The sequence below is a fragment of the Monodelphis domestica genome, chromosome 4 (genome assembly GCF_027887165.1).
Source record: "Monodelphis domestica isolate mMonDom1 chromosome 4, mMonDom1.pri, whole genome shotgun sequence".
NCBI lineage: Eukaryota > Metazoa > Chordata > Mammalia > Didelphimorphia > Didelphidae > Monodelphis > Monodelphis domestica.
In genome coordinates this window covers 261,657,922-261,730,010 of record NC_077230.1, presented here as the reverse complement: position 1 = coordinate 261,730,010, position 72,089 = coordinate 261,657,922, and positions in this window count along the sequence as shown.

The following is a 72,089-nucleotide window of genomic DNA, read 5'->3' as shown; positions in this document are numbered from 1 at the left end:
ATACAAAGATTATTTCAGAGTAAGAAAGGCATGGGCTCAAGATCCAACTCTGACATATGTTGACTTTTTGAATATCAGAAAATCAAGCAACTAAGACTATAAATTACAAAGCCTCTACATTGGCAGAGGTCATTTTCTCACTGGAAATTCACTAAAGAAGTTAATTAAAAGACTTAATTTTTTAAAAAATTCACAAAATTCTGAATTAAATAAAAGTAATTCTGAAACGAAATGTGAAAAAGAGCTAGTACCTGCCCTCTAGTAGCTTATATTCTATTGGAAAGATAAAATATGCACATTTTCCTTATTTGTAAATATTTATAAATATATACATAAATGCACATATAAATCTACACCTGTGTGTGTATAGATGTTTGAGGAGACAGATGAGAGCACCAAAACTATGAGTATCAGGGCCTAAACGCTTGATAGGTCTTTAATAAATCCTTGTGTATTTCATGATTAATAGCAAGGGAGAAAGGGAGAGCTTCTGAGTACAGATCTATGGAACAATTTGGATTAATTCCAATCTTATCTCCAACTTTGGCATCATTAACATTGTAATAGTATTTATAATATTCTAAAAATATTATAATTTTAATTTAGTCTGATCCCAAAGCAATTTTTTTTTAAATTTACCTTTTAATTTGAGAAAAATCTGCTAATCTTGTGGACTTGAGCAAGAAATTGGTTGCCTTAGTAAATACTGAATCACTCCTTTTCAGAGAAATACTATCAGTCCCTCCTTTCCGTCTCCTTTGCTGGAGGAGTATTAAATAAGGCTCCAGGATGTATAAGTCCTTTGAAGGTATAAAGCCCTCTCTTCTTTCTTACTTAGAGCATGATAGGCCACCCAATGAAGAAATTCAAAACTTGTTTTAAGGGGAAAAAAAAAAAAGAAAAGTTCTGGCATTCATTTTTTGATGTGCTTTCTGGGCAATAGGAATTCTTTCCCAGGGTGCTGGAGTGTTAAATCACAATCAGCCCTTGTGCACAAGATTAAAAATAGAGAGGAGAGAGAGAAAGTAACAATTGGCAAATGTCTAGCACAGCTGTATTATTGCCTATAAAAAATGGCAGTGTAACAAACTCATATCTGGGGTAAATGAGATAGATAAGCCCATATAGCACTGCCTCCAAAAATGATTTTAACTCATCATCAGTAATGAGAAAAATGTCTAAATGGCTTAAAGGGACATTTGAAATTTATGTAGTTTGACACTTAAAAAAATTTGGAAACATCCAAAATAGCATGAAAATAACCCAACTGTGGGGTTAAAATGTATTGCAGTCCAACCTATAAATCTCCGTCAGAAGAGATTTATTTTAAAGCAACATCTCAAATAAAGTGCCAGTTTAAACTCCCCAGTAGTTCATTTAGAATAAAAACAATAAAAATGATTTTCCCCCCTATAAAGTAGGTTCAATAGTAGCCTACATTGTTTGGAATGTATGGTTTTCTGGAAATGGTTTTGTTTCTAAATTGCTCTGTTGTATATAGGTACAGGAAGGTGCCAGTAGGGCCAAGAGACTACTTTTACTTGGAGAACTTAGATTTAAATTAAGTACTAATCTTGGTGTTGGTATTGTTGGTATTGATAATAATATATTTATACTGATATTATCACCATAATTTCATTTTTGTCAAGTTAATAAGCCTTGAAAATCTTGAATCATCTCTAAACTAAGGGGAAATTTCAAATATACTTGCGCTACTTAAAAGAGGAATAAATTTCATAATGACAATATTGCAAACAAAGAAGAGTCTGCATTTGTTTATGCCTTTCTATGAATTTCAAGTTCCCACTGGAACATATTCAATTTTCCACTTGCATAAGCTGAATGAAAGGGAAACATTGATTTTGTTTCAGAAAGTTACACTTTTGAAAGAGAAAAAAAGTTTTATTTCCTATTCAAAAAGTCTCCCATTGATGCCATTTGACGTCCAATATTTTTTCTGACTCATCTTTAGGCAATTTAAGCCCAGATCTTACTTACTTTTGTTCTGAGATAGAAGTTATTCTTTTTTACTTTTAGGAATTCTCGTTCTGGTCACTATTCTATTTTGTTCCCTTTATAGTTTATTATAAGAGGTCAATATACTAAGAAATGTATTAGCCTGACTCTATCCTTTCCTGTAATTAGCATTATAGGGCCAAAACAAAGGTATGGTACCAACTGTTTGCAGTCCTCCGCAGACCTCTTCTCTCCTAGATAAAATTTTAGATTCATAACATAACTGATTTTTCTCTTTTTGGGGATAGGAAGAGTATAAGGCTTTCTCAGATGGTTTTTATTGTTGACTTTTTTTTTAATTTTCCTTTTGTAGGAATGGATGGATGGGTACATGGATGAAGGAGTGTATAAATAAATGAATTTCCCAATACCTCAATCAGAGGGTGGAGAGTAACATGGAGTCAACTTGGATTAGTCTATACACTTTACAATATCCTTATTACTCTGTCTTGGGATTATAGGGAAGAACTTTGGAGGGCACAGCATTAGATGAATTCCTTCTCCCTTCATATTCATAGAGGCATATTTCTTCCTCATCCAATACATCTTAATGATTGTAGGTTTTGCTCTTTATTCACTGCTTCAAAAACCACTCTGTTATTTAAGATACTCTTCTATTTTTGTTAGAAACAATCATAACATTATTGACATTCATTAGTCCAGTCTTTCACATGTCCAGTCTTTCACATGTCTGTGTTGCTTACTCTTGTCTTTTCAGTGCATTTTTATGCCTGGTATTGCCAGGGTAACTTATTCAGTCCTTGGGAGGTTGGTTTTTCTTTAGGTTCATGAAGAATAGCTCCCCTTTTGCTGATATTGAGTGAATCTAGTTTACTTCTCAATTACAATTATTCTTTCAAGTCTGTCATTGTACTTCTTAATGAAAGCTCACAAAATATCAACCACAATCATCACAATAATCACAAACTTTAAAAAATGTCCTTGACAGTAGGAAGGATGTCACAGCTATAGAGGGTGATGTGTTAAATCTGTAGAGAGACTTGGTCTGAGCCATTGTGTTTACCATCAAATTTTTTTCTCTTGTCTTCTACTACCTCTCCTATAGATTGACATCTTTGCTAACAGAACACTGTAGCACTTGGACTGTTCATCTGTTAACCTACTATCCTGCTAAATGACGGACCTAATTACCATAACAATATATTAGTTCATTAATTCTCCAAATACTTAGTTGGAAGTTACTATTTGCAAGCACTAGCGTAGATTATGTCAGTAAAACAATTAGGTCCTGATTAGTGCAAATATTGAATTTCATGTAGTGGTCTAATTACTTGAACTTTCACTACATATTTCCACTGAACTGGAACCAATTACCATATTTTAAATAATTATGACTTCAAATAGTGCAAATTCAAATGTGTGTAACCATTTCAGAGATTCATTACTTTCCATAATCAGAATTTGGAATAATCACTATGCTGTAAGAGTTTTTGGTGGGGTATAGAAACTAAGCCTTAGAAAATATTACAATAGTCATGTTCTTTAAGCCTGATTTCAATTCAGTTTGGAAAAATCAATCTACTACAAATAAGACCCCAATTATCCTAGTAGTGATATAAGATCTAAATAAGAAACTGACCTGATTTCATTGAATCTAGCAATAATGCTTCAATTCTTTAGTCAATATGTCAATCAATAAATATATATTTAGTGCCTTATTATGTGCCAGGAACTGTGCTATGCATTTGAGATACTAAGAAAGGCAAAAACAGTCTTGCCCTCAAAGAATTCACATTCTAAAGGGGAGTTAACATGCAAAGAACTATTTGGAAGGTTGGAGGGGAAGGAGCCTGAGGAGGTTTGGGTAGATTGAAAAAGTTTAGAAGAGATCCTATGAAATGAGATGAGTTAATTAGGTAGTCATTGAATGATTGTCTTTCAGCAGTGAAAGTCTTGAGGATATGTGACATAAATCTATAGTAGATTTAGTTCATTCAAAGCAATGTGTAGAAGCTATTCATAGGAATGATTCACAGCTGAGTTTTGGCAGGTTAAAATCAGCAATATAATAAGAGACTTAGAGTAAGAGGACAGTATAGAGTTGAACTGGTTCACCTAAGGTGAGATGATATAATCCAAATATATTTCCTTTCTCTCTCTCACTCTCTCTCTCTCTCTCTCTCTCTCTCTCTCTCTCTCTCTCTCTCTCTCTCTCTCTCTCTCTCTTCTCTCTCTCTCTCTCTCTCTCTTCTCTCTCTCTCTCTCTCTCTCTCTCTCTTTCTCTCTCTCTCTCTCTCTCTCTCTCTCTCTCTTCTCTCTCTCTCTCTCTCTCTCTCTCTCTCTCTCTCTCTCTCTCTCTCTCTTCTTTCTCTCCTCCACACACATTTTAAAAATGAATAATAAAATTGTTTCACCTTGCATTTATTTATTTGTTGCTTTCTGCCAGTTTCACCTATTAATTCTTTTGAATAGAAGTCCTTCTTTGGGTTTCACACACTTTCTACTGAATTTTTAAAAATTTTTCCTGATTTTTTTCTACTTCATAATGTGATCATACTCATTATTTCCATTATTTCTTTAAACAATGTTTTACAAATAGCTTTATGATCTAAACTAGTGCTTAGCAAGGTAATCATCTCTTTCTGTCTAATGAAGATATCAAATGTCAGTTAGGGTGACTTCTAGTGTTCATTTATCTCATTTGATAAAATTTTCCAGGCAATAATCATGGCCAACATTTCCATTCTTTTAGTGTCAAAATGAATAGAATTTGGAGTTTTTAATATGTTCTTTGTTTTCTGTGTTGCCATGAACAATGAATCCATCATGTAGTGGCCATTACCATATTTAACGAGTATGGTCTAACCATAGAAAATGCGTTATGTTTCCTGAGCCGTATTCAAAACCTTTCTCACATGATAGAACCTGACAGAGGCTTCATTTTTCTAGAATAATTTTCCAGAATAAACATCATGCCTAGGCAATTAGATATTGTAGATTAATTTATTTCTACTCATTATCAAAAATTCTTTAAAGAATTCATTAATTACATTAGAATAATTATTTTATGATTTAGAAAATGTATATATAATATAGGCTTTCCATTTGTCATTACTTATTTTATGACTAACCTGTCCCTCTTCAGACATACATACTATACATTATATATTTTCTCTCAGATGTAGGCAGTGTAAGTAGTTCTAGTATTAGAATCTAGAAGCCCAGAGTTCAAATCCTCCCTCAATCATTTATTAATTATAGGCCCTGGGCATATCATCTGTCTGCCTCAGTTCACTAACCTAAAAAATAGAATAATAATAGCACCCACCTCTTAGGGTCATTATGAGAAACAAATGAGATGATTATTAAGCATTTTACAAAACTAAAATGGGGTGTGTGGGGTGCTCAGGGAGGAGTAATATCTTTGGTATGGAGGGCTTGTCGTGCCCTCTTAGGGCAGCTTTCCAGCCTCTGACCCTCACCTGACACCCAGCTCTCACTTGTGGCTCCCAGTAGCTGCTAGCATGCGGCAGAGGCCACACCCCGGGCAACGGCTTCGACAGGCCAGCTAAACCTTGTGAGGGTAGCCATCGTGTTGTCGACCCCTGGTGAACCAGGGCTTTGCTCACCCAGCATGTGAAGACTGCTTCGGCGGAACAGGCGGAAGAGACCAACAAGAAAGTTCAACGGCTGAGATGGCGACACAGCAAGGCACTGTGGAGTGCTCAGGGCGTGTTGGAGCACAAAAGACAACACGGCCATCCAATGCAGCTGAGGAAGTCTCCAGGTGTAACGACTTTTCGTGCCACTGGACCCAGGCTTCCAACGCCGAGAGAGTGGGACTGTCTCTGTGCATCGACTTTTACACTTAAATCTTCATGCACAAGTGTCTTTGAGCACGCTCATCTATATCATAGATGAAAGCGCACAAAGACAATCATCATTCTCAGTTACCGAGAGACTACTACTAAACTAACTAACTAAACAAAACTAAAAATGTCATATAAATGCTCTTTTAATATTATTAACATTATAATAATTTTTACTATCATTATTTTAATGCAATTAACTGTTGGGAATATGACTTAGTTTTCTTATATACTATATATCTTTTTATTGTACTTTAGGTAATCTTCAATTGTAATTATTATTATTAGATTATTTGTTTCTAAATTTTAATAAACATACCATGTTGAATGAATCCTGGTATTTAAAATGTAATCTTGTTCCTGGAGGAAGTTTAGAATAATTGAAGGCAGTATATTATTTCTCAAATGCAATCTAGCCCACATTTGTAAATTCTAAACCTTGTTCATTATTTATCAGCAACACCTGTATAAGGTATATAATATTCAATGGGCTGCCTCTCCAACTTTGTGTCACATTCTGGATAGGACTGATTCATCATCCACTTTGTTTTTCCATTTTTCTGGCTAACATGATCTACTTTGAGAGACTATGAGGATTTATTAGGGATACTCTGTCATATTCCATGGCTCATTACAACTTATACAATATCCTCTTCAAACAGAAACACATGGTAAAGCTCATCATTCACTAGTAGTAATTGAGTTATGCAGCACTCTCCAGCACTAACCTTACTTTTATATACATTAGCTCATTCCTAGTTAAACATTTAGTTAAGTAATATAGCAAATAAGTCATATGTAAAGTACTTTATCAAGTATAATAAATTTCAGCCATTATTATTAAAACTTTCCTTTGGTTTATAGCCCAGGGTTTCTTCAGAATGTGTCTGGACTAATTTCTTTTTGAGATTTTTCTTTAGAGGTATAAAGAGAACATGAAAGTACAAATGGTATGAAAATGAACTAATCCTGCTTAACAACCATTCCTTCTACTGATATGACAATAGCTTGTATTTATATAGTTCTTTTAAAAGTTGCAAATTACTCTATAAATATTATTTCATTTGATTCTCACAACTCTATCAGGTAGGCACCATTATTATCACCATTTATTGATGAAGAAATTGAGGAAAAGCAAGGCTTGCTCAGTTTCACAGATACTAAGTCTCTGTAATTGGTGAATAACGCATTGCTAAACAGTACAAGGATCAAGTGCAGAAATCTGGTGTAAGAAAGAAATGAAGCCAAAGATTGTTTAAGAGTTTTACTAGTTGTGTGGCCATAGAATGGTACTTAATCATTGCCTGACTCTGTTTCCCCATCTATAAAATAGGGATAATAATAGCCTTTACATCCCAAGATTGTTGTGAGAATCAAATGAAATAATAATTGTAATATTCATTATAAATTTTAAAGCACAGTAAAATACTAGGTCTATCATCCTCTATAAAAGTAATAGAGAAAGAATATAGAAACCTAGAATTTGACTCTGTATCTGCCAAAAAAATTCTAGTTGTGACTTCATCTTTATGACAGAAAGAAACCATAAAGCCTTTTGGATTTGTAATAATAATAGATACATTCATAATTCTTTATCTGTTAAATGAGAGCTAGTTCTTAATTATCTCACTATTATTTTCATGCTCCTGATATACTTTCCTAGATTATTTTTTAAAAGGTTAGGAAAAAAAAAACATACTGAGGTAGTGTCAAGATGGTGGTATAGAGGCAGTGAAAGTAGAGATCTCTGAAAGTAGAGAGCCCTTCCTTACTTATTGCAAACTAAATGCTCCTAGGGGACTGAAAAATCAAACCTAACAATAAGACAGAGCCAAGGAACCCTCCTGCTGGACTCAACTTAAAAGGTACAACCCCAAAAGCTTGAATTGGAGAACACTCAAGTTTAAAGGGAAGGAAAAAGGAAGGTCCCAGGACTCCTACCCCACCTAGAGTGCTAAGCCTCCAGAGGTAGCTGGAACCTATGGGTGGGCAAGGGTGCTGGTCTGGAGAGAGTACCTTGTGGGCAAAGATGTGCCAGGCTCAGAGCATCAAACACAGTTTGTGAGTGGGAAAAAAGTTAGAGAAGAAGCACAGACTGCATACTGTGCAGCCTAGTGGCAGCAGTGGAGAAATTCCATATTGACCCCATCTTTCCTGAGGTTTTGGCTTCAGGGCACATCCAGCTCTGCAACTCAGCTGGGCTTAATCACAGAGGGCAGGGAAGTTCAGGATCCAACACCCCTCCCCCACAGAATGAGCTGAAAGATTTGCTGACAAAGCTACAAAGGTAAAGGCTGACAGAAAAGCCCAAAACCACAAAAAATGAGAACAAAAGTGCAGGCAACTGCAGGGAGTAAAGAAGGGGTCAATATGAGCAAACAACAGAAAAAGAAAAAAAGAAATTACAATCGACAGCATCTGTACAGGCAATGAACAAAGAGCAAATAGAACAGAGAGGGATGAGGGACCACCAATCAAAAAAATAGAAACCCCAGAAAATTGGATAAAGGCTTTGGAAGAACTCAAAATACAATTTAAAACACAATTAAGAGAGGCTGAAGGCAACTATGAAAAAGGACTTAAAAAGTAAGATAAGTCATCTGGAAAAAGGAAACAGCATCTTGAAAGCCAAAATTAATCAGCTTGCAAATGAGGCAGAGAAGATGAAAGATGAGGAAAGGGAGATGAAATATGAGGCAAAGAAAATGAAAGATGAGGCAGAAGAGATGAAAGATGACTTCTAAAGAAAATCAGAACAGAAGTAGAAGAATAACCAAAAAGCTATGGAAGAAATACAGGCTTTAAGAACCAGAATACAACTAGAATAACTTCCCAAGGCAGCAGGACACTATAAAACAAAATCAAATGAAAGAAAAAATTGAGGAAAATATGAAGCATCTCATTCACAAAGTAGAAGATTTGGAAAATTGTTCCAGGAGAGACAACTTAAGAATCATTGGTCTACCAGAAGACAATGACAAAAGAAAAAGCCTAGACACCATATTACAGGAAATTATCCAAGAAAACTGCCCTGATATTCTAGAACAAGAGGGAAAAGTGGAGATTGAAAGAATCCATATAATTCTGTGCTTAATCCCCAACTGACAACACCCAGGAATGTTATAGCCATATTCAAAAACTTTCAGACCAAGGAAAAATATTACAAGATGTTAAAAAGAAGTCCATTAGATACCATGGAACCACAGTGAGGATAACCCAGGATCTAGCTACATCTACACTGAAGAACTGAGAGGCATTGAATATGATATTCCAGAAAGCAAGGGACCTAGATTTAAAACCAAGAATCAATTACCCAACAAAACTCATCATATTTTTACAAGGGAAAGTATGGACATTTAACAAAATTAAAGAATTCCAAGCATTTGTAAAGAAAAGACTAGACCTGAACAGAAAATTTGATGCCCACACTCAGAACTCAAGAGAATCATCAAAAGGTAATTAAGAAAGGAGAAAAGAAAAACAAAATAAAAAAGTCCCCCAACCCAATCCCCAAAAAACTTCTTTTAAGAGACTCAATAAATTAAAATTATATGTATCCCTATAAGAAAAGAGGTCACTGGTAACTCTTAAAAATTTATTATCACCTGGGAAGCCCGAAGAATTGTACTTAGAGGGAACAGTGACAAACTGTATAGGATGAAATGCCAAGACATATAGATATATGTATGCATAAATACAGGCACACACCGGGCAATGGCTTTGACAGTTCGGCTAAACCTTGTGAGGGTAGCCATTGGGTCGTAGACCCCTGGTGAACCAGGGCTTTGCTCACCCAGCATGTGAAGACTGCCTCAGCTGAACAGATGGAAGAAACCAATAAGAAGGTTCAATGACTGAGATGGCCATGCAGCAAAGCACTGTGGAGTGCTTAGGATGTGTTGGAGCACAAAGGACAACACGGCTATCCAATGCAGCTGAGGAAGTCTCCAGGTGTAACGATTTTTCGTGCCACTGGACCCAGGCTTCCAACGCCGAGAGAGTGGGACTGTCTCTGTGCAACAACTTTTCCACTTAAATCTCCATGTACAAGTGTCTTTATGAACACTCATCTATACACCATAGATGAAAACGCACAAAGACAATTGTCATCCTCGGTTACTGAGAGACTACTACTACTATATATACAAATACAACTAGAGCTAAAAAGAGTTAATGCTAAAAGAAATTGGAAAGGAAACAAAAGTGTAGGTTTATATGTCACAAAGAAGCTCATGTTGGGGGGGGGGAGAACATCAATACACTGGAAGGATAAAGTGGTTGGAAATAGGAATTACTGAACTCTTACATGCATTAAAATTGACTCAGAGAGGGAAGAACAATCAAACAAATTGGGGCACAGAATTGATTTGTGCCATATATGGAAGTAGAAGGGTAACAAATGGACTGGTGGGGAGGGAATCAGTACAAGGGAGGGAGAGGGTAGGGGGGTAGTATAAAAAGACTTTCAAGAAAATAAGAGGGAAATAAGAAGGGAGGGAGGTAGAAAGGGAAGTAAAATTAGGGTGGGAATTAGGGGGACTGATTAAAAACAACACATTGGGGTAGAAGGAAATAGTGAAAGAAGAAAAGGCAGGACTAAGAGTGGAAATCAAAAGGCTGTGAAATACACAGCTGGTATTCATAACTCTGAATGTGAATGGAATGAACTCACCCATAAAACACAAGTGAACAGCAGAGTGGATTAGAAACCAAAACCCTACCATTTGCTATCCACAAGAAACACACATGAGGAAGGTAGACTCTCACAGGGTAAAAGTAAGAGGATGGAACCAAATCTAATGGGCATCAACTGATAAAAAGAAGGCAGAAGTCTCAACTATGATATCTGAGAAAGCCAAAATGAAAATAGATCTAGTTAAAAGAGATAGGGAAGATAATTATATCCTGATAAAAGGCAGTATAGTCAATGAGGAAATATCAGTACTCAACATGTATGAACCAAATAGTTTAGCATCCAAATTTCTACCTCCAATGATGAGGAAATTAAATCAATCATTAAAACTTTTATATCCAATTATATGGCAATAAATATGGCAATCTAGGTGATATGGATGAATATTTACAAAAATAAAAATTGCCTAGACTAACACATGAAGAAATATACTACCTAAACAACCTCTTATAAGAAAATGAAATTTAGCAAGCTATCAAAGAACTCCCTAAGAAAAATTCCCCAGATCCAGATGGTTTCACAAATGAATTTTATTAAACATTCAAAGAACAATTAATCCAAATATTATACGGTTTGACAGAATAAGCAAAGAAGGAATTCTACCTAATTCCTTTTATGACATGAATATGGTACTTATTCCAAGGCCACGTAGATCAAAAAAGAGAAAGGAAACTACAGACCAATCACCTTAATGAACATAGATGAAAAAATGTTAAATAAAATACTAGCAAAAAGACTCCAGAAAAGTGATCATAAGGGTTATCTACTATGACCACGTAGGATTCATACCAGGAATGCAAGGATGGTTCAATATTAGGAAAACCATCCACATAATTGACCATATCAACAAGCAAACCAAAAAAAATTACATGATTATCTCAATAGATGCTGAAAAAGCCTTTGACAAAATACAACTCATTCCTATTGAAAACACTAGAAAGCATAGGAATAGAAGGGTCTTTCCTAAAAATTATAAACAGTATATATCTAAAACCACCAGCAAACATCACCTGCAATGGGGATAAACCAGAAGCCTTCCCAATAAGATCAGGGGTGAAACAAGGATGCCCATTATCACCTCTATTATTTAACATTGTTCTAGAAACACTAGCAGTAGTAATTAGAGAAGAAAAAGAAATTGAAAGTATTAAAATAGGCAATGAGGAGACCAAGGTATCACTTTTTGCCAATGATATGATGGTCTAATTAAAGAATCCTAGAGAATCAACCAAAAAGCAAGTTGAAATAAACATCAACTTTAGCAAAATTTCAGTATACAAAATTAACCCACATATGTCATCAGTATTTCTATATATCTCCAACACATCTCAGCAGCAAGAATTAGAAAGAGAAATTCCATTTAAAATCACCCTAGACATTATAAAATACTTAGGAATCTATCCCCTGAGACAAACAGAGGAAATATATGGACACAACAACAAAGCACTCTCCACACAATAAAACTAGATCTAAACAATTGGAAAAACATTGATCGCTCATGGGTAGGACAAGCTAACATAATAAAAATGACAATCCTTCCCAAACTAATTTACCTATTTAGTGCCATACCCATTGAACTACCAAATTTTTCTTTTTACTGAATTAAAAAAAAAGCATAACAAAGTTCATTTGGAAGAATAAAAGATCAAATATATCCAGGGAAATCATGAAAAAAAATGCCAAGGAAGGAGGTCTTGTAGTCCCAGATCTCAAAATATACTATAAATCAGTGGTCATCAGAACAATTTGGTACTGGCTAAGAGACAGAAAGGAGGATCAATGGAATAGATGTACAATAAGTGACCTCAGCAAGAGAGTATATAATAAGCCCCAAATCCCAGATTTTGGCACCAAAATCCAGTACTTGATAAAAACTGCTGGGAAAATTGGAAGACAATATGGGAGAGATTAAGTTTGGATCAACATCTCACATGGTACATCAAGATAAACTCAGAATGGGTGAATGACTTGAATATAAAGAAGGAAACTAGAAGCAAATTAGGTGAACATAGAATAGTATACTTGTCTGATCCTTGGGAAAGGAAATACTTTAAAACAAAGCAAGAGCTAGAAAAAAATCAGAAAATGTAAAATTAATAAATTTCATTATATTCAATTAAAAAGTTTTTGTATAAACAAATCAATGCAACCAAAATTAGAAGGAAAGCAACAATTTGGGAAAAATCTTCAGAACAAAAACTTCTGTCAAAGGTCTAATTACTGAAATTCTTAAAGAGATAAACCAATTGTACAAAAAAAAAAATCAAGTCATTCTCCAATTGATAAATGGGCAAGGGACACGAATAGGAAATTTTCAGAAAAAGAAATCAAAATTATTAATAAACCCATAAAAAGGTGTTCCAAATCTCTCATAATAAGAGAGATGCAAATCAAAACACTCTGATGTATCACCTCACACCTACCAGATTGGCTAGCATGACAACAATGGACAGTAATGAATGTTGGAGGGGATATGGCAAAGTCAGGACATTAATGCATTGTTGGTGGAGTTGTGAATTGATCTAACCATTCTGGAGGGCAATTTGGAATTATGCTCAAAGGGCGCTAAAAGACTGTATACCCTATAATCCATCAATAGCACTGCTGGGTTGGTACCCCAAAGAGATAATAAGGAAAAAGATTTGTACAAGAATTTTTATAGCTGCTCTCTTTGTGGTGGCAAAAATTTGGAAAATGAGGGGATGCCCATCAATTAGGGAATGACTGAAGAAATTGTGGTATATGTTGGTGATAGAATAATATTGTGCTCAAAGGAATAATAAACTGAAGGTATTCCATGAGAACTGGAATGAACTCCAGAAATTGATGAAGAGCGAAAGGAGCAGAATCAGGATAACACTGTACACTGAGACTGACATCCTGTGGTGAAATCAAATGTAATGTACTTCTCTATTAGTGACAATGCGGTGATCCTGAACAACTTGGAGAGATCTTTGAGAAAAAACACTATCCACATTCAGAGGAAAAACTTTGGGAGTAGAAACACAGAAGATAAACAACTGCTTGATTACATAGGTTGAAGGGATATGGCTGGAGATGTAGACTCTAAATGTACATCCTAATGCAAACACCAACAACATGGAAATAGAGTTGGATACAGGATAAAGGATACCTGTAATACTCAGTGGAATTGTGCATGGGATAAGATAAGGGGAGGGAGGGAAATCCTATGATTCTTTTAACCAAGGAATAATGTTCTAAATTTACTAAATGCATTAATTTAAATTTAAAAAGAGAAAAAAAAAACTATACTAGCATCATTCAATGTTAGAGATCGAATGGCCTTTGATGAACCCTAAATCAACCCCCTAATCTAACTGGTGATAAAGCAAACAAACAAAAAAAAATTCAAGGAGTGTCGTGACATGCCCAAGGTTACAAACATAAGTGAACTGGTATAGTCTGATCCTCAATCTCATACCTTATATGGTATCATACTGCTTCTTATGTGATCACAATTTGACCATCATGGTTATAAACAAGAAGAGAAATTACTAAAGAGTTCTCTTAGAATAAGGGAAACAGTCAAGAACCACTAACTAGTGAAAGAATAAGCATTAGAATCCAGGCTCTTGAGGACAATCCAATAGACTTTCCATTAATCCTTGATGTCATGCATTTGACTGTCTATTGAATGAACTTTACAACTGCTAGGAAACTAAGAAAAATTATTTTGTCCCATTTGTATGCTAATGATAATTGGAGCTCAAACTGAACAATATCCATCCATATAATAAGAAGATATAATTGGACATGGTTGGAGTCAGAAAGGATGGGTATGCATTCTGCCTTTAATGTTTACTAGTGAAAGATTAAAATTAATATCCAATAACTCCAAGTATTATAATTTATAAGATTTATTCATCATTACTTGAAGTAAAAGAAATAAAAGAACAAAAGTAAAAAATTGAGTAAAGAAAAGTTTTCCCAGCTGTGTTCATGCAAAAAGAGAGAGGGAAGGGGTCACAAACAAAATTTATCTCCAAAACATAAGGATATAATGTGAGAATGAAAATAGGATGCTGAGAATTAGAGTTCTGGGGAGTAGATTCTAATTATGCACTAGTTATATTATTTTGGGCAAGTCACAACTCAGTGAGAGTCAGTTTTCTCTTCTGTGAAGTGGGGGCAATAATAGTTGTAGTAGGTATCTCAGAGGGCTTGTATAAGACACAAATGATATAATACATATAAAGTGATTTGTGTACCTTGAAATATTATATAAATGGAAGTTACCAAGGGAGGCAATGTAGTTGATAATGAGCAGGAAGGCAGACCTTTTTTGGTGGGGGAGTGCCCTAAGGAGGACAACAGATTATCTACTAATCTTAGATTAGTAATATAGCTCATATTTTAAAATAGGTAGGACCTGAAATTCTGGATGTGAGTTTAGGCTGACCCATTAAACTGTGCATTTTTGCAAGACAGAAAGAAAACCAGGTGAGAATTTTGAACAGATTATTATTGGAAGTCTCTGAACTCTTGGTTGTCTGAGTAAACTCTCTGTATTTCTATTCACCTATGATCTCTTTATCCTTGGGAGAATCTAAAGAATTGGACTATGCTGAAAACTGCTTGAAGTTTTAGGCAAAGAAAGCAATAAGTGGATGAGTAATGATGACTTTATATCACACACTGAATGAAACTTCCCCCTTGATAACATTTTCTGAGACATTCACTATTCTTGAGTTTTATTATGAGAAGCCTGAGACCTTGTCACCATATAATGAAAGCTAAGAAGACTCAAAAAATAATTTAACAACCTCTGTGTAATATTCCTTCATTTCTTGACTCTATACTAATCTCTCCAAACTTTGAATTGATTTTGGTATAATGTATTGCATATTCTATATAAATATTATTCTGTTCTGTTTGGTTATTCAGCCTTTTGGGTTTATGTAATTCTTACTGGAGTAAAATAATAATTTATTGGTGTGAGGTCAGAGTATAGCAGTTATGTTCTCTTTTGGATCTCTCATGGAACATACCACAGAGCAATGCAATTAATAGGTGTTCAGTAAATTGCTATTGGAAATAAATTTCAATAATGTCATTCCTTCAGAACTGGTGGTTATCTCAATACTATATAACTGAGCAAACACTGATTACACCCATAACTTGGCTAGTATCCATCTGGAAACAAATTGGACCATTTTCATTTACATAATCATGGAGGATTGCTTTAACATGCTAATATTTTTCTTCCTAAAACCAAAAAGAATGGAAAGAAAGTGATCTAAGAGCAGCAAAGGGTGAATAGTTTTCCTTGTTTTAGCACAGTAAGGTTGAGTCAATAGAAGAAATGCTAGGATTGAGAGGGAAAAAAGGAAACTCAATGGGATCTCCAAAGTCCTTGGAAATACATTACCCATAATTCCAGAGATCTATCTTAAAACTTCCTGTTTTTCCAGTGAGGGTATTAAGTGACTTGCTTGGGAGGGGTGATCTTTCACCATAGAAGCACAGCAGAGCTGACTGATTTTTTGGGTAAGATTGAGAGACCAAAAGTCTGATTTGGAAGTAGCATAACTGGAGAGTGATCTCTGTCTGCTGTGAGAAAATTTAGGATTATATAGAGAAAAACTGTGTTAAAGCAAATGCAGGGTTGGATGTCCTTAGCCATGTATTCTGAACTGAAATGGCTTCATTGAGGGTCATCAAGCAGAGCCTGGCCATTCACTTAATAGCTGTGATGTAGCCTTAACCATAAAACATTATACTTCCTCCCCAACTCAGTTGTGCTATGCAAGCTGAAAGTATTCTGATGTAAAGATTTAAGTTCATATTCTTTATTTAAAGAAAATGTTCAGAACAAGGGCATTCAGAACTACTGGTGGTTCTGTATCATAGGTAGGATGCCTGGGAAGACCTAAGAGTATTAAAGAGGACTTTTTATTTGTAAAGCAATTTGCATTGATCATTTGATCCTCTCATTTGATCTTAACTCTCTAGTGTGGATTCTACTTTTATTTCCATTTTATAGATAGGAAAACTGAGGCTGAAAGGATTAAATTACTTTATTTGGGGTAAAAGTCTAATAAAAGTATGAGGATGGGTTTGAGCTCTGATCTTCCTGACTCTAAGCACTTGTAAGAGAGGAAGTCAGATCAGGGCAAAGGGAGAGGTGCTAGAAAATTGATTTAAACGTTTACTATGAGGAAATATCACCTGTTATGTAAACTGACATCAGTTTGCTTTTGTACAGAAACTTAAACTGGGCAAAGCACTGTCCATCCTTTATTTCATTTCGTCCTTATAACAACTTGGTAAGATAGGCACCAAAAAAATGATTATCTCCAGTTATATGGATGAGGAAACTGAGGCTTAGAAATTTTATATGACTTTATGGATCTACATCTAATAAGTTAGTCAGTGGACCAGTACTTATTAAGTGCCTATATGTGTCAGACATTGTGCTAAGTGCTGGGTAAGCAAAGTAGAACTCATTCTGAAGGAACTCACAGTCTCATGGGAGAGACAAAATGCAAACAACTATGTATAAACAAGCTTTAAATAGGATAAATTGTTTCTTTAAATATCAGGTCCTGTACTTTTTCCTGCTTACTCTTTGACAGCTGGAACCTAATCATTTTTTTTTTCCTGAAAGTGAGGAGCATCTTGTCAATTTTCTTTCCTAATGGCCTTTCAAAATCCAAGATATTATTAGCCATTCTATCATCTTTTCATGTAAAAAACTTCAATTGATACCAGTTGAGATTCTTTAAAAATGTAATATAGTAGATTCACCCCAATGGTTAAGACCATTGGTTCTTGCAGAATTAAGGCCAAAAGTGATCTTACAGTTCATCTAGTCCAGTCCTCCTCATTTTTCTATTGGAAACCAAAGCTGAAAAGTTAAAAGTATTTGCCCAAGGTCACACAGGTAGTAAATAGGAGAGCCAGAATGTGAATTGAGGTCATAAAACTAAATTCAGCAGCTTTTCCTCTGTATCATGCTTCCAGAATACCTTTTTTTTTAGATTGTGCCAGAACCATCAGATTTTGGGGAAAATGTCCATATAATCATATTTTACCAGTTTTAGATTAACTATTGAATTTAGGTTTATATAATATATATATATGCATATATATCACATAGACAATACATACTATCTTGGTTTTTAAATTGTAAATTGAATCATTCAAATTAGCAAAGCAATTGTTTTTTTCATTATTTGAACTAATTATGACTACAAAGGTCAAGGAGTTTGGTTTCAGATAACCTAGGCTTGAATCCAAGCTTCATCACTTTCAATTTATGAGATTTTTGGTAGATATCTCAGCCTCCTTGGACTTTCTTGTTTTTAAAATAAGATTACTTGTACTAAATTTCACCTGAAATACATTTCAGTTTTAAAATATATGGTAAAAATTAATAATACAATATTCTCTTTTCTCATCCCTGTTAATTGTGAGAACTGGCAAATAAAATAAATAATATATTTTAAAATCATTAACTTCTTTACATAACTTACTCAAGATAAAGTTTATTGAAATAATTTTAAGTTCTGAATTTAGCAAATAATTCTTATATGTTAAATCACTTTTTGTTGATTTGTAATAGATTAATGCTGAGGCACCTTCCAGGATGGGACTTCCCACAACAGTAAAAAGAGAGATTTGTAATATATTGACATATCGATTGTGGATTTATAGAGAATTGAAAATTTTGGCCATCAATATTCAATATTTCTTTTTTCTCCTCCTCCTCTTTCCTCCTCTTCTTCTTCCTCCTCATGTTCCTTCTTCTCCTTCTTTAACTGCTTCCCTAATCATTACAAAAGCTGGTTTATAATATCAATGCTAACAAAGCTTTAACTAATCAACTTAATTCATAGGTTGGCATTTTTTGGAAAAGATATTAAAATGATTTTAAAAGCTATCATTTTCTCACAGATATAAAGAGATCCAAATAACTTACAAAACAAGCAAATAGATGAAGGTCCATTTTTACCTTCTTGAATCAGAAAGTTAGGGTATTTAAAGCCTAAAGCATTATATTTTCTACTTAGGGTATCTATCTGATAAGCCCTGTCTCAGTTCAGGAGGTAAATTACTAATCAACCCAGCAGCCTATTTGTTTAGAATTTTTTCCATGGTTACATGATTCATGATCCTTCTCCCCCTTCTCTCCCCCCTCTTGGAGATGTTAAAGAATTCCACTGGATTACACATGTATCATTGTTCAAAACCTATTTCCGGGGCAGCTAGGTAGCTCAGTGGATTGAGAGCCAGGCCTAGAGATGGAAGGTCCTAGGTTCAAATTTGACCTCAGACACTTCCCAGGTGTGTGACCCTGGGCAAGTCACTTGACCCCCATTGCCTAGCCCTTACCACTCTTCTGCCTTGGAGCCAATAAACAGTATTGACTCCAAGATGGAAGGTAAGAGTCTAAACAAAACAAAACAAAAAAAAATTTCCATGTTATTTATATTTGCAGTAGTGATCATTTAATATTAAAACCCTAATCATATCCATATCTAACCATGTGATTGTTTTTCTTCTGCATTTCTGTTTCTATCGTTCTTTCTCTGAATGTGGATAGCATTCTTTCACATAAATTCCCCTGGATTGTCCTGGATCATTGCTTTTCTGCTAGTAGAGAAGTTCATTATATTCAGTTGTGCCATAATGTATCAGTCTCTGTGAACAGTGTTCTCCTGGTTCTGCTCCTTTCACTCTGCATCAATTTCTGGAGGTCATTCCAATTCACATAGAATTCCTTCCATTCATTGTTTCTTTCAGCACAATAATATTCCATCATGATCAGATACTAAAATTTGTCCAATCAATGGACATCCCCTCATTTTCCAAATTTTTGTCACCACAAAAAGCATGGTTATAAATATTTTTATGTCTTTTTCCTTATCTCTTTGGGGGTATAAACCCAGAAGTTGTATGGGCCCAGCAGTCTATTTGAAAACAAAAACAAAAAACAAAAAACAAAAACAATTCACTTGGCAAGCCAAATAGAAATTGAATTTTAAAAGTGTACTTTATCCTGAATATTTCTAACTGTACGAATTTCCAGGGATATCAGATACATATGTATGTTAACTGAAGTGAGTATAAAATTACTGTAGTTTGAGTTCAGTGGACCTGATCCAGATCTCACCTTTGATGTTTACTACCTGTATAAATTTTGGCAAATCACTTAATCTCCATTGGCCTCAGGCTAAAATCCCATCCAGCTCTAGATCTATGATCCTATTTTGCTTTACTTTAGTTTGCTGAATAGTAAGTAGAAATAGGATGTCAATATGGAAAAATAGAAAAAAGGCTGATTTTTGGAATCAGTCACACTTCAGTTTGGGTCTTGCTTCTAAGACACACTGGCTATCTATCCATGGCCTGTCTCTTAACTCCTTAATACAATAACTAAATCTCTAAGGTTTTATTTAGCATTCCTATTGAGACTTCCTGGGTGGAGGAGAGAAAGAAGTGAGAAGCATGAAATGGAGAAAGTCTCAAAACCAGGAAAACTCAAGTAGGGGAAGAAAGGGAAAGAGACTGGAGCAAGGAGTAGGATATGATAGAAAAGAAAAGAGTGAGAAAAATAAGAAGAGTAGAACATAATCATAAGAATAAAGTCAGTTCTGCCTCAGTCATAGATGAAGTATATTGACTTCTCTGAGTTAGACAAAGAGTTCAGCGTATTGATTGCTTCTGAGGAATATTTAAAGAAAAACTAATAAAGGCAGCTTTAAAAGTTGTGTGCATAGACCAAGGGGCAGAGCCAAAATAGATGAGTAGAAGTAGGGAAGGTAAAAACCACCAGGGGAAGCCTTTCCAACCAATTTTACACGGGAGGGGAATATGAGGGTGGTCACAGCAAAGCTTAAACTTTGTTCTCATTGTAACTAGCTCAGAGAGGGAATAACATTAGGGTATAGAATTGGGGCATAGAATTTTATCTTACCCCACTGAGAAGTAGAAGGGGAAGAAGACAAGGGAGGAAGGTGGGGGATTAGAGGTGATAAAAAGCAAAGCACTGGTAAGGAGGAAGAAAGTGAAAAGGAAAAGAACAGGATCAAAAGGGGAAAAATAAGATGGAGGGCAATACTCAGCTAGTAATCATAACTGTGAAAGTAAATGGGATAAACTCACCCATAAAAGAGAAGCAGATAGCAGAGTGGATTAAAAAACAGAATATTACTCTATATTGCTTATAAAATATCCATTCGAAGCAGAGGGACACACACAAAGTAAAGGTAAAAAGGCTGGAGCAGAATTTATTATGCATCACATAAAGTAAAAAAAGCAGGAGTGATCTCAGACAAAGCTAAAGCCAAAATTGATATTATTAAAAGAGGTAATGAAGGAAATTAACATCTTGCTAAAAGGTACTATAAACAATGAAGTAACATCAATACTAAATATATGTGGATCAAATAATATAGCATCTAGATTTTTAAAGGAGAAATTAAAGGAACTTAAGGAGGAAATAGATAGTAAAATTATACTAAGAGGGGACGTTAACCTTCTCCATCAGAACTAGACAAATCAAACCAGAAAATAAATTAGAAAGAAGTAAGGGATATGAATGAAATTTTAGAAAAAAATAGAGTTAATAGATATCTGGAGAAAATTGAATAGGGATAAAAAATATTTTTAGCAGCACCTGGTAAGTATAAAAACACTGACAATGTAGTAGGGTATAAAAACATGACAAATGCAAAAAAGCATAAATAATAAATGCAACCTTTTCAAGTGATAAAAATTATAATTAGTAGGGGTTCATAGAGAGGCAAATTTAAAATTAATTGGAATCAAAATAATCTCATTCTTCAAAACTGCTTGGTTAAAGAACAAATCATAGAAAAAAAATTACTGATTTCATTGAAGAGAATGACAATGAGGAGATAACACATAAAATTTATAGGATACAGCCAAAGCAGTAGTTGGGGGAAAATTTATATCCCTGAGTGCCTATATCAACAAAATAGAGAAAGAGGAGATCACTGAATTGGGCATGCAATGAAAACACACAAACACACACACAAACACACACACACACACAAACACACACACAAACGGAAGTCAGCAAATTAAAAATCTCAGATAAATACTTAATTGGAAATCCTAAAAATCAAAGAAGAAATTAAGAAAATTAAAAAAAAAGAACTATTGAATTAATGAATAAGACCAGGAGTTGGCTCTTTGAAAACACAAATAAAATAGATAAAATACTGGTTAATATAATTTTAAAAAGAAGAGAATCAAATTATAAGTATCAAAAATAAAAAAGGGAATTTTATCTCTAATGAGGAGAAAATTAAGGGAATTATTAGCAGCTATTTTGCCCAATTATATGACAATAAATATGACAATTTAGGTTAAAAGGATGAAATTTAGAAAAATATAAATATCCTAGATTAACAAAAAAGTAAATAAAAGAATTAAATAATCATATCTCAGATATAGAAATTGAACAAGCCATCAGTGAACTCTCCAGAAAAAAATCCCCAGGGTCAGACGGATTCACAAGTGAATTCTATCAAACATTTAAAGAACAATTAATCCCAATACTATGCAAAGTATTTGAGAAAAAAAGCAAAGTAGCCTCACCAAACTTCTTTTATGACACAAATATACCTTGAAAGTGCCTTTTGCAAGTTATCCAGTGATGCCCTACTTGAGCATCATATTTAGATACCCTCTACACAAATATTTCCCTCTCTCTTCTTGGGTGAGTGTTCTTAACCTGAGGTCCACCTACTCTTTTTTTCAGGGAGTCCATGAACTTGATTGGGGGGGATCTTTAATTTAACTAAATTTCAATTAAAATTTAGCATTTTATTCAAATTATTTATGAGCCTTATTCTGATAAAACATCCATAGTTTTCTCCAGATTGCTAAAAGGAGTTATGACATGAAAAAAGTTAAGAACACTGTCTCAAAACTCTTTTGCTAGATTTCATTCTCTTGAGTCCTTCCTTCAGTTCTCAGGAAGCTGTGAAAATGTCATATAAATTATTAGGCTGATGACACTTAATAGCTTATATGTTCCCACATGTATATTTATACTTTAAAAGAGATCATTATCCTTATGTTGCTGATGTGGAAACTGAAGCTCAAAGAGATTGTTATTTTCCTATGATCCATAGCTAATAAATGTCACAGGCAAAATTTGAACCCAGATACTCCTCACTCTAAGGCCAGCAAATTATCCATTAGGTCAGGTTATTTTATAACTTGGTGGTTGAATTTATTTTTAAAGCTTCATGAGGCTATTATGTTATTTTTAGGTAGTCTATTCTAATTAAGATTAATAATAATACTTAGAATTTATATAGTATCATCTATGTGCTCACTATGCTAGTTGCTTTACAAATGTTTTATTTGATCCTTATAATATTCACTGGAATTAGGGGATAATGTCATCTTCATTTTACATATGAGGGAATTGAAATAAAGAGATTGAAGTGCTTTGGCTATGGTCATGCAGCTATAAGGGTCAGAGGCTGGATTTGGATTCAGATTTTCCTGAGTTATAATATACATCCTCTTCCTCCTCATCTTATTCATAGGTATGCACCTTGGAAAAAAGCAATCAATATCATTTCCTTTTACATAATATCTTTAAATTTCTAAAAATTGACAGGATTGGACAAGTTTATATGATAGAAAGTAACATAGGGGAACTTTGAAGGAGAAAAATAATTTTCCTTCTCAAACTTACAATGCAATATAAAAATGAATCAGGATACAAGAACATTCTGAGTAAAAGTGGAAATAAATTAAAGAAGATCACATAAGGTGGTCTCTCAGCAAATTTGGAGTTAAGTTCTCCTGAGAGTAGAAAATGAGGGAATGTCCCTTGATTGGGGAATGGCTGAACAAATTATGGAATAGGATGGTGATGGAATACTGTTGTGATATAAAGAATGATGAACTGTTTAACTTCTATTAGAAATGGAAAGACCTACTTGATCTGATGTAGAGTGAAATGAGCAGAACCAAGAGAACATTAAAGAGAGTAATTGAAACATTGTGGAATGATCAACTGTAACTGACTTTGCTACTAAAGGCAATGAAATGATCCAGGGCAATCCTGAGGGACTTATGAGAAAGAATGCTATCCACATCTAAAGAAAGAACTGTGGGAGTAGAATTCCAGAAGAAAAGATATGATGTATTACATATTTATATGGGTATATGATTTGGGGTTTTGGTTTTAAAAGATTACTCTATTACATAAATGAATAATATGGAAATAGAATCTGAATGATAATATATGTATAACCTACTGAAATTGCTTGTCAACTTCAGGAGGAGGAAGGGAAAAGGAGAGGAAGACAACAAGAATCATGTAACCATAGAAAAACTTTTAAAAATAAAATAAAATCAATAAAATCTACTTCCCAACCCTTCTTAAAATAAATAAAAGTCATGTGCATGTGTTTACATGCCTGTGTAAAGCTAGTTTATGCTTAATATTGTTAAATTGATGAAGAGAGGATCATGGGGATTGTCATTGTGAGACAAAAAATGGGAGACATTTCTAAAAGAACACTTTTATGGTTTCCGGATATGGCTACAAAATCATGAAAAGAGTGACAAGATACAAAGAAACAGAAAGAGAGAACAAGGCAGAAAAACAGACACATACTGAAGGAGAAACAGAGAGAGACAGACATACATATATATTCATACACACAGATTAAGAGACAGAGAGAATATTACAGAGACAAAGAAGAGATCACAGCAGGTTGGGGAGACATCATGGAATAGTAGATAGAAAACGAATTTCAAATACCAGGAACATTTGACTTCAATACTTGTCTCTGACATAGACTGCCATATTCTGGTCATCCCTTAAGCTCCCATTGCTCTACAAGGGTAGGGGTAAGTCTCTAAGACTTTAATTTGTGGAGTAGCTGCATGGATATCCTTGGATATTCTTTCACCAATGAAACCACAGTTCTGCCCTATCCAAAACCCTACATGTCTGTTTTATAAAGATGGATCTATATATTACACATAAAATCCAAAACATAAATTTTAGTTCAACTTTAAGTTTAATCTAAAGCTCAACTATTAAAGCATATAGAAATAAATACACAAATATAGAAATATAGACTGTATAGATACATATATATGCATACATATATCCTATACATATTCAGCACTTAGAAGAATGGTTGCTTGTGTATATTTAACCACCATCCCCATCCCCATCCTCTTTTATTTTAATAGCTTCCAGTTCTATCTATGTTTCTCCTCTGGCAAATTTCCACTATTGATTCAGATAGTAAGGCATCAGGGAATGTTTTGCTGAGAGCTCTGCTTATCCAAGACAGAAAACATTCACAAAACAGGTAAACTTGAACATCAGAGTTCCATTCCATATAAATTATACATATAAGTACTTGGTTTCCAGCTCTGGAATGTTAACCCAGATGAATGTGCAGCAGTGCTTAGCGTTAGAAATGTACCTGTCATGGAATGAGGGACAGGCACTTTTCCATCTGTCAGGAAAGGAGACATTTCATAGGACTTCACAAAAGATTCTGAAGGGAGACTTCGAAGTGACCGTAGCGGGGTTGTCAGGCCCCATCAATAATGGCGGCTTGTGACATGAAGCAGGAGCTAGAGCTAAGCAGAAAAGTCGAGCCAATCTTGTGAAGTCGGTTTGAGCTAATGTTGATGGCTAGACAGTTTAGGGGTAATGATGAAAAGCTTTTCTCATGCCTGAAGGATAACGGAATTAAAGAGTCGTAGACATTAGAGATGAAAAAGCTCTATTAAGGTCATCTCATCCATTCTCTGCCAGCTTAGGATTGTTCCCTATAGCATCGTCTATAGTACAATGGAATAATGTTTGAAAAAAAAGTTCTGCACCAAGGAGACTAAAAGGTTTCCCCCAGCCTCCATTGGATAATCATTGCACATCGGAAACTCGCAGACCTCTGGTCGAGATGCTGTTCCCCAGTTGGCAAATTAAAATGATTAATGGGTTTTGAGGCTCCGGGTCTGGATACAAAGGAGAAACCGTCTGGACTAAAGTCATAGGGAAAAGCATTGATATAATGAAAAGGTTTTAATATGAACTGTATGAATAGTAGAAGAATTATTCACAAAGGAGGCCTCCTCAGGACAGTAAGCAAAGTTTGGCTACCCAAGGAGCCTTATATATAGCCAGCATTTAATACATAATGGTTTTCTAAACTTTGAGGTTGAAACCTTTAGCACTGATATTGAGATAATGGGGAACCCAGACTCTAGGAAGGACCCCAGGCTCAGGAAGTCTATATCGGTACTGAATAAGACTTTTTTAAAAGTGATAGGGGCTTCTCTGCCTAAATGGTAGCATTTCCCGTGCCTTGTATTGGTATTTTGAATGAATTCAGGAGTAGAAAACAGAGCAGCGAGGAGGGGATTCTTATAAATATAGAGGATTCTCAGAAAATTAAGTGGGTTAGGCATCCCAATTGGATAAAACTTTCTGCTAACCCCAATGATTTGATCTTAAAAGTGGTTTGTTTTGTTTCTTTGATTATTTATTCAATTATTTATTTTTATTATTTATTTATTATTTATTATAGTTGTATTTAATTCACAAAAAAAAAATGATGCTGGTTGATGAGAAAAGTTGGTAAATCTTTGAGGGGCCCAAGCATTGCATTAGATTTAAATCTGTCAACTTTGGACACCACTTTAGTACAGCCTTTTATTGCTACTTGCTTGAGCAAATTAATAGATTTTTCATAGTATTTCAATTGTTTTTTTCTGCTTCTATTTTCTAATCTTTGCAGCTTATCCTCTGGAATTGATACTGTGTTCATATAACATACCACATTCATACATACTACCTTCTTATACATAACTTTGTTCAATCATAACATAACAACATAAACAAACATAATCATTGCTCAAAAGTCTTCAGTAATTCTACTATTTATCAATAATCTTAAATTAACTTCATAGTAATTTGTTTGATATTCAAAACCTTTTGCAATGCAGCTCTGCCCTATCTTTCTGGTTTTATTTCATTTTATATAATAACTCTGTTTCAGCTAAACTACAAAATGCACCATTACCTTCTACTACCAAACATGGTACACTCTTCCATTTTTCTTCATTTCCTCATGTTTTTCCTCAACCTAGAGTCTGTCCTTCACTGTTGTTTTGCTTGATATTATAATATAATGTCACTTCTTTCTTGAAGATTTCCTGATTTCTCCATGCTAATTCTCTGAAGTATTTTTTTATGTAGTGTTGTACATTGTAATTATATTCAATAGACTGTAGGCTCACTATATATCAATTCAGGTTATGCATCTTCTCTAGCACTTACCAGTGTTCTCAATATAGCCACTGAATAAGTATTTCATGAATAAATGGCAATGACCAATATCTATGATTACAGGCATAACTGAAAAAAAGCATATATGTAACCAATTTTCCTTTACAGATTTATAGAATACTAGACTTGGAAAACTGTCCTTCAGTTAAGATTGTCCAACTCATGATGTCTGGAATGTTCTCTGGCTTTCCTCCATACTTTCACCGAAAATCCTATCTCCTCTAGGAAGCCTTCTCATATCCTCTTAATTTTGGTGCCTTCCCTTTGTTGATTATTTCTTATTGTCAGTATACAGTTGTTTAACTGTTGTCTTCCTCAATGAATTATGAGCTCCCTGACAGCAGGGATGACATTGACTTTTCTTTGTCTTTGTATCCATAGCACTTTGCCCAGTGCTTGCCATAGTGCAAGTTCTTAAATACTTATTGACTGACTGACTTAAATTATCTATCAACCTCCTAATTTTAAAGAGGAAACCAAGAAAAAAAAATGAAGTGACTTGCCAGTAACTAGGGCCTTGGTCTCACAAACCATTTTCTTGTTTTAGGAATGGAGTTATTTGTAGAATTAGTTTGTTTTTTAAAATATATAGTTATGTGTGTTAATACTTTGACCCTAAGAGCCACTGTGCTCTTGGCCTGTTGTTTAATGAACTGCTCCATCTATCATTCATTCAACAAGTATTTATTGATAGTTTATCATGTGTCATTGCCAAGATAGATCTGGCACCTTGCCACCATTGTTTCCTGGAAGTTTATGGCTAAGTAATATAATTTAAAATTATACTTGTGGGAACTCAATGAACTTTTCTCTTTACTCTGGTTATTGTTACCACATTTCTTCTAATTTGCTGAAGCTACTTAGATATTCATGAACAGATAGAATATTAGAGCTGGAAGGCATCCTAAGAGATCATCATTAATTTCCTTCAAAGCTCAACTCAAATTCTACTTTCAACATGAAGTCTTTCCTGATATCCATCTGCTTGTGCCAACTCCTTACCCCCAACACTCTGTATTTATTTTGCATATATTTTGTATGTTATAATATGTGTATATGTATTTTCTCTCTCAAGAGAGAGCTTTTTGAGTTCAGGAACTATTTCCTTTTTAGCTTTTTATCTCAAATGCCCAGTACAATGTCTGGCAAAGAACATGTACTTAATAAATGTTTGATCATGCAGTCCAAACTCCTCTGTATTTTATAGATGAGCAAATCAAGACCAGAGATATGGACTGATGTGCCTGAGGTCAGATAGGTAATAAGTAGCAGAGCCTAGGTTCTTTGATTTTAAAGCTTGCTATTTTGGCTCCACAACCATACATCATATTTTTTTTGCAAATGTCAAAGCCAGTGTACTTGGAGAGCAGTTAGCATTGCTTTAAGGCTGATATATAGTATTGACATAGCTTTTTATGGCTGATCTTATCTGGCCATTTTCAAACTATATAGGACTCAAAGAAAATGTTGATGAAGCTGACCCAGAAATTTGATGGTATGTTTATAGCAGGCCTTGGTCTTTCAGATATAACCATTGGAGGATAAACATAACTCTTTGCCCTTCAGTTAGATTTGGAATTTAATCATCTATCCTCTGCTCTCCCTCATCCTTGAGCCCATACTTTTTCTTTCAGTTTCCAAAGGACAACTGGACATTGATTTCCTCCTGATTCACTGTCCCAGACCCACTGCAGAACCTGTTGAAAGATTCTAACTTAGAAGGGAATATAAGTTAAAACTGAGGTTTCATTAGTTTGAAGAATTGAAGTGAGGATTTTTAGCTGAAATGTTTCCATGCAGGTCATATCAAAATCTTACTTTCAACAAGCTAAAATCAAGAACCAGTCCTCAAAGGTAAAGAGGTAGGAGATGGTACTTGAGCAAGAGAGAGATAGAGGCAGGAACTACTAGAAGTTCAAGAAGTGAGTCTTGTAAGAAACAAAGTCTACAGTTCAAACTATAATAGTTTTATATAGATTTAATAGAGATAGAGTTTCATAAAACAGCTAGATAATAGAGAGCAAAGATGTCAAACATTTGTCCCATGGCCCACAACAATACTGAGTACAGATGGAACCAGCTAAAAAAATTGTAATTGGGAAATATTTAATAAAATAAGTAAAAATGCAATCAAATACAAAGTGTTAGTAAGTGGTTTTCTAAGTCAATTAGGGATTCTTATGCAAGATTTAGAGATCCCAGTGTGTTTGAATTGGATAGCACTGGCAGAGCAGTTAGAGTGATGAAGTCAGGAAAATTTGAAATTGAATGCTAACTGAGATAATTCCTAGCTGGGTGACCCTGGGCAAGTCACTTAATCTCATTCATCTTAAGTTTCCTAAAGGATAAAATGAGATAATAGTTGTAAAGGGCTTTGTAAACCATAAAGTGATATAAATGCTAAGTAGCATCCTTATAATTATTAACATCAGCATTTTCATAAAGAAAAAGGAAACATGTTTAGGTGGAGCTACTTCAGTCTAACTCATTCATTTATGTAATTGGTTCTGTGCATTTTTGTGTATATTTTCTCCCACAATCTAAGTGCAATCTTCCCAGCTTTGCAATTTCTCCTGTCAGTCACTTAGGTATATAAGGGAGTGTGCTCTCAATTTGGAATAAACTTAAGTTTTATTTCCACCTTAAAAATGTAATAGCTTTGTGACCTTAGGTAATTCCCTTTGACTCAGAGATTCATTCTTCTTATCTGTGAAATGAAGATAACAATAATTGTACTACAATCCATATCCCCACTGGGTTATTGTATAAGAAGGCATTTTTTGAAACTTAAACTCCTATTCAATTGAAGTTTATCATTATTGTGAAATAAACTCCATTGAAATCCTCTATGTATAACTCCATAACATATGATTCACTTATCAAAACAGAATGAGAGTTCTTAGTTCTGCCTCCTGTAGGGTATTGAGTTGTTCAAGATGGTATACTGCTTTTGTCGACTTCAACTACATTTTATACCTGTAATTATATTTATACATACACACACACACACACACACACACACATATATGTATATATATATATATATATGTATATATATATATATATATATAATTATATCTTTTGGTAACTACTTTGTGGGCAACTTCAGTAGCTACATAAACTTTTTTGTATATTTTTCAAGGACTTCAATAGTTTTTGTAGCCTTAACTTTATTAGAAGAAACTGAAAGAATGGATCTGAGCAGATTTTAGAAAGTGGATTAAATAAAAAACAAATCCTCCAAGAAGAAAGCCAATCTTAATATTTTTTGAAGCTCCTTACCTTTGCATTCTTTATTTTTTCTTTTGCATGCAGTATAACTTTCTTTCCAGGAGGAAAAAAAAAAGTCTTCCCAATCATTTTGTGACATCAAATAGAGTGAAATCAAGTTATGTCAATTTCCCTCAAACCAATTATCTTTTAGAGACTGTCCAACTCACCCAGACAGACCATATTTGCCACTTTGAGCTATGATGCATCATTAGTCTCTGAGATATGCATTATAAAGAGGTTTCCACTGGATCAATTATATTTACCTCTGTAATTGTATTAAAAGGAAAGAGAAAATGAGAGGAAGAGAGAAAATAAAAGCTAGGCAAGGGAGAAACATTCTACTTTCAGCTGAGCTTTGAAATGGAGAGCTAATGAGATGGAGAGTAATAAGGAGACTGTTCCAGGCAACAGGAGTTACAGAGGAGAATTCTCTGATACTGATATAAGACTAATTAGTGGAGGGTTAGGGTTGGGTGGGAGGGAATTACAGATTGCCAAGACCATGAGGCAAAGTATAAGTTCAAAGAGAGTTTAAAAACAGGAAAGGAAAAGTTTGAAACAAATCCTCTGACAAAGAGAGGAACCAGGAACATTTCTAGAGAAGCAGAATATGATGTTTATGTTTTTATGTGTGTGTTGTGTGGTTGTGATATCAGTCAACATTATGCTCTTTGTTATGGAACTTGAAAATATCCTTCCTTAGAGACTATTAGAAAGATGAGGCATATAAAGATGAGAGGAGTATGGATAAGGAGTTAAGTAGAGATGAGATTACCAGCATTGGTACACATGGACAAATTTTCATAAGGGATTCTAATGTATTTTTAATGTGTTTGTAAAAGCTGTGGGAATCCTGGCAGGATGCCAAGATCATCAAGGCTAGAAGCAAGTAGGTCGAAGTAGAAGTTTGAGACAAGAGGCCAGATGAGCTGCGTGGAGGGCAGGGGACAGGAGAATTACCAGGGTCCTTGTCACACTGGACTCATGTACCTGAATAGCTGCAAAGAAAACAAAATGAACAAAAACAAAAAATGACCCAGAAAAGAAAGTGAAAACTTGCTAAGATGCATATGATCCAACCAAAAATTGTTTTTACCTCAGCAAAAAAGAGCTTGATGGTAATAGCCAAGGAAATGAGAATGAAAAGGAGGAAGTCAAAGTCATAGAATTATTATACATTATTATATGATCAATTCTATGGAACACCCGTGATAGGGCGATCTTGCCTCTGTTCCTTCCTCCTTCATCATTATCATCCAATGGCCATGAAAGCATTAGAAACAGGTGATATAGAGTATTGACAGTTTGGTTAGATTTAAAGAAATCAAACTCATTCACTGCATCCTCAGCCATTGTTGGTCATTTTATCTTGACTTTTGTTTTGCCACTGGACTTTGAAGACTGAATAACAACAGCAACCAAAACTAGTCTCCTCTTGGACACTTCAAATGTAATTACCGCAAACTTTTCAAACTTAACCTATATAAAATACAACTTATTACTCCTCCCCTCCCAACATACCTATTCACTGAAATTTCCTGTTACTCTCAAGGATACAATTTTCATTTGAATTACTCAGGTTCAAAACCTGTGTCCTCAAATCTTTACTCTCAGTCACCCTTTAGAGATGCCAATTGAAAAATCATGTACTTTCTAATTCCATCATACTTTTCCTATATGCCTTATCTTCTACTTACATCACCACTAGCCCTAGTTCTAGTCTTTGTCATCTCTCAATGGGATTATTGAAATAGGCTCCTAATGCATTCCCCTGCCTCCAGTCCCTCCCAAATAAAAATAATCCTCTATATCAGTGATAGCAAACCAATGGCATGAGTGCCAACAGTGGCACACAAAGAACCCTCTGCTTTTATGTGGTCATTTCCCCCTCCTGCCAAGAGTTCATTACTTGAAAGGCAGAGGGACTCAGGCATAATTGTTCCCCTACCCCTCTCCACTGAGCCTGATGACATTTTTTCACATGCCCCTCCCCTCTGCCCAGCAGTCCAATGGGAACACACATTGGGTAAGGTGGGAGGCTCAAAGGCAGCAGAACTGGAGGGGAACAGAGCTCTTGGGTCATTCCTCTCTACCTCTCTACACTCACTAAGGACATTATTCGCTTCACTCACCCCTCCACCCAGTGTTCCAGTGGGAATGCTTTCTCCCCCCACTGTTTGAGGGGGGTTTGTGGGGCACCCCCAATACTTGAAGGAGCAGGGAGAATCATGGCATGCTGGTCTCTGGGGGGTGGGGGAGAACACAGCACTCTGGCTCTAAAAGGTTTACCATTACTGCTCTATATATTTGGCAAAATTATTTTCCTAAAGGAAAGCTCTGATTATGTTAACCCTTTACTCAGTAAATTTCTATGGCTCTTTATTACCTGTAAGATCAAATATGAACTCCCCTGCCTGACTTTTAAGGCTTTCCCAGACCACCTCTCTAAAAGTATACATCTCACATCTACAAACTTTAGGTTTGATCTACTCTATTGTGATTTCTTTTTTTCTTCTTTTTCTCATATTTTTTCCTTCTTTCTCCCCTGTCTTTGGCTGTGTTCTTCTTCCTCTGTTTTCTTGCTGGATCTATGGGTTGGGGCTATTCTGTCCTAAAGGGGCTTCTTCTCTCCTCTGCTGATTAACTGGTTTAGGCTGATGGAGCTAGCCTGTTTTATTAGTGAGCCCCGAGGCCAGATCTTTCCCAGCCACCAGCAAAAGCTGTAGGTGTGGAGGATGAAGGTAGTTACCTTCTTCCTTTTTGCCAGCTACCTCTCTGCCAGTTGCACAGCACATGCCCTGTGCTTCCCATGGTGTTGCCAAGGTACTCTGTCATGGTTGCAGCCTTTGCCCTGGGATTCTAGTCAGCAGGATTCTTACAGTGGGTCTCAGTGCAGTAGGTGGGGGCAAGGTATTGAAGATTGAGTTTCTCTGCCTTCTGAAGGTTTCTTATCTGCACTATTGCTAGACTGGATTAAGTCAGATGATTTGCAGAACTGGATGTGCCCTAAGGCCAAAACTTCCAGAGGCAGACAAAAGAAGTAGGAGTGGTGGCTGAAGTCTGTGACCAGGCTGCCCTCTTCTCTGCCCCTTTCCTCTAGCTGCCTCCATTGTATTGTAAACCTTAAAATTTCTTAGACTTATGAATGTTGGAAATTTCCCCACTGGTAAATTTCATACGTGAAAAACTCTCCTACTGATAGTAAGAACTCTATTGGAATATGAAACTCCTTGGCATGGGAGGATCCTTCTCCTCCCTGCTTAAGACTACTTTAGGACAAAAACCTTTTGCTAAACAATGGAAAGGGCTTTGACCTATGCTTAAGCATAGAACAGGAAGTTCTTTGAGTCATGATTGATTTTAGAATTGATACAATAGAGATACTTGGAATGACAGAACCAGGTCTTGGAACTTACAATTTCCACCCTACTCAGAGTAACAGGATTTAGGAAGGGCTGCAGCAAAGATCAAGATTTAATTATTTGAGAATATGACCTTCAACAGACATGTGCAAAGGAAACAGACCTCTGGGCGGTCCTGGGTTAAGCTAGAGCCACCATTGGCACAGGGGAGACATCGACAGTGATTGGTATATGTGAGAACTGAGGGGAGGGGACTTAGATGGTTTCCTTAAAGATAGTGGGGTCTGAGGAAAGGAGGGAGGAGGTTTTGCTCAGAGGAGGTTTGGCTGGGAGGTTTTGCTCTGGAGGAGTCTGAGAGGAGAGAGGTCCTGGAGGGAGAGCTCCTGGAGAGGTCTGAGAGGAGGGCTTGCTCTGAAGGAGGCTGGAGGTAGAGGCCCCTGAGACTGTTTCTCCATTTTGGACATGTGAGTGATAGGGACTGATCTCTTTTCTTTGCCTCAGCTATCTAAGGGCTTGGGCCTTTGGCCCAGCCTAAGCAGAGGGGGTATTTAAGCCCTATTCCCTTCTCTCCCCTTCTCTCTCTCTCTCTCTCTCTCTCTCTCTCTCTCTCTCTCTCTCTCTCTCTCTCTCTCTCTCTCTATATATATATATATATATATATATATATATATATATATATAATACCTTTCTTCCTCCTGTTTGTAATTAAAAACTCCATAAAAGGTTGACTGCTGACTTGAGTTTTCATTTAGGAATTACATAGGTGAATTCCTTGGCGACCTTAAAATAATATATATCAGTCTTTTAAAGTGATTTCCATGTCACAGTAGTTGTGGTCAGAGCCCTGAGCCTAGAGAAGCTGTAGTAGCAAGGTACTCCCTCCAGGCTGGAGCCCTCACTTTGAGATCCCAGCAACCACCTGGGCATCAGCACACTATGTGGGGGAAGGGTTCTGGGATCTTTCTTCTTTCTTTTCTTTAAACCCAGGAATTTAACCTTCTCTGGGTACCTTTTAAGTTGAATCGAGCAGGAGGGTTGCCCAGCTCTGTTTGTTTTTGATTGGTATGGAAGGGTTTTTACAGAGGACTCAGCTTTTGCTTCTAAGCCACCATCTTGAATCCACAACTTAGGGTCCATCTACTGAAGAGTCCAGTCACATGGGCCTGCTTCCTCTTCTTCACACATGATTCCCTCTCTCCTTGCCTCCTTTCCTTTGCATTGGCTATCTACTCTTTGTGAAATGGTCTCCCTCCTGAACCTTGGGGAGAGGGAGACAAAATTCCCTAAATTACTTAGTTCAAGCTCCCCATTTGGCACAAGGACTTTCATGCTCACCAATTTCTAGTGCCTTTTCATCCAAATTCACCTTGAGTCTACTTTATATGTTTATTTTGCAAGTCTGAGTCAGAATTTTGATTCAAGGAACAGAAATAGAGGAAACAATAATAACACAGAGGGTAAACATGGGCAAGCAGTAGTGTAGTAGCTATTAACAGAGAGGAGAAAAGATGAATGGAGAGCCTGGCAGTGGCAATGGAGCCCTATAATTGGAGGAAAGCTATGCAGTTCCAAAGGGATGATTGGATGAACAATGGCCTGTAAAGATAATTTTAACGTTGTGACTTAAAATCTAAATTTAATTGGTCACCAGGGAACATCCCAAATAATAAAATACCCAAGTGAGCTGGAAATTTATGGTGATTTAATTGATATAGTGGAAAGAAACTAAGAAAAGAGAAGGAAAAGGTAAAGGATTTCTCCCCCCTGCCTTGTATCGGGAGGGAAGATTAGGGGATCTAGAAAGTAAGGGTTTGGAATGTGAAGGAAGAAGGAATCAGCCTGAACTCCAAAAGGGCTCAGCCAAGATGTCTGAGCCTGAATCATCTCAAGGGCGGACTCACCACCAAACCCAGACAAATAGCTGCCAAGACATCAGAACGCTTAGCACGCTACCAGCCAGAGTTGCCTCTCCAGGGAAAGAGGGAGAGAGAGAAAGTGACATGCCTTATATAGACAGTTTTATGCCACTTTCCTGTGTCTCATCTGTACCAATGATAGCTTAGCTTGACTTAGGACAGCCCAGGGGTCTGTCCACTACTTCTGATTTGTCATTTGCTAGGACATGCCTGTGTAATGTGGGTGTGCACATTCCTGGGTGCTAGACCAAGCAAGATGGAGAGAATCTAAAAATCACAGGCCTTATGTTGTTTATAACTGACAAGAAGAAAAAGCAAAGCAAGACTGCTTGCCCTGAATGGTCCTATATAGCTGGAAAGGTAGAATCCATTAGATTTCAGTGAACAGATACAGATACCCACATCCCACACACAAACATATATAAGAAGGACAAAAATACATTTGTGTGTATATATATGTATATATATATACACACACACATATATATATATAAAATATATATATATATATATATATATATATATATACACACACAAATGTATTTTTGTCCTTCTTCCCTTTCTCTTAGAATATTAACTTCTTGGAAAAGAGGTCTTGTTTCACCTTTGATTTTGTACCCTCTTCTGCAGCACAATACCTGGTATTAACTGGATACTTAAATGATTACTGTTGGTATAAAGATAGAACATGGCTATCAAGTGAAAGTCCCTCTTATATTACATTACAAGTATAGTTTTATGGAGTGCACTGGATAGAGTATCCAGCCTGGAATCAGAAGGATTTGAGTTCAGATCTGCCCTCAAACATTTATTAGTTGTATGACCCTGGGAAAATCCCTTAACTTGTGTCTGCCTGAGTTTCTTCTGTAAAATGGAAATAACAATGATATCTAAGTCCCAGGGCTGCTGGGATAAACAAAATAGATTTTCATTGTAAAGTGCTTAGCACAGTGCCTAGCACATAGTAAGTTCTGTAGAAATGTTATGCATATATATGTATAATTATTAATCTAAAAATGCAAGAGGGATCCAATTTGTTCTGTTTGGACCCATAGGATTGAACTAGAAGGAGATAGGAATGGCAAAGAAGCAGGATTTTGATGAAGCTTCCTAACAATTAAAATAATCCCAAAATGGAATGGATTCTCTTGGAAAGTGATGAGTTTCACTTTGAAGGAAAATTTTAAGAAGAGCCCAGGTGACTGTGGGTAGGGTTTGTTGTAGTAGAATTTTGCATTTAGATACAGAGAGAAAATTAATTGGCTATTGAGTTCCTTTCTAGCTTTGAAATATTGTGACTTTTGTCAACTCCCAGTGCTTTAGTTATAAATATGACTTAGTGTGTCTCTCTTTGTAGGTTATTTGCTTCTGAGTCATGTTTTCTGCTTTAGAACTTGCCACTGCTCACAACAGAGTTCTCTGCATAGCCTGGCTACTCAGGGAATGTTACTGACTCCTTAGCTCAGAGTCTGACTCATAACACTACAGGCCCTATCTCTCTCTCTCTCTCTCTCTCTCTCTCCTCTCTCTCCCCCTCCCTTCTCTCTCTCTCTCTCTCTCTCTCTCTCTCTCTCTCTCTCTCTCTCTCTCTCTCTCTCTCTCTCTCTCTCTCTCTCTCTCTCTCTCTCTCTCTCTCTGTTTAATTAATGCACAGCACATCTGCCTGCCAATGAATAAGAAGTTATTGGGAGCAGCTTAGTAACTGGCAATCCTGGCTTGTACTAATGGAGCAGATTTGTCTTTCCTCTCTTTGTTCCATGTATTTTGTCCAAGCATAAAGTTGCCATAGAAATCTCTTAGTCTTAAATGCAGCAGAGGGAAAACATGGCCAGCTATAATTGTAGCCTGGTAAAACTCAAACAAGTGTTTTGGTAGCTCAACAAGTATGATGCAATTATGACACTAACAAATTCTCTCTGAATAAAGGTCTTATAGATGCTGTCAGGGGGGTTGGGAGGAGCATTTAATCTTTCAGTAGAAAACAATAAATAATAATAAGTGTTACAGAATAAATTTAATGTCAAATATATAACAGGAATATCCAAATAATAGCTAGCATTTATAACATATTTACTTTGTGCCAGACACTGTGCTTAGAGCTCTATATTTATTATTTCATTTATCGTCACAACTCATAGAAGTCAGTGCTATTACCAGATGAGGAAACTAAGGCATACAGAGGTTATCAACATACCCATAAGTATCTGAGGCCACATTTCCAAATTGTCCTGTCATTCGAGGGTTTCTGAATTTAATGTGAAGTTTTACTTGAACCTATTGGACAGTATCCTGTTCAAAACAACATGAACTGTGTTGAAAATTGCCTAGCATGAGGGGATATCCTGATCAATCCTAGTGAATCCTTGGTACAAAAGAAAGGCAATGGGGATATATTGATTAGCTTGCTGGATTTCAAATCAGGAGACATGAATTCAGATCTTTCCTGAAACACTTACTGGTAGTATGAGCCTGGTCAAGTCACTGTAATTCTTAGTTTCTTCCTTTCATGAGGGATGAGACTCAAGTTTTCTTGTAGCTCTAAATCTATGATTTTCTTGTCCTACATTTCTGGGTTTTGCCTCTTGTGGAAGCAGAGAGAAAAGTGTAGCCGAGGGGGAGGAAATATTCTACCTTCAACTTAATAAATGGTTCTGTGTTCTCACCCATGAAGGTAATCAATCCTTAAGCAATTATTAAATGCTGTACTTCACCTCAACAGTGCAGAAAGAGTGAGAGAATAAGAAAAACTGTCAGTTAAAGTGAGGCTGTCCTATTAAAAAACAAACAAGTGCTCCCTCCATAAAAAAAAAGACAACTGTATATTGAATTACCTCTTGGACAGGTAAGTCAACAAATCTTTCTCTCAATTTTTGGCCATGTCATTCCATGGCTCTGGAAGCTTTAATTAATCCATATTACCTCTAGGAAAACACACAATATGTGTGTTACACATACAGACACACACTTATGGAGTCTGAATTCAGATTGAAGCATAAGATGTTTTACTCTATTTTCTTAAGTGTAATTGATATATATCTTTTTTCACAACATGATGATCATTTAATATGTATTGCAAAATAACACATATGTACAGCCTAGATCATATTACCTATCATTTCAGTGAGAGAGGAGGGGTAGAAGAGAGGGAGTTAACATGGATTGCAAAATATGAGAAAATGATTATTAAAATATATCTACATATAATCTGGAAAATATAAAATTAGTTAAAAAACACTTCATAATCTGTCTTCAGATTATCTTTCTAGAATGATTGCATGTTATTCTCTTTCATACACCTGACATAATAAACAAAATGATCTACTTCATGTTCCCCTTAACATGACATTTTGTCATCTTCCTCTGTGCATCGAAAAAAAAAGTTATGGTCAGTCAACTAAAATTTATTAATGTTGCAGATATTATGCCAAAGCTTCAATTCACTACCTTCTCACCTCTACCTTTTAAAACCCTTCAACTCAGCAAGGTTCATTTCAAATGCCACATTCTAAAGGAATACTTTTTGTATCCCTTCTAATTTCGAGAGACCCTGAAATTACTTTTTTAAAATTTTTGTTTGTATCTTTAATTTACTTATCTGTGCATGCATTATATCCCTCTAATAGGATGTATGTTCCTTGAGGGTGAAGGCTATCTTATTATCATTTTAGGCATAATACTTAGCACATAGAAGGGATTTAGTTGATCAGTTGTATTTGTAAACTTTGTAGAATAAATAGTTGAAAAAAATTTGTACATGACTAGTTCAGAGGCAATGTGACAGAATGCATAGAGATACCTTTGGAGTCAAGAAAACCTATATTCAAGTCCTTCTTCTGACACATAGTGATGGGGTAATTGTGGATAAATCACTTAATGTTGTAGTGTTCTAGGTCACAGTCTAAAACTATCTGTTAATCATGGTAGGTAGAGGGATTTTCTGATCTGCAAAATTCTGAGGAAATCAAATCACTCCCTATTCCTATCTTTACTCCTTTATAGGAGGAATCTAGATAAATTCAAATATAGGAAAGATAGAAGTAGAGAGATAAAAGCAAGAAAGAGAAATAATAAAGTCAATGAAGGGAGAATTCATCCAAGGGAGAGAAAAAGAAGTCAAGCAGTTGAGAGTCTCGTAGAAAGAAAAGTCCAGAGTATAACAAACAGATTATGGAGTTAAAGAATGGTTGTGACAGTTTAATGTTAAAGAGAGAAGAGAAACAGCATGAAGGATAAAGAAATGGCAGATTGAGAGCAGTGTAAGGTAGAAAAATCTGATCTCAACTTCTGATGAGTGTTCCTTTAATGAAAATGTGACCCAGAATGGATTGGTATTTTTAGAATGATGGCTAACCAAGGAGAATGCTACTGACAATTGTTGAATAAAGGTTACTGTTCAATATTTAATTTTAGAATCTCTTTTCCCCACTTTGAAGCCAGAAAGTTTAAGGTAGTCAAATTTTAATGAAAGTGACTGTTCCTGTGGAGTGGAGAATCAGGTGTTCTGTGTATCTATAGCTATGTCAATACCTATCTGCATTTGCCAGTTCACTGTTGGATTTTCAAAATTCTGTCCCACTATGGGGTTTGGGGTTCTGGTGCTCCTTGGAAAGAAGTTGATCACTCTTAGCACAGTTTTTTCCAAATATATGCTCGCCCAACTGCTTAGAGGCAGAATTGTCCTATTGTGGAAAGCAGCTGGTCATAGTGTTAGGTGTTTATCTGCTTAACTGATCAAGTCAGTGTTGTAATTATTGAATGACAGCCACTTTTTTCTAGTTCTTTGCAATGAGAACATAGTAATGTGTCTTTATTCCTCAGCTTCTGTCAGAATAGGTATTGGAAAGAATGGCCAGAATAATATGAATTAGCCCTCTCCCCTCTCCTTCTTCTCCTCCACTTTTCCCTTCCCCATTCTTCTCTTCTTCCCTTGCCTTTTCCTTCTTTCCTGTCACCTCCTATCCTCCATTTCTTCAACACAATTCATTGTTGGTAATGTTCTATAGCTTACTACCAGAACCAGGAAAACAACAGAAAGAAAGAAGTATCATTAGGTTATAAATAAAAATTCATTTTGCAGGTTTTTAATTAAATTTATAAGTATTTATTAGTAAGGAGAAAGAGAGAAATAAAGTTTCAATCCTTTTTAACTAAAAATAGGATCAGGTCCTGGATTCTAGTCCAGCTCAGTTCCCACCCCCCAGCCACTTGCCAGAGATGGCTCAAGAGAATGAGCCCAGAGAGAGGGAGGGGAGCCAAAAGATCAACCAAGTTTCCCAGGGTGACATTTCAAACCTAAGATCCTCTCCTAGGTCATTCCATTGGCCAATGGCCTTCATATGTCACGCCCCCTGGCCTCCATGGCACCCTCATGCCATTAGGCTTGCAGACATGTGACTCTGTGAGGCCTTGGTTATTTCCTTTGAAACGTCTTTCCAGGATTGGACTGGATTGGAGTGTCCCTATATATTTAATTCAAACAATTATAACATTTAAAATATTTTGAAATATATAAAAATGTACCCAGAAGAAATCAGAAAATAATCTTCAAGGTCACACAGGGAAGATGAGCAGTTTTACTACTATGTTTAATTTGATATAAATTTTAGCAAAGTATATAACTAAAGTTCCTTTATTTTTGGTATGTGGAAATGTTTCATGTTTGCTGGTTATGTTCATAACAAAATAGAAAATGTATATTAAAATAAATTATCCAACAATGGAATTACACAAATGGCTTATGATCAGATCTCTCTATATTCGAATTGATTCCTTTTGCTTTTACCTTATATTATTGGATATTGCTGTTGCATAAGAAGTTGGCCTTGTTGGAATGAACTTTAGAGGTAATTTAGTCCAACCTTTTCAAGCAAACCAAAAGAGAGCATGGGATAGGGGTGATAGTTATCAGCATCAATGCAGATTTCAATGAATGATTGTGGAAGGAAGGGGCAATGGATAGAGTAAAGAAAATTTAAGATAATTATGTTTTTGTTTAATTCTTTGCTTTGCCATACAAGATGTTTATTTTTTCTTTGGAGCTGGCAGTGTAAGGGCTTCCATTAGCATCTTTTAGTAAAGTAAAGATGTATAGAATGGCAGAATAAGAATGGTCTATAAGACTGTCTAATCTCCAAATTACTTGAGGGCAGGGTCTATTTCAGTTTTTTGTTTTCATTTCTCCTAAGACTAGCATAGTGACTTGCACATTTTTATTATGGTTGTAAGCCTGTTTGACTGTTTTTTGTCACCAGTGGAGGATTTCTTGGAAAATATTCTCCAGCTTATTATACAGATGAGGAAACTGAAGCCAAAATGGCTAAATGACTTTCCCATGGTTACTCAGCTTGTATGTGTCTGGGGCTGGATTTGAACTCAGGTAGATGAGACTTCCTGACTCTAATCCTGGACTTTTATCTTCTAAGCCTGCTAGCTGCTAGTGCATAGAGGGCATTTAATTCTGAACCAGGTAAACAATGGGTTTATTTTGTAGCTGAGGAAGCTGAGCCAGGCAATTAAAATGTTTTGGCCAATACCACATAGAAGAGCCAAGACTACTGCCGTGATTACTACTTCCAACAACAAAAGGGGTGATAGCAATAATGACAATGACATTGAATAAACACCAAAACAAATGACAACAGCCTACATTTATAGCTTATATAGGACATTCTTGAATACAGGCATCATAGATTTGGGTCCCAAGCTTCCTTCATAACATCTACCTGATTCCAGAAGTGAAGGTTATTATCAACAGACCCCTCTCCTTAAAACCATTATCTTCCATCTTAGAATCAATAATGTGCATTGATTCCAAGGAAAAAGAATGGTAATGACTAGGCAATGAGGGTTAAGGGACTTGCCAATGGTCACACAAGTAGGCATTATTTAGGGTCAGATTTGATCCCAGGGCTTCCCATCTCTAAGCCTGGCTCTTGATCCACAAAGTTACCTACATGACCCCATTAATAGCTTTTAATATTAGATGCCAGCTGGTAATCTTTCAGCCTTTCAATTCATCTTTTTGATAGGGCAAATTCTCCAGTCATTTTCAATTAAGGAAATTGTTCAAGATTTGCTGAATGTAACATCTATTAGCATTTCCATATATTTCAAAACAAAAGTTAGTAGGAAATACACTTAGGGTCTTCTATCTACCTGAGATTCAAAAGTTTTGATTTGAGACTCATGTCATATGAGTGGGTTTTTGATCTCTCTCATTCCATCATTCTGGGCAATCATAAAGATTTTTACAACTTATAGCAAATGTACATACCTTCTTCCATTTCAAAAAGTTCTGTAAATGTTAAGACAGAAGGATGATGAAATGTTGATGAGACAGTCAACTGTTTTACATAGCTCAGTCTTCATTTTATTTTTTCACATAAAGGACATGATGCCTGGTCTCTTATTCTGCACTGATGCATCAGTTCAGGATTGGACTGTTCTTTCAGTTTTATGAAAAGGAAATAGATTTAGCTCATCTTGAATTTTGATCCTTCCTTCTCTTTTGGTCTTTTTCACATAAAACAATAGTAATTTAAAGATTGAAGGATGAAAGCAAAATGAAACACTATTTTAAATTAATAAGTAGTTCTGAACCACAGCATTGTCCAGATAATGAAAACAAATCTTATTCATTAAGAACTGCTTGTTAATTAACTGGTAGGTAGTTTCCTTTGGCCTTGAGAAAATGAATTAAGTTTTTAATCATAGCAGCTGGTGCTACTATGACAACTGCTTCCCCACTGCCCATCTCTCTCCATTTTGCCCCCAATGTAATTTACAACCCTGTTATAAAATTGATGTCTCTTGTTAGAAACTATAGCATCACACAGTATGTCAAAAGTCCAGCTTTGAAGTAAGGAAGACTCAAGTTCAAATCCTACTTCTGACACATACTAGCTGTGTTACTCTGTGAATAAATTGCTCTAGTGAACTCAATTACTAATAATGGTTGTTGAGTTACAAGGATAGAATGAGTGTCCTAGTAAGGGCTTCCCTATATCTTGAGGCAACTAGTGGATATAGTGGATATATAGTGGATAGAGTACTTGATCTGAAGTAAAAAAAAAATATTAGTTCAATCTCAACTTCAACTTCAACTTACTAGTTATATAATGCTGGGTAAGTCACTTAACCTCTATTTTTCTCAGTTTCCTCAAATGTAAAATGAGGATAATAATAAGAATTACCTTACAGAGTTGATGGGAGGAATAAGTAAGATAATATTAGTATAGTTCCTGCCATATTGTAGGTGTTATAAAGATGCTAATCCCATTCCTCCTTTCTATACCACTGCTATAATAGGTTCTATCCTAAATGTACCTAACTTTATATTTGGATATTGGCCCATTTGTAAAAAGACTAAAGGCTTATAAATATTTCTGGATACATGCATCAGATAATGGCATGAGAAAATATCTTAGAGGTCATTAATCCATCATCCTTTAGTTTATAATTGAAGGAACTGAACTCCAGAGACTTTAAGTGACTGGTACATAGCTATGTGGAAGAAGTCTATGCTCTTATTCCTTTCCCTCCTTTATCCCCTCCTCACCTTGCAGCTTGACCGAGTATATATAAGGGTATGCCTCAAAGCTTCTTTCAAGTCTTTTCTGGCAACGTAAGGTAAAGAAGAAGGAATATAACTGAGGAGATGGAAGAGAGGAAGACCTTCAAGGTCTCAGGCTTGGTGTTTTCTCCTAACTTTTTCTCTATTTAGTCATAAAAAGATCATTTACCACTAAAGAACTTCCATGATCCATTGTACTAATATAGAGGAAAGTCTGACCTATTACTAAAGAGAGCCAATCCCTTTAATTCAAAGAGTGCCAGTCCTGGAGTCAGAGGACATGACCTGAAATTCCAGCTCTGTTACTTATTACCTGCATGACCACACACAGAAATACACATATACTCTAGATGCATACACCTACTCTACACACGCACACACACATACACACACAGATATCTTTGTACATGTATTAGCAAGTAAAAAAATGATTTGGATGTTTACAGTGAGGTTATTAAAACCCTGAAGTGGGAATTAAAGTGTGCTTTGAAGAAAACTAGGGATCACTTCAAGGGGATGGGTAAGACTGAGTGCATTCCAGACATGGGGAATAGCTTGGGCTAAAGTAGGGTGATGAGATGGCTTGACTCTTCTAAGGAAAAGTAAGTAAATCACTAGCTCCAATATTGGAATCCATAAAAGGATCCATTTGCATAAATCTAAAAAGATAGGCTGGAGATTGACTGCCAAGGGCTTCAAATGTCAAATAGAATTCTTTATTATTATAATTATAGTTATTATTATTACGTGGAGGTAAGAGAGAGCCATCTTGGGTTTTTTGAGCAGGGGAGTGACATCACAGTACATGATTCCAGCAGCTATGTAGTAGACTGAAGAGGGGAGAAACTAATAGGATAATAAAAGGAGTGGGTTAGGTGAGTAAAGAAGAGTGATGTCATAGATGCCAATGTAGAATTGAAAAAAAGATCTACCAGTTGCTTAGATGAGGAAAGGCTGGAAAGGTTGATGAGTCACTCAAAACTGTGAGGTTGGAGACTAGGGTCATTGTAAGGATGATGGTAGCCTTGATAAAAACAGGAAAGTTAGGAAGAGTGCAAGTTTTGAGGGGAAGAAAATGAAAAAAAATACACATGTTGAGTATGAGATGCCTATTAAATATCCATCCAGAAATGTTCAATAGGCAGGTGTCTCTGTAGGATCAGAGAAAACATGCTATTCCTTTAATGAAACGATCGTGTTAGTAGATAGAATAATTGGTTGTGGTCACACTGGAACCCTGGCATATAGCCATATAGAGCTATCTTGAATTAGAATAATGTTTTTGTGAGGAAAAAAATATACAGGATGTAAATCTTGACTGGAGGATTTCAGATAAAGAGAGGTTGGGTCAAAATGTTTCCGTTTTTCTTCCAGGTTAATTCTAAACATACATGAGTGAAAAGATCTGGTTACAAAATAATCACATGGAAAAATTCATGGACCAGTGTATTGCAATTTTTATGTTGCATGACATGGGCAAGTTATGCCATTCTATTGCTTTCTAAAGATTTCTTAGGAGTAATTCCTTTGTTATTAAGCACAGAATTATTTAAATTGAAAATGCTTTTCCTTCTCTGTACACCCTCCTAACCTCAAAATGTTATGAAAGAGAATGGGAAATACAGCCATGTCAGAGTGCTAAATTCACTTGCCATTATCAGGGCTAGGAGTTTTCATTAAAAAAGTTGATGTTCTCAGTGCCTCCAGCCACTGTTCTGAGGATTATAAAGTGTCGTCTGTGCTGCTATGGCAAAAATCTTTCTCACTATTTTTTTCTTTACTGAAATATGTTTCCAGATATTAATATTCTTGGTGAGCAGGTTTAGAAGAGCTGATAAGAGCAATGAGAAATTCACTGAGGGAAATAGTTCCTTTGCAAAGGAATGGTACACGGCTGACTTTAAGGGAAAGGAACCATTTAAAGCAGAAGTTAACATAGACTCAAATATTTTGTTATTTTATTTGCATTCAAGATTTGAGAAATTAGATTGGGGACATGGAAGGATCAAGGTTAAAGTTTTTCATTTTTTCAAGTGCATTTGTCTTAGACAAATTGCTCAGTTCAATTTAAAATAAGCTGATATTAAGCACCTGCTCTATTCAACGTACTGTGCTAAGACTTGGGACACATAACTAGAAAGCTCAATCTCTACTGAAAGAACATATTCTTTTGGGGATATAGTATGAAGTCAAATACACACATTATAGTCAAACTATAGTTTAGTGTAGGGGTATCCAATGGAGCCTGCTCAGAGTTGCCCTTCCAGATACTGGTTGAACTTACTTTGGGGACAATTACAATATATATGATGACTCACTGCTGGAAAAAAATTAGCATTTTGGTATAATGTGAAATGGTCAGTTATGTGCCATATGTTTACTCTGCACAGTGGCATAATACGTTCAAACATAAACATTCAAAAAGTGCCTACTGTGGCTATAAGTGATGAGGATACAAAAATTTGTCAAGTAATAATAAAAAAAATAGTCTTTACCTTCAAGGAAGTTATAATCTAATTGAGGAGGCAACAAACAAACAAATATGTACAAACAAGCTGTAGAGAGAATAAATAGGATTTTTTTAAGGAACTAGAATTAAGAGGGATTTGATTATATGACAAAGATGATACTTATAAATGCATATTATAAGCAAATAAGATTTGTACTAGGTATGCAGTGTAATATCTTTGATATTACAAAAAGAAAGATCTCTCTTCTAAAATTGACCAAGGGACAACCCCAGATTCCCTGGCCAGGAGAGCATCTGGAGACAAGTCTCACTGGTGGCTTTGCCTCAGCAGGGGATGGTCCTGATGGCTCTCTGCTGAAGCTGAATTCAGATATCTTCCCAAATTTCAAACTAAATTACTTGACTGAATCTTGACTGTGATTTAGATGTTTAATGATGTAACTAAAGGCAGATTGGGAAATGGAGAGAGGAACTCAGTATCCCTAATCGTTTCCTATTACAGGCCTTGGCCCAAGTATAGCTTATATAGCTATATACTGTACTGTATAAGCTGGCTTGGGTTTCACCGCCCTGGTCCCAGCTAATTTCCCCAATTTATTTCTAATAAATGTAGCCTAAGAGAATAATAAAGTAGGTGCAAGAGGGCAGAAGGGGAAGGGGAGCCAGGCTCTCCTTATCAGTGAGTCCACAGCTCCTTTGGGATCCTCTGTAGGGATGTTGTTAGAGGTGTCAGACTGATGATAACTTTTGCAGAAGAAACTTGAAAGTTAAAACAATAATTCTCCTTCTGGCTCTTGGTGAGGTTCTCAGGAAGGAATATATGTCCTGCTTGGTCAAGGTCTCAGCTCCAAAGTAAAGAATCTCTTCTCTTCTCCCAGGATGCTTTGCTCTCCAACTGATGCAGCTGTCACTCAGGCCCCTCATGCAAAATTCCATTTCTCTCTCCCTTGCCCCTTCCTTACAGAAGTTATTGTTTAATATAAAAAACTATTAACCTAATTTATTATATCAACAAAAATGTAACACAATCATATGATTTTATCAATAGAGTCAGAAAAACGTTTTGACAAAATATAACAATCATTCTTATTTAAAATGCTTGAAAGCATGGTTATATATCTAGTTTTTTACTTATAATATATACTTAAAATCATCAGCAATCATCTGTTATGGGGATGTTAGATACCATCCTTGTAAAGTCAGGAGTGAAATAAGAATGTGCCCATTATAACCAAAATGAATTAATATATTAGGAATACTAGCAATAGCAATGAGAAGAAAAAGAAATTGAAGGAATCAGAATGGACAAAGAGGAAATTAAACTATTTCTTTTCACAGACAATATAATTATATATACATATATATAAAATACTAGAAATTCAACTAAAATTAATTGAAACTATTAAACATTTTAGAAAAGTATCAGGTTATAAAATAAAGCCACATAAATTACCAGCATTTCTTTACATGACCAACAATTTCCCCAAAGAAAAAATAGTAAGAAAGATAATGCATTTAAATTAATCATAGATAAAGTACCTAGTAACCTATCTGTCAAAACAAATTGAGGATCAATATGAATAAAATTGCAAAGTACTTTTTATATAAACAAAGTTAAATTTAAATAATTGAAGAAATATTCATTGTTCATGGGGGGGCAGAACCAGTATAATTAAAATGAAAATAGTAACTAAACTAATCTGCTTATTCAAAGCCATCTCAATTATATTAATCCAAAATATTTTAATGAACTAGAAAAATCAAGAATGAAATTAATTTGGGAAAACAAAAGGTCATGATTATTAAAGGAATTAGTGAAAAAATATAAAGGAAGGTGATCTAGCAGCACTAGATTTTGAACTACATTATATTATAAAGGAGATAAAATTATCTAATGATAAAATTATCTGGTACTGACTAAGAAATAGAAAAATAGACCAGTGGAATATAACAGACATACAACAAATGGTTGTAAAACGTTGCAGTAACTTTATGTTTATTAAAAGCATAAGCCCCAGTTTTTAAAATAAGAATTCATATATTTTTGTAAAAAATTGTTTTGTAAACTAGAAAGTAGTCTGGCAAAACCTTGATACATATCAATGTCTTTTATACCATTTATTCAAATAAGATCAAAATGGATATGTGACCTAGGCATAAAGGGAGCTATCATAAGTAAATTAGAAGAACAAGGAATGTATTACCTATCAGATTTACGGATAAAAGTATTTATGAATAAACAAAAGATAGAAAGCACTATGAAATATAAAATGGATATTTTTGAATACATTAAATTGGAAAGGTTTTTTACATTTAAAATTACTGTAGCAAAAATTAGAAGGAAATAAGTAAGCGATGGAAAATCATTAACAGTTTCTTGGATAGAGGTCTCTCTCTCTCTCTGAGAGAGAGAATTTTGTCAAACATATTAGTCATTTCCCAATTTTTAAATGATCAAAAGATATGAACAGTTTTTATTATTTTTTTTAACCCTTACCTCCTGTCTTGGAATCAATACTTTTTTATTTTTTTATTTTTTACAGATAATCACTTTATTTAACAAATATTTATTTATTTAACAAACATTTAACAAATACAAAGTTCTGAAGAGGAAAGTTTTAAATGAAAGTTGTCAATAAGCAAGTGATCTTGGTAGACATTGACAAGCTTTCCCTCCTACAAGAACACATGAACTGGAGATTTCTGCATCATCTAGTGGCTCTGTTTGCTTTGACTGCAGGGTATTTTTCAGTGGTCCTCAATGGCTCTTCTAAGTACCACATCTTGCGTAAGATCTGTCAGCTTTACATCTGTGTGGCTACTGTATATTGGTTACAAGGCAGAAGTGTGGTAAGGGCTAGGCAATGGGGGTTAAGTGACTTGCCCAGGTTCACATAGCTGGGAAGTGTCTGAGGCCAAATTTGAACCCAAGACCTCCCATCTGTAGGCCTGGCTCTCAATCCACTGAGCTATCTAGCTACCCCCATGAACCGTTTTTAGATGAAAATAAATAAAGGCTATTAATAACTAAATGAAAAATGTTCTAATCAATATCTATTAGAGAAAGACAAATTAAAAAAAAACACCTCTGAGATATTCTTTACCTATCAAATTTGCTAAATTGATAAAAGGACAAAATTATAAATCTTTGAGAGGATGTAGAAAAATGGGGACACTAATACACTGTTGGTAGGATTGTGAACTGATCCAACCATTTTGGAGATCAATTTGTGACTATGCTCAAAGAATTATACATTGTGTAAGCCTTTTGACCTAGCAATACCACTATTAGGTTCATTTCCTAAGGTAATCAAAGAAAATGGAAAAGAAGTCGTGTGTTCTAAAAATATTTAATTATCTATTGGCTATCCAGTTTGAGATGTCTGAAAGGCAATTGAAGAGGTGATATTGGGACAGGAAAAGTAGTTTTCAGAATCATCACCAAAGATATGGTAATTAAATGAAAGCTGAAGAGATCATCAAGTGAAGTATTATGGAAGGAGAAGAGAAAAGGGACTCAAGACAGAGAGCCCTGTGGGACACATAGGGATAGAGGGTGTGACTTAGATGAGAATCCAGCAAAGCAGATTTAGTGTTATGTCAAATAAAGGAAAAGAAAGCATCTGGATGACTCCTTTGTTTAAACTCTCTAGTCACTAGAGTCTAGTGTGACAAGTAGTTCACATTCTCTCTGAATCCTCTCTGAAGGAAGGTGATGGAAATCTTTTACCATTTCCCCACAATTGCTTCCTCTTGGAGCATAATTGGAGGTAAAATTGCTAGGGTGCCTTTTTTTTTTTTGCTTTGTATTTCCTTTTCTGAATGAGTAACTGAATATTGTTTTTGAGGTGAATGTTTCTAGGAGTGGAGGTGATTCTGTGAATTGGAAAACTCCCAGGACCTTGAGTTCAGTTATGTTAGAGCTGATTGATGGCAAAGAAACTTTTGTATTAAAGAAGATGGCCAATAAAAGAGCTTTTGCTCAAACCTGCCTCTTTTACCAAGAAGACATGGCAGGATTTGTTTGAATGGTTCAGAGCTGAAGTGAAATTTAAAATATCTAATTACTAGTCTTGCAAACTTATTATCCCCTAGTGAGATTTAAATATCATTCTGCAAGCATATTATAATTGCAGTTATAAGTTGTTATTAAATCTATTCTAAGAACTTTTTTGTTAATGCAGGCTATGAGTCCTTCATATTTAGCATTCTTTATAGAACATGAATAAATTTCATGTTCTATACTTGATTCATATAATATTTTGGACAATTTTTACTTCATTTTTTCAGGAAATCCTAGATGTGCACGAACACTGGCTTGATAGGGGAAGTCCCTACACTTGTACTCTCACTGGCATAGGGAACTCCATTGTTGAAGAAATTCTCTATAGCAATAGTAGTTGGCAACTTTGATGAAATTTATTATCTTAAGCAAGTAGCCTAGAGTGCTGAGTAATTAAGTGATAGTCAGAATGTTCTAGAGGTAGAATTTGAACCCAGAGAATCCTGGAGACAGTTGGTGAAACAAAATTGGGAATTATGAAAGAAAATAGACCAGCTGGCTCCTGTGGGTTCAGTTATCATCTCTTTGTAATTAATTCTCAAATTTGTATAGTCAGTACTAATAGCTTAGATCTCTCTCTCTCTCTCTCTCTCTCTCTCTCTCTCTCTCTCTCTCTCTCTCTCTCTCTTATATATATGAGAGAGAAAGAGGAAAGAGGGAGAGAGAGACAATGTGTGTATGCACATACACATACATATATACATATCTGTTCCGAACACTATATTTTGCAGATAAAGAATACAATTTAGAAAAATTTCTTGATTGTTTCATAATGTTGCTGACTCAACTTTTTGACTCCTAAATTTTGAAAGCCTTCTTTCTAATGAACTGATAACTTAACAAATCTGTTGTAATCATAATTTATAGTGGACCAGAACTCCTGGGATCTTTTATGCCTTGTTCATAGAATAGAAGCAGAGCTAATCCCCCCAAAATAATCATGAACTTTGCTGGAAAAAGAGAGAAATTTAATGGGAAATATCAGCATAAAGCCTATAGGGGAAATAATCAAATTAGTAATGAATACACAAATAAGCTGAATTACCGAGCTCATAGATTATTAGGTGATAATTTTAACTTAATAATGAGCTTGTAAATCTATGAAAATGACTCATGTAATGGAAACAGAGTACTTAGCAATAATTCTAATTCTAAAATTATAGGGCACAAACATCCTTTGAAAGGTAATGATTATGATTAGTCATGATATCTAGAAACAGAAAAATCTCTCCTTATAGAAAGCCTTCTAGATTTCCCAATTCCTAGGAAAAAAGGAGGCTGTGATCAGGGATGGTTGCAATGCCATGCTTCTACCATTTGGCTCAACAGTGTGTTGGAACAGATCTGGGTCAGAGCAAAGCCAATTGGCTGATCACTTAAGGCAAACCAAAATGTAACAGACCTGGAGTATAGGAAAAAATCTATTTTTTTTCTAGGCCAATAGATGAGAAAAGACAAGAGAAATATGAACAGCAGCAGGAAACTATTTCCCTGTTTCCAGCCAGAAAATCAGAGAAATGAGAAAGAGATGCACCTGCTATACAGATTGACACTGAACTTGATATTTCATTAGCAAAATAAATTCCTCTCTGGGTGATGAAATATCCTTTACAAACACAGTTGTTAATTGCAACTTCTCTGCAATTTACAATCTTAGAGAGTTGTCTAGAACACTGAGATGTTAAGTTCTTTTGACTAGCCAAAGTTGTTCCTAAAGTATGGCTCCCAGAAATCAACAGAATATTCTAGATATAATCTGACTGGCTAAAAGGAAAATGATACTATCTCTTCCCTTCCACATGAGTCAACCATCATTGCTAGCTATCATCCTATATTTCTTCTACATTTCGTGGCTAAGAATTGTGATCATCTGTGATCAGTGGCTTTTCTTGTCTTCTTGTAAATTCTCTACAATATGGCTTCTAATAACATCAATAAACTAAAAAAGCTCATTGCAAAGTTGACTTAATTGACAAATCTAATGACCTTTTTTTCTCAATCCTCATCACTTATTTTATCTCTCTGCAACTTGTACATTGTCAATCAGCTTCCTCTATTTGACAATCTGTCCTCTCAATATTTTTGACACCACTCTTTCCTAGTTCTCCTCCTATCTGTTCATCTCATCTCAGTCTTCTTTACTCAGTTTGCATTCATATCACTCCTGCTAACTAGAAGAATGCAACTAGTTGGTGCAGTAGGTAAAACACTGGGCTTATGATAAAAAAAGACTCATCTTTTAAATTAAAATCTGGCTTCAGAAACTTGTTATATGTATGATTTTGAGCAAGTCACAATGCTAGGTGCCTCAATTTCCTCATCTGTCAAATGATCTGAAGAAGGAAATGGCAACCACTCCAGCATCAGTACCAAGAAAACCCCAAATGGTGTCCCAAAGAGTCTGACATGACTGAGAAAAGACTGAGCAACAACAACAAAACTCCTATGATTTTGTTCCTTAGTCTTCTTTTCTGCTCCTTCTATACTATCTTTCTTGGTGATCTTGATGTAGGAGAAACACACTCAAGTTTGTAGCAGGGTCTCATCCCATGAATGAGACACTAAAACTCCATTCAATCCAGAAGTAAGAATATAATTTTATTTGAAGAAGTGGTTTATGGTAGTATAATAATCTAATAACTGGTGGAATAGTCTGGGAGCTAATCAGATAGCCTTATGGGTGATGCTAGTAGAGTAGCCTCTTTGGAGGTGATAATATGGAGTAGCAGCTCTGCTGTAGAGTGATAGCTTCCACACACCATGAATTAGGGTTGGCATATTTATAAGTCTGGGAGCTTGTCATCTCCCATTATGTTTTGGATTTTGTTGCCACAGGGAATAAGGAACATATGCAAGTTTGATGGATTCTTCTGGAATGCCAGAGCCCCTAGTGTGCAGTCTCCATAGTCTCCCATTGCCCATCTTGTCATCATTTGTCCACATGGTCTCACTGCCCTTCCTGAAAGAGAACATGGGGTGGGGAGGTACAGTATTTTGGAGGACCATTATAGGTAATTAATTATGTTTTATAGTTCTAAGAACAATATGAGCAATTAATACACAGAACTGATGCCCTGTATAGAATATTACAGATCCAGTACAGGGTGGGTAATTGATCAGTCTATAATTCATGCTTGACTAATGCTGAAACTACAGGTTTTGCAGATGATGCTTAACCAGTCCTAACTAGTAAGAAATGAAAGAGTTCAGAGTAGGAGAGTCCCATTCCTAATATTATCCCTCACTGCCCACTGTCAGCCCAAATCATTTTTAAACCATTACCTTCTGTCTAACAATCAATACTGTATTTTGGTTCCAAGACAGACAAGCAGGAGTAGACAATGGGGGTTAAATGTCTTGAACAGGGTATACATCTAGAAAGTATCTGAGGCCAGATTTAAACCTAGGACCTCCCATCTCTAGGCCTGGATTTCAGTCCACTAAGCTACCCAGTTGTCCCCCAATAGCATTTTATAAATGCTTGTGAACTTGACTTGATTTTTACCTCTGATCAAATCAAATCAGACCTGTTGGAATAGGAATGTGGATGAAGACATACAATTTTCCATTTATTTATTTGGATATATGTTTTGGGGTTTTTGTTTTATAAGATTATTCACTTACAAAAGTAAACAACATGAAAATAAAATAAAATCATAAAAATATGAGATCACATTCTTCCCCTTAGGGTCTAAGCTAGATCTCAACTCTTCACTAAGGGGTTAAGTCTATGCACATCTACCTAAGAAATTCTGTCAGTAACTTTTGGCTTAGAATGATTTGGAGTCTAACTCTCATTTAATAAAGAAAAAAATTTAATCAATTGCCTTTGACTCATTGAAACAAAGGGACCTCTCCAATTTCAAAATGTAAAATCACTCTCCATTCCCAATCCTCCTCACTGTAATGAGCAAAAGATAAAATTACTGAAGAAACAATGATGTGATCTTTTGAGCATATCAATTTATTAAGTAATGCATCCTAAATCCTTAATAAATAGGGACTAGTCTCTTCCTCAGTTTAATACTAGACCCTGAATACAAGGGGAGACAGACTTTTATACTTTAAAAACAATTACTCAATTAAGACCAATTAATTAAAAGGGGAAAAACATAGCATTAGGTAATCTGATTTCTAATTGAAAGATTAGGGACTTTACAAATGGAGTAGAGAAAACATAATCAGGTGCAATTCCTGAATTCAGGAAAAGGGGTGTCCCTTTCCTCTCATGTATCCATAAACAATCAAACAATATGGAATCAACAACTGATTGATCAGTATGGGGCCAGTTTTCAGAAAATACATATAGGTTTCTTGAGATATATAATTCTGATCAAACTCCTTACATCAGTTGATTTATCTAAAATTCTAGTCATCATAACTCAGATCCTTTGTTAAGGATCTCTAAACAACAGGTAAATGTGGTTCAGTTTCCCAGTTATGCAAGACTGGGCTCAAACAACGAATAATTCAATTCAAACAACTGAATAAATTTTTTCTCACAAGATACAATTTGGACTAGGACCATAATTGGATAGAAAGGGAACTAAGTTAACTGAAGAATTAAGTCACAAGATGAAGTCTGTGCAATTTATTCACTTCCCACAATTGGTCTCTTGCTATTCTAATTCTCTCAATTCACTCAGTTTTCTCACAGAGCCCCTGATTCTGTGATTCATTTTAGGCATAGTCCTATGTTGGCAAGAAGTAGATGAGGAAGGGATGGGATATTCATGCCTCCCTCTTTATTCAAACAGTTAAAAGTTTCTAGTCATGATCTTATCACATTAGTTTTAGACTTATTGCAGACACATGATTGGTTAAGCTATATTGTGACTCAGAACCCCTAAACTCAAACAATCTACCAGTCTCTTTTGTATCTGGATTGAAATCCTGTGCCACTTTTGCCCAACATGTAGAGAAAGAGTTTAATAACATTTTTAAAAACAAACAAAAACTCTGTATTGTGATTCCATTGTTCCCAAATGCTACATTTAAAATATTTATTCTTCAAATTGTTGCTAAGTAGAGTATGATTCAATGGTTCTCTTTAGTACTTTTACTATGAGCCTTATTATATATATATATATATATATATATATATATATATATATATATATATATATATATATACTTTTATAAAATGACATCAAATAAAAACAGAATGGAAAGAGAATCATATATACATATGTGCATATGTGTACATATATGATATAATTTAATATTTTTCATAGTTTAAAATTTGCTGCTAAGTTGATGAATAGTATATATTGCTGAAATGTCAAAATTCTGAAAATCTCCCACATGACCTTCATCCTTATAAAATCACTATCACACTCTCCTTTTCCCTCTTATTGTAGAATATCCTTGAAGCTTGTGCAGTCTCCCTTGTGACCTTGTGAAAGGAGAGAAACATGTCCATTTGTCACCCAAAACACTTTATTCATTTCAAAATGGCCACCACAACAGCATGCGGCTATTTTGGGACTCCTATTGTTTGTCTAAAATAGATTTTGTTGGCAGAGTCTATGTCTCAAAAAATTGTTTGCTCGGTATGCTCATTACTTTATGTCAACTCTCAGGATAGCATTTTCCAACAATTTAAAAGAATTCTTCCCCCAAATAGGTTAAGTGAATGGTGTTATTTAACTGTGTGTCACATGGGAGGCATGGACAGCAGCTGTGGAGGACTGATTAGGCACAGGCGAGTATTAGGAGAATCAAAAAGCAGGCTGGGTCAAAAACAAGCAGATCAAAGGTAAATGCACCTTAAGTTAGCTAGAGGTCACAACATATCAGGGCTATGAAATTCAGAAAGTTAAAATAGAAGTCTGGGAATCTGTAGTCACTACTGCTCAAAGAAGATGTCTGAGATAGAGGATGGGGAGAGGCCATTCAGGTTGCAATTCTCAACAGTAGAGACAGACACAAACCACCAAAGCCAGCACAAAAAGCAGAGTCAGTAGAGAACAAATAAATCCCAGAGATTAAGGGAAACTTGGGTCAAGAATCCAGAAGTTCATGCTGTTTTAGCCAAGGGCACCATTAAAAAGAAACACTGCTGTGAGCCTAATTCTAGATCCGGGATCCATTTCTATTTGAGTTTGACACCAGTGGCTTAGAGTTACAGTCATACAGAACTGTTTTTTTCTTCCTGCCCCAGGCTCCTAATAGTTATGTCATCATGGGTAAATCACAACTTTTTGGAGAAGCACTTTCCTCATGTTTAAAATGGAGGTGATAATACTGGCATTACCTTTCTTTTAAGATTATTGTGAGGGAAGGGCCATTAAAATGCTCCAGATATAGAATCATAGACTCTAATCTAGAAGGCACCACAGAAGTCACAAAAACCAGTTCATTTAATCAATAAATATTTATTAAGTGCCTATTATTTTGCTATGCACAATTGTGAGCACTGGGGATATAAAAAGAGGCAAAAGTCAGTCATGTCTCCTAAGAGCTCACAATTTAGCTGGTGACAACATACTAACACATTTTTTTTTTTACAGAATGATAGGTTAAATAGGAAATAATTTATAGAGGGAAGGCACTGGAATTAAGATGGATAAGTGAAGGCTTCCAGGGGAAAGAAGGTATTTTAGTTGAGATTTAAAGGAAGCCAATGAGTTCATAGAAGAGGAGGAAAAACATTTAAGGTAGGGGTTACAGCCTGAGAAAATGCCTGAAGTTTCTTTTTTATGGAATAACCATGAGGCCAACGTCACTGGATGACAGAGGATGAATTGGGAAGTAAGGTATAAGAAGACTTGAATTGTAGGAGAGGGCTAGGTTCTTAGGGAGTTTAAAAGACAAACAGAACATTTTATATTTTATCTTGGAGTCTAGAGGGAACCTTTGTGGTTCATTGAGTATGGGTATAGCATCTTCACACCTGCTCTTTAGAAAAATCACTTTAGTATCTGAATTGAGGATAGATTGGAATAGGGAGAGAATTGAGGCAGGCCGATTAATTGTCAGGCTATTGCAACAATACACATGAGCTGAGCCAAGGGCCTGCATTAGAGGAGTGGCAGTGTCAGAGGAAAGAAGTGATTGTATCTGGGAAATGTTGTGAAGATGAAATTGGCAATCCTTGGCAACAGGATATGGGGTGTGGGAGAGAGTGAGAAGTCCAAGATAACTTCTAGGTTGCAAGCTTGAGAGACTGGGAGAATAATATTGTCCTCTAAAGTAATAGAGAAAGTAGGAATGTGGTGACTTTAGAGGGAAAGATAATTCATTCTGTGGTAAATATATTAAATTTGAAATTGTTGAATATTCAGTTCAAGGCATCTCATCTAAAAACAATTGGAGATAGGAGACTGAAGTTCATAAGGAAGAAAGGGGAAGAAAGGTAGTTTTGAGAATCATCAGCACAGAGATGTTAATTAAATCCATGAGGGTTGATAAAATTGTCAAGTGAAGTAGATTAGAGAGAGAAGAAAAGAGGGTCCAGGACAGAGCCCTGTGGGATAAATATGGTTATGAGATATGACCTTTATAGGGATTAAATAAAGAAGACAGAGGAGCCATCAGATTTGTAGGACAAGAACCAGGAGAGACTGGTATCCCAAAACACTAGGGAAAAGAGAGTATCAAGTGCCAAAGTGATAAAGGCTAGAGAGAGTTCAAGGAGAATAAGAATAGAGAACAGGCCATAGGATTTGACAATTAAAAGATTGTTAATAGCCTTGGAAGTAGACGCCTTGGTGTAATGATAGTATGGGAAGCCAGACTATAAGGGGCTAAGAAGATATATTACCTGCCTTCTCTGGGAGAGGGGAGAGGGGTAAAGGAGGAAGAAAGGAAAAAAAAAGAGCCAGACTTTTGGACATACCTATTGTGAGAATTTGTTTCTCTTAGATAAGCATACTCGTTAAGATTAATTACATATTTATAATAAATCATATGTATTATATTATTTTTATGTTACATGTGTAACTCAAAACAAATGCTATGCTATATGTAAGTAATTAAAATAAATGGTAACTAAAATAAAAAATAAAAAGAGAAGAAGAAAAATGGAAGGAGTGAAAGTGGAAGCATCTATTGTAAATAGCCTTTTTGAGAAGCTTAGCTACAAAGGTAAAAAAAAAACATATATATGATGATAGCAGGTGTGGATCAAGTGAAATTTGCTTCTGTGTTTTCTGTTTTTGTTTGTTTTGCAGGATGGGGGAGACATAGGCATGTTTATAGATAGTAGAAAGAGTCAGTGGATAAGGAGAGATTGAAAATTAATAACTAAGAGCTGGCGCAGCAGATGACAATATCTGTTGGGATAGAATGGGATCACTTGCACAAGTAGGACTCTTAGGTTTGATAAGTAAAAAGGTCATTTTTTGTGCATTTGAGATGGGGTGAAGGTGATAGGAGTAGAAGGTGTATTATAAAAAGATAAAAGGAGGGAAGATTTTTTACCTCGTGGGAAGCTTGGACTTTCCGTTTGGAGAGGGGGGAAAGGGAGGAAAACCTCCTTCTCAAAGTGGGGTTCAGGGGAGACAGCAGATGTAACAGGTTGGCTCGGAGAGAGGAGAGGGGATTCGAAGATTTTCCTCCTTCTGCCTTCACTCCTTAGCTAAAGCTGCTATCCCTGATTCGCTCTTGTCCCTATTGTCCCCCCTCCACTACGAGAGACCGAAAGGGCTCCCCTTGATCCATTCACTCACACTCAGCTTGGGGAACAGATAACTATTTTAATGTCCACTCAATCAGATAATACAAAAGGAATAATGGGCAGGGAAGAATGGGAAAAATAAAGTGGGAAAAGGGGGTCCCTGTCTCTATCTAAACCCCTTTCCTCCTTCCACAAGTTTGGAGGGAACTCAGGCCTTGGCAGCCTGATCCCCCTGCAAGAAAGTCAGGTTGATTCACCCCTGGGCAACAGGAGCTGAGGTAAAGTCTGCTCAGGTTTCACTTCAGAAAGTCCCTTCAATTGGGAAGTGTTGGGGGGAAAGATTTCCAGTCACCAGCAGGAAAAGTGGGTAGCCCTCAGGAGAAAGTCTTTATCCACCTTCTCTCTTCAGAGTCTCAAGACCAAGAGACCCTCACTGTTTTTCCAACCAGAGTCTACTCCTCCTTGGAAATTCACTCCTGGGGCCCCTTCCCCATTGAGGTGATCAATTTCACAGTCTTCAGTTTGGTACTTTGTTAAATAATTTGAGTGGAAGGGGATGATGAGAGTAGATAAGAGGAAGCTCAAAACAAAAGGCTTCTTTTATTCCTGTAAAATGCTAGGCAAGATACTCATCTGAAAGTGGAAGAAAGTGGAAGGAAGGGGAGCCATAGGAGGTTTGAAATGGGAATAACAATTTTGGAAGTCACTGTGGAGAATGGTATAATGACATGATAAGGGAAGTATTGCAGGATTGTCTAGAAGCAGTGAGGACCCAATTGAGGTTGTATAACAGCAATTTGTAGTGAACCCAATCAAAAAAAAATAGGTGATTTTCTTTATCTTCATTTATAAGAATGGGTATAAGAGTGGAAGTGTCAAATACTGAGGTGTGACTGGGTGTCACCAGCAATATGATAAGGAGCCTACAGACTGAAGAGATAGAAAGAATATAGAGTTGAATTGGTTCACCAAGGAGTAAACATAGGGAAAAGAGGTGAGAGTGGTTAGAGTAGGGAAAAAGGTCTGTGGAGAGAATTGAACTGTCAAGGGATTGAAGACCTTGGTGCACATAAAAAGGAAGGTTTTGGATAAAATACACAATTCTCTGTTTGGCATTTGAAGCCCTTTATAACCTAGCCATCTCCTGTCTTTACAATCTTCTTACACCTTATTCCTTGAAACATACTCTTTGATCCAGTGACAATGGCCTCCTGGCTGTTCCACAAAAACCACACTCCATCTCTCAACTCCAGACATTTATCTAACAGTTCTCCATGCCTAGAATGTTCTCTATGCTCTGGGTACTGGACTTCTTGGCTTCCTTTAAATTCTAGATAAAATTCAACCGTCTACAGGAAGCTTTCCTCAACCACATTTAATTTTAGTGCCAATTTGCTGCAAATTATTTCCTGTTTATTCTGTATATAGTTTGCTTTGAATGTAGTTGCTTGCATATTGTTTAACCATTTGATTATTAGCTCCTGGAGAGTAAGGATGGCCTTTTGTTTATTTTGCTCAGTGCTTGGCACAGTGCCTGGGACAGAGTAGGTGCTTCAAAAGTCTTTTTGATAGATTGTAAGGGAAGGCAGAGTGAGAGGTGAAAATCCAGTAGAATTCGGGTAGATAAGGGGATTTCAGAATTTTTGAACACAGGGATGGCGAAATTGTGGTGAAGGCAAGAACAAGGGTATGATTATCTCAGTTGTGATTGAGGGGTAGATGAAGAAAAGTGAATAGGTTGAGGAACTGAGTATTTTGAGTGTTTGAGGGAAGAATCTATGTATTTTGAAGTCCCTTAGCATATAAAGGAGTTCAGGAGAACATACTTTTGAACCAGGTAAGAAGCTCATTGAGGAAGAAAAAGTGATTCCCTGGGGATGTGTAGACAAACATCAGCCAGGATTTTGATTGGGTGACATATATTAATAGCATGAACCCCAAAGAAAGAGAGGTTATAGAGTGATGGGGATAAGGAAGGAAATTGGAGTTGTTTTGCAATGGGGAACAAGGATAATTCTGACTTCATTACCTTGACTAGTGAGTTGAGGAGAATTAATAAAGGGTGGCCAGAGAAGCTAAATTTTCAGTGGGGAGCCAGGTCTGTCATTTCATTTTCCAGTAGATGAAGACAAATAGAATTTAAATGACTTGTCCAGTCACACAGCTAGTAAGTATCCAAGATCTGATTAGAATTCAGATCTTCCTGGTGCTCTAACCACTGTACAATGTAGTCACCCTCTAATTTAGTTTACTTGTACTGAGTTTCCTCATTGAGCAAAAGCCCAAACAAATCCCATCATATCTTTGAAGCAGCAGATGTCATTTTGATGGAAACATTTTTTAATCCATCAAAGGGTGATGCCTGGGGTGACCATAAAGTCAAAGCTGATTGCATTGATTGTTCAGTGATGGCACATTCTGAGCCCCTTAAAGTATGTGTCTCTGAGATAAACGGCCTGCTAATGGTCGTCTGCTTCAGTTTTTAATTTCTAAGTGAAATTGCTTAGCACCTTGAGGGGGTGGAGAATGAGCATTAAAATGGTCATTCAACTAATATTTCAATAGGAGAGGTGCTGTGATAAGAGTTAGAGGTATAGGAGGAGGGGAGCAATGTTAACTACCAAGTGATCCTTCAAATTCTCAAATGACTTTTTTCAGACATATGCTTGGTATGAGACAGAGACTCCTTTGAGGCACAGCAATTATGAGGCAGGATCTTGTGTGGATTTTTCTGGGATGCTTCCAACTCCTTTTATAAATGCTGTCATTCTTCTCCATATTCAGCTTTCTATGACAACAGTGTCACTCCAGCTTCAGGAAGGGGCAGAAATTAAATATCAACTCTTTGTCAGCCTCTTACACAGAGCAGAACTAATTGAATTTTTAATACTACATTTTATAGGACTTTAACTTTCAATGCCTGGTTTACTTTGAAAATAGATCAGGTACAATTGCTAGACTAGGATAGTTTGCTAAATGACACTAAATTCTGAGGAACTTGGGGATATGTGGGAAAAGTCCATAGATTCACAGGATAATTGGAATAGAAGCTCAAAAAGCCTATAAAGCTCAAAAAGCCTATAAAGTGTAAAACCCTTCAACTTAAAGAAAAAAATAGATGTTTACTCATTGCTTATTTATAATACTAGTTTACAAAAACTTGTTTAGTTTGATAGAAGCTATTCATTATCATGGCTTTTAAAGTGCAACAAAATGTGATGTGGTGTGGCATGGACAATAGATTTTCCCACATTTTCCTGGGCCATCTATTGACCAGCATATAACATGTAAGGTCACTTTGCTGATGATAACCATAAACTCTCTGAAGTATAGAAAAAGAAGAATATGATTATGAAAACAAACAGCTTAAAAATAGGGAGAAGCAGTGAAATGTTTTATTTCTTATAAAAACAGCAATAATACAATGTTCAAGTATTTTCCCAAAGAGGATGTAAAATTTGAGGAAAATGACTATTTTACTTTTTTTTTCTTTGTATCATTGGCATGAAGCACAGGGTCTGGAACTCTGTAGAAACAAGGACTTGTTATTTCAATTGGTTTTTTGAATAAAAATCAGTTAAAGGAATGGTTCATGGGAAATCTGTTGAAGCAAAGTCAATCTAAGGGCATATGAGGATGAAACTGGAAGGATGAATAAAAGAAGAAAGATGGAAAAGATCTGTAAATATTTTTGTAACAAACTTTTACCATCAAAATAAGTGAAGCCACCATATTTATAACATTAAAATCCTTGATACACTTATAGAAGAGGCAGAGATGGTAAACAAGAAAAGAAAGAGTTAAAAATCAGTTGGATGAGAAAAAAAAGTATGCATAAAGGAGGTCTCTGCTATAATAGTTTCACATAAATTCACAAGATATTTGAAAGAAGAAAAGATATCAAAGATATCAGTTGTATAAATGGAGATTTGAACCCCAGACTTCAATCCCCAGAAGTCCTTGGTACTTCCCAGAATTCCCTATAATCTCATCTTAGTCTCCACCTGGGCGAGATCACAATTTATTATTTAACGGGCTCTCTGCCTCCCAAGAGCCTCTTCCTCTACTGGGACATTGCAATATGTAGTAATTAGACTGTGAAAGGGCTAATCAGCCCTAGGCACGTGGCATTTATTATTTGTATCCTTGATTTCTAATAATCTTTAATAAACCTCATAAAATGTAATACTTTTATTACTAGAAACTAAATATAATTTTTACACAGGACTAAAGAAACAGAGGGAAAAGGTGAAAAGCTAGGGGTGGGGGAAAAGGTATCCTGAGACAAAATAGTACCCAAGAAAGTTGTCCAGGAAGTTAGCTGAGCCTAGTAAATGGTGAATATAGTGGATAGGGAACTTCCTGAGATGGGAGTTAAGAAGAGGAATTAACCAATTGGAGAAAGGATGCCATAGTGATGGAATTTTGTCTACCATAGGAAGGGTCAGGGTCAAATACACAGATGACATTGTGCTGGTTACAGTAGTTCCTTAAGTACTATAGAACCATTTCAGTTACATTGCTTACTACTCAAAAAATGTTTGGGCTTGATATCTGTATAGGAAACAAACAAAAAACAAGTGGATCAACAGTATCTGTGATCTTGATTGTTAAATATAGGTAGATGTACAACCTATAAAGTGTGAATATATATATGTGGTGGGGTTTGTATTTGTTGTTATTCATCCTTCATTTTCAAAGAGGACACCACATGGTATGATGCCTTGATTTGTTCATGAATTGGTTTAAGTGAGGTAGGGTTGCAAAAAGTTATCACTTTATTCCAGAATCATCAAAGTCTAGTGGCAGGAGAAAAGTCAAGGGGACTGGTGATGACCCAGAAAACAGTAAATGATCCTGTCATCTTCAATGTCTGACCAAGCTCTAAGCATTCCACAGCTATTGCTTCAATTGCCTTCATGGGTTTTGGAAGAAATAGTTCTCATCTATCTACCCATTCCACTGGAAAAAGTCTTCACATGCTTGGGGTAGACTGAGTCACCAATAGATTTGAGACCTAATAGTTGTCCTCAATCTGATTGAACCTACAAAGAGGGTTTTTATCAGGGTGTGGTTTACTGTGCATGCTAGAGTTTCCCTGAAATGTAAATGAGAGTTGAGAGAAAGGTAGACACCAAAGACAGATAAGCAAACCTGAAAAAGGCTCTCCAAGCCCTTATACTATACTTAGCCCTTCTGGACCACCCCATACATATATCCCCTACTGTAATATACTGTATATATCATATATTTGCAATTATGTCTTAGATAGATACACATATTAGATTTACACTGCAAATAGATCGATCCAGATTTAAATAGGAGGTAGCATGTGTGGGGAAATTAGAAACTATTTACTTTTAATGACCAGAAATTTCTCCATGAAATGAAAACCTATTTTTCCATAACAGTACTCTACCATTGTTGTTATATATTATATTTCTGAGGTATGTAATAATAAACTTTCCAAATAATTAAAATAATTATTATTCCAGAGAACAGTGAAAAAATATGTGGTTATGAGTGGGCTGAAATAGAGAATATGAATAACAGAGAAATATGAACAACAGAAAAAATGTCAATCAATAATAATTTATTAAACATTATGTGACAGGAATTATGTTAAGTACCAGGATATAAATATAGGTAATACATATATATTTTTCCCTCAAGGGGAATACATTCTTTTTTTTTTTTTTAACATTATTTTATTTGGTCATTTCCAAACATTATTCACTGGAAACAAAGATCATTTTCTTTTCCTCCCCTCCGCCCCCCACACCACCCTTCCCTCTCCCATAGTTGAGGCACAATTCCACTGGTTATCACATGTGTTCCTGTTTCTAACTCATTTCCATGTTGTTGGTATTTGCATTACAGTGTTTATTTAGAGTCTCTCCTCAGTCCTATCACCTCCACCCCTGTAGTCAGGCAGTTGCTTTTCCTCATTGTTTTTACTCCCACAGTTTATCCTCTGCTTGTGGATACTATTTTTTAGATCCCTGAAGATTGTTCAGGGACATTGCATTGCCACTAATGGAGAAGTCCATTACGTTCGATTGTACCACAGTGTATTAGTCTCTGTGTACAATGTTTTCCTGGTTCTGCTCCTTTTCCTCAGCATCACTTCTTGGAGGTTGTTCCAGTCTCCATGGAATTCCTCTACTTTATTATTCCTTTTACCACAATAGTATTCCATCACCAACATATACCACAATTTGTTCATCCATTCACTAATTGATGGGTTTCCCCTCGTTTTCCAATTTTTGGCCACCACAAAGAGCGCAGCAATGAATATTCTTGTACAAGTCTTTTTCCTTATTATCTCTTTGGGGTAAAGACCCAGCAGTGCTAAAGCTGGATCAAAGGACAGACAGTCTTTTATCGCCCTTTGGGCATAGTTCCAAATTGCCCTCCAGAATGGTTGGATCATTTCACAATTCCACCAGCAATGAAGTAGTGTCCCTACTTTGCCACATCCCCTCCAGCATTCATTACTTTCCATAGCTCTCATGATAGCCAATCTGGTAGGTGTGAGGTGATACCTCAGATTTGTTTTGATTTACATCTCTCTGATTATAAGAGATTTAGAACACTTCTTCATGTGCTTATTAATAGTTTTGATATCTTTATCTGAAAACTGCCTATCCATGTCCCTTGCCCATTTATCAATTGGAGAATGGCTTGATTTTTTGTACAATTGATTTAGTTCTTTGTATATTTGAGTAATTAAACCTTTGTCAGAGGTTTTTATGAAGGTTGTTTCCCAATTTGTTCCTTCCCTTCTGATTTTAGTTACATTGGTTTTGTTTGTACAAAAACTTTTTAATTTGATGTATTCCAGATTATTTATTTTGCATTATGTAACTCTTTCTAAGTCTTGCTTGGTTTTGAAGTCTTTCCCTTCCCAAAGGTCTGACATGTGTACTATTCTGTGTTCTCCTAATTTTCTTATAGTTTTCTTCTTCATTTTCAAGTCATTCACCCATTTTGAATTCATCTTGGTGTAGGGTGTGCGGTGTTGATCTAAACCTAATCTTTACCACACTGCCCTCCAATTTTCCCAGCAGTTTTTATGAAATACTGTTTTTTTTGTCCCCAAAGCTGGAATGTTTGGGTTTGTCATATACTGTCTTACTGAAGTCACTTATCCCGAGTCTATTCCACTGATCCTACTTTCTGTCTCTTAGCCAGTACCAGATTGTTTTGGTGACTGCTGCTTTATTATATAGTCTGAGATCTAGGACTGCAAGTCCCCCTTCCTTTGTATTTTTTTCATTATTTCCCTGGATATCCTTGATCTTTTGTTCTTACAAATGAACTTTGTTATGGTTTTTTCTAAATCAGTAAAAAAATTTTTTGGAAGTTCCATGAGTATGGCACTAAATAGATACATGAGTTTGGGTAGGATGCTCATCCTACTCATGAGCAGTTAATGTTTTTCCAATTGTTCAAGTCTAGTTTTAGTTGTGTGGAGAGTGTTTTGTAGTTGTGTTCATATAGTTCCTGTGTTTGTCTCAGGAGATAGATTCCAAAGTATTTTATTTTGTCTAAGGTAATTTTGAATGGGATTTCTCTTTCTAGTTCTTGCTGCTGAGCTGTGTTGGAATTATATCGAAATGCTAATGACTTATGTGGGTTTATTTTGTATCCTGCAACGTTGCTAAAGTTGTTGATTATTTCTATTAGCTTTTTGGTTGAATATCTAGGATTCTTTAGGTAGACCATCATGTCATCTGCAAAGAGCGATAATTTGGTCTCCTTCTTGCCTATTTTAATGCCTTCAATTTCTTTTTCTTCTCTAATTGCTACTGCTAGTGTTTCCTATACAATGTCAAATAATAAAGGTGATAATGGGCATCCTTGTTTCACTCCTGATCTTAATGGGAATGGATTTAGTTTATTCCCATTGCAGATGATATTAGGTGATGGTTTTAGATATATACTGTTTATTATTTTTAGGAAAGGCCCTTCTATTCCTATGCTTTTCAGTGTTTTTAGTAGGAATGGGTGTTGTATTTTATCAAAGGCTTTTTCTGCATCTATTGAAATAATCATGTGGTTCTTGTTGGTTTGCTTGTTGATGTGGTCAATTTTGTGGATAGTTTTCCTAATATTGAACCAGCCCTGCATCCTTGGTATAAATCCTACTTGATCATGGTGAATGACTCTTCTGATCACTTGCTGGAGTCTTTTTGCTAGTATCCTATTTAAGATTTTTGCATCTATATTCATTAGGGAGATTGGTCTATAATTTTCTTTCTCTGTTTTTGGCCTGCCTGGCTTTGGAATTAGTACCATGTTTGTGTCATAAAAGGAGTTTGGTAGAACTCCTTCTTTGCTTATTATGTCAAATAGTTTGTATAGTATTGGGATTAACTGTTCTCTGAATGTTTGATAGAATTCACTGGTGAATCCGTCAGGCCCTGGGGATTTTTTCTTAGGAAGTTCTTTGATGGCCTGTTGGATTTCTTTTTCTGATATGGGAGAATTTAAGAAATCTATTTCTTCTTCTGTTAGTCTAGGCAATTTATATTGTTGTAAATATTCATCCATATCACCTATTTTGGTATATTTATTGCCATATAGTTGGGCAAAGTAGTTTTTAATTATTGTCTTAATTTCCTATTCATTGGAGGTGAGATCCTCCTTTTCATCCTTGATGCTGTTAATTTGCCTTTCTACTTTCCTTTTTTTAATTAAATTAACCAGTACTTTGTCTATTTTGTCTGTTTTGTCAATATATCAGCTTCTAGTCTTGTTTATTAGCTCAATAGTTGTATCACTTTCGATTTTATTAATTTCTCCTTTAATTTTTAGGATCTCTAGTTTGGTTTTCTTCTGGGGGGTTTTAATTTGTTTGTTCTCAAGTTTTTTGATTTGTATTTCCAATTCCCTGATCTCTGCCCTCCCTAAGTTGTTAATATATGCACTCAGGGATATAAATTTTCCTCTAAGTACTGCCTTGGCTGCATCCCATAAGGTTTGAAAGGATGTCTTGCCGTTGTCATTTTCCTCAACGAAATTATTAATTGTTTCTATGATTTCTTCTCTAACTAACCGATTTTGGAGTATCATATTATTTAATTTCCAATTAATTTTTGATTTGGCTTTCCATGTACCCTTACTGATCAATATTTTTATTGCATTGTGATATGAAAAGGCTGCATTTATTATTTCTGCTTTTCTGCATTTGAGTGCCATGTTTCTGTGACCTGGTGTATGATCTATTTATGAATGTGCCATGTGGTGCTGAAAAGAATGTATTCCTTTTTGTCCCTATTTATTTTTCTCCATATGTCTATTAACTCTAATTTTTCTAAGATTTCATTCACCTCTTTTACCTCTTTCTTGTTTATTTTTTGGATTGATTTATCTAAATTTGATAGTGGTTGGTTCAAGTCTCCCACTAATATGGTTTTATTGTCTATTTCCTCCTTCAATTCTCCTAGTTTCGCCATATTTCCTCATTGTCTATACTCCCTTTTAACAGAATATATTTACCTTCCTTTTCCCCTGTGATCAAGTCTATTTTTGCTTTGTCTTTGTTCGATATCATGATTGCACCTCCTGCCTTCTTTCTATCAGTTGAGGCCCAAAAGGTCTTACTCCATCCTTTAATTCTAACCTTGTGAGTATCAACCTGCCTCATGTGTGTTTTGTGAAGACAACAAATTGTAGGGTTTGGGTTCTAATCCAATCTGCTATTTGTCTACATTTTATGGGTGAGTTCATCCCATTCACATTCAAAGTTATGATTGTCATTTGTGGATTTGCTGGCATTTTGATATCTTCCCCTAGTTCTGACCTTTCTTCTTTAGCTATATCCTTTTGAACCAGTGATTTACTTTAGGTCAGTCCCCCTAGTCCCCTCCCTTGAGATGCTTCCCTTTCTAGCCCCTCCATTTTTATGCTCCCTTCCCCTCACTCCTCTCCTTCCCTCCCTTTATATACTCCCTTCCCCCTCCCAGTCCTCAATTTTCCTTTCTTTCTTGCCCTGTTGGATAAGATAGAATTCAGGATCCCACTGGATCTAGATGTTCTTCCCTCTCAGATTTGATTTCACTGAGAGTAAGGTTTAAGTAATTCTACTTCATGCTCTCTTCCTCTCCTTCTCATGTGAGAGTTCTTCCCCTACCCTTCCCATGTGTATCTTTATAAGGGAAAGATTATTCTATTAAGTCCCCCCCTATTTCTTGAAGTAAATCTTAGTATTATCGATGGTTCCCCCTCCCTTTTCCTTTCTTTGCCCCCACTTTCACCAAATCTTCTTAATGCCCCAATCTTTTCCTATGTATGATTCTTCTAACTACTCTTATGATGCATGCAATTTTTGAGAGTTAAATGATACATTTTCCCCACATATTAATATATATATAATTTGATATAAATGTAGTCCTTATAGAAGAGAGTTTGACTTAAAGAAAATGATAAGATCTATCTCCTTTTCCCTTTCTTTTGTATTTACCTTTTCATGTTTCTCTTGCTTTCTGTGCTTGGATATCGACCTTTCCACAGAGCTCTGGTCTTTTCTTAGCAAATGCTTGGAAATCTTCTATTTTGTTGAATGCCCATACTTTCCTCTGGAAGTATATAGTCAGTTTTGCTGGGTAGTTGATTCTTGGTTGGAGACCCAGCTCTCTTGACTTTCTAAATATCGTGCTCCATGCTTTGAGGTCTCTTAGTGTGTTAGCCGCTAAGTCCTGTGTGATCCTTATGGGAGCCCCCCCTATATCTGAAGCTCTTCTTCTTGGCTTCTTGTAGCATTTTCTCCTTTTCTTGGAAGCTCTTGAATTTGGCAATTACATTCCTGGCGTTGTCTTTTGGGGATTTAGTATATAGGGTGTTCTATGAACCCTTTCTATTTCTATTTTGCCCCCATGCTCCAGAACATGTGGGCAATTTTCTTTAATAATCTCCTGTAGAATAACATCTAGGTTATTGTTTATCTCTGTTTTTTTCCTGGGAGACCGATAATTAGGAGGTTGTCTCTTCTTGTTTTCCAGGTATGTGACCTTTTCAGTGAGATATTTTATGTTTTATTCTAATTCATTAAATTTTTGGCTTTGCTTTATTGATTCTTGATGTTTTATGATCTCGCTTTCTTTGAGTTGCTTAATTCTGGTCATTAGGGACTGGTTTTACTTTTCAGCTTTGTCTGCCCTTCTATTGGATACTTTCCACTCTTTCTCTAATTGTGCAGTCTTATCTATCAGACTGCTGATCTCTTTCTCCCATTTTTCTTTCCAGAAGGTTTCCATCTTTTGGGTGAGCTCCAGTTTGAGATCTTCCAGAGCTTGTTGATAGTTTCCTTTTTCGGAGGCATGTTCTGATTTTTTTTGGATTTCATCCTCATTCTCTTCTTTTCCTTGGGTACTCCCACCATAAAAGTTTTCAATAGTCACCCTTTTCCCTTTCTTCCTGGAGGCTTGATTTTGGGCCATGTCAGCCACCCCTTTGGTGGTTTTATTCCACTTTCTTTTATGGTCTGGTATCTGGGTGATGTGGGTGGGTTTTCTGTGAATTTAGGTTGCCTCAGACTAGTTCTTCCCAGCCTCCGAGGTTTCTTAGAGCACTGGGGCCCTGATCACAGCTAATCTGCCCATGTGTTCAGCTCCCCCCAGATAATCAGTGTGTGGTCCACCCCTGGTGTTTAGCTCTGCCCAGATACTCAGTGCCACCACCCTGAGTACAGCTCCGTGACCCCTGTGCTCATCACAAGATTCTCCCATGAAACCTTCTGATATGTTGTTTCCTGGAAGCCCCCAGATCCCAAGGACCCTGGAGTGCCCCCACAGACAGAGATATTCCCTACTCACTCGCTGTCCCAGTGAGTGCTCCGGTAGCTCACTCTGGTTTGTTGGGGGAGGTGTGTGTGCGGGAAGGGGGACTCAGTTCACGTTTCTGTGAAAGCTTTCCTCCTTCTTATTATAGTGTGGAAATTTTCAAACCCCACGTACCTTCGCCTCTTGGGGCACTGGGGAGTCCTTCTGTTCCTCCAAAGGTGATTTTTATGCTCCTTTGATGTAGTCTATTTCATTCGGTGTCCGAGAGAGGAAGAGTGTGGCGTCTAGATTGCAGCCATTTTTACCTGGAAGTCCAAGGGGAATACATTCTAATGGGTGAAATTTTATGTAAATAACTAGGTACATGTAAGATATTTATGGACTAACTGAAAGTAACCAGGAATTGGAAAGCAGCTAGTTTAGTGGGAAAGCAATAACACAGAGTTTTGAATTTGAAATGTTTCTTGACAGAAGGCAGGGAGATCAGGAGAGATAGAAGAAGGGAAAGAGCATTGAAGACATTGAGGATATTCCATGAAAATACCATATTTGGTGCAAAGTATTTAATGATTTGCAAGTAGGACAGTGTTCCTGGATCATAGTGTAGAAAGGAATAAGGTGGAAAAAGCCTAGAGAGTAGATATGTTAGGCAGCCATGGGAGAATAGGTTTAATGTGGTCAGATATATACTTTGGACAAAATCATTTTGGTGACTGAATGGATGATGGATTAGAGTGGGAAGACATTTGAGGAAGGAAAACTAGTTAGAAGATTATTGCACTGGTCAAGATGACAGGTTATGAGGAGCAGAACTAAGGTCATGATTATATTAATGGTGAACAGGGCATGTAAATGAGAGATGATATGAAGGCAGAAATATCATTTGGAAAGGAATCATATATGAAGAGTGAGTAGATAATAGAGGTTGAAAGCATGGGTAACTAGGAACATGATGATACCCTCATCAGTACAACTTAAGTTGGTAATAGGGAATGTAGAAAATTCTCTGTCTGGGCATGTTGAATTTGAGATGTTTAACTTTTTTCAGTTAGAGATGTTCAAAAACAGTTGATGATGCAGAGCTGTATTTCAGGAAAGAAACAATGGATGTATTTATGGATGTGGGAATTATCTACGCAGTTAAGCTCATTGAACCTA